The sequence below is a fragment of the Lepisma saccharinum genome, chromosome 9, assembly GCF_977018435.1.
Source record: "Lepisma saccharinum chromosome 9, izLepSacc3.1, whole genome shotgun sequence".
In the NCBI taxonomy this organism is placed as follows: Eukaryota; Metazoa; Arthropoda; class Insecta; order Zygentoma; family Lepismatidae; genus Lepisma; species Lepisma saccharinum.
In genome coordinates this window covers 46,269,997-46,342,085 of record NC_139237.1, presented here as the reverse complement: position 1 = coordinate 46,342,085, position 72,089 = coordinate 46,269,997, and the positions used below count along the sequence as shown (strand labels likewise).

The following is a 72,089-nucleotide window of genomic DNA, read 5'->3' as shown; positions in this document are numbered from 1 at the left end:
AGTACACCTCGGAGAGTAAGTGCCCCTCGTCTTGCTTCATCACCTCCGACGGTCTCATTCCGATCGTCCTGTGGCGACGTTTGTTGTATTCGTTCAGCAGTTCTGGCATCAGGTCCACCCACTTGTAGTTCCCGCGGAGAGAGAATCGGTTCCACATGAGATTCTTGAGAGTCCTGTTGAAGCACTCCACAACGTTCACTCGCTGTAGGTGGAATAGTGGAGGATGCCGTTATCCTTCAACACCTTCTGGAAGACCGAGTTGTAAAATTCCTTGCCGCGATCGGTCTGAAGGAAACGAGGCTATCTTTTCTCGGAGGTGCCAATTCCGAGAACGGATCCGAAAGCTTTTGCAACCTTGACTCCTGTCTTGTTCTTGACGGGCACTGCCAAAGCGTACTTGCTGAAAGTGTCCACGACGGTGAGCAGGTACCTAAAACCTTTGTTGATCTTGTGAAGGCACTTGAGATTTCCCGTGGTCATCTCCAGGAGGTCGGCTTGCCTGAGATCGTTGATCCCCTTCGTAACCACTGGCAGTCGATACTTCCTGCGAGCAGGTTTGTGCAGTTCGTTCACAATACCTGCTCTCATGGCGACGGAGGTGGCGTTGGGGGCATATAGACGACAGAGTAAGGCTCTGAGGCAAAGATGGAGCACAAACTATTATCTTGCTTGCTTCCTTTCGGTTCTTCATTTTTTCTTTGCTTTCTTGCTTACTTACTTACTTACAATCGACGACTGATGTTGGCGACGGGATAGGATAGCACCAGCTCCAAGAAAAGCAGTATTGGATGCTCCGCACTCGTCACGGTAGCTTCTGCACACAGACGATCCCCAACAGAAACATTGTCGGATTTCATGTTGTCATGCTTGATCCCGAAAAGGCTCTTCTCGTGATGCAACCTGATCGCGACGCCACTCGAGGGATGAAAGTCCCCGATCCGGAGACTTCCGCCACCGAGCGGGAGTTCGTAGAAGATGCAATTGTTGTTGAAAACGAAAAAGATCTTGCCGGTGTTCTGTTCGAACTGTCTCAGGATGCCGTTCAAGTGAACGACCGTGGCGGCCAGCAAACCAATGTCTCGTCGAGCATGTCTCGAGCTTTGACGAACTCTTCGCTGGATATCTTTACGTACTTGGGAAGCAAGGCGCCGGTTTTCTTTCTGTTGTAGCCAAACACATTCGTCGGCATGTTACAGTACATCACTTTCTTTTCCCTGGTCAGACTATTTATTTTTTCCCCCTTGCTTCAAGAAAGGTCTCGCTGATGCAATTAGCGACCCTCCTGCCTGAAAAGCGACGGAACGATTCGGCCGATTTGCTCGTCAACTTCCGGTCACGTGACCTGGGTCTAGATTTGACGACTTGAAAGCCTCAAAAAATCAGCTCGTAAAAGGGAACGGCTCGCCCGATTTTGCTCGTACGTATTCTAAAGCACAAAAATATCCACCGTAAAAGGCTACGACTCGTCAGAGGTGGCAATACTCCTAGTGAGGTTAACAAACACCGTAAAAAGGCTACAAAAGTACATGCCGTAAAAGGGCACGGCTCGCCCGGGCGAATCAGAATTGGCAACACTGCTAGTGAAGTTAACAAACACCGTAAAAGGCCAAAAATTCGTCCAAGTTGGAAACACTGCTAGTGAGGTTAACATACCCCGTAAAAGGATACAGCTCGTCCGATTTACTCGGACGAGGTACGAGCAAGTCAGACTATTAAGAACCCATTTTTTACTACCTACTCATCAACAAGAACTGTGGCGAGGCGACTTGGCTTGACTCAGTGGAAAGTCTGGTTCACTGTGCATACAGCACGACAGTATCCATACCATTGCACACCAATGCATGCTATTGAGGAGGGAGATCCCTTCATAAGGATGGATTTTTGTCGATTTTTACTACATACCAATACTGAAGACCCCCATCATCTGACAATAACTCTGTAGACGGAAGAATCCAAATTCGACCACGATGGTATTTCGAATTTTCATAATGCGCATTTTTGGGCCCCTAAGGGTCATCCGAGGAAAATCTAAAGAAACCGTTCACCAGAGAAAATTCTCACTAAATGTGTGGATGGGAATCATCCACAATCATGTGATCGGGCCATTCTATCTGCCACAAAACCTAAAAGGCATTACCTACGAAAACTTCCTAAGGGAAGAATTGACAACGCTGCTGGAGGATGTGCCGTTCGAAGGGGTATGATTTACCCCAACCCACTATTTCCGGTGTGTACGACAGTAGCTGGATTATCCCATGCGATGGATTGGTCGAGGCGACCCTATCCCCTGGCCGACGAGAAGTCCGGAATTGACGCCATGTGACTTTTACATTTGGGGTCACATGAAAGACTTAGTCTACAGTACACCAGTGGACTCCCAAGAAGAGTCGAGAGAGGGGATTGTGGCAGCCGCCCAATACATAAGAGACAGAGTGTCAACGCGAGTGACTGTGTCTGAAGTACGGCGTAGGCTGCGTGCTTCCATACGTAACCGGGAGAGGCAATTTGAACAGGATTTGTAGTTTTGGTAATAATTGACAACTGACAACCTAGAATCATGAGAATAGTAATTAACATTATTACGTCACTCATTTTCGTTCCTTTATTTCTCACAACCGACAACTTCTTTTCACTTTATAAAGAGGTCTACAACGCGCCTTCTCCGCTTTTTATTCCGATTTTTCCCCCAACCAATGTGCCAGTTGACAACATTTGTATCTTTTTGGAGAGCTTATGAAACGAGGAAGTTTCTTCCGTAATTTTTACGCTACGTGTGTTACCATTTTTTTGAGTAATCCTCTTCGATTTAAACCATAATTTCCAAATTTCTTCATGACGTGTGCTCCAATGACTGTTTCTTTCTGTGGGTATGGTAATTTTGGCCATGTTTTTTTTGCCAGTAATCACTGATTCGTCAGCTGTTAGCAACGTGTCAATTAAGTGCCCAGGGTGTAGTAGTTTCTTCACAATTAGTAGTTTTTTGGTCGCAAGTCGTAATATGTTACGAAAATCTACAAACTGCAATAACTCGAAACCCATTGATTTCCGACCCCCGGTGCATAGGGTCAAATTTCTTGCAAATGTGCTCTAGTATTACTCCTTTCCAGGAATAGGTCGAATTACCAATCACCCTGTATATATGTATAAATGTGTATATAACTGTCTTATTGCAAGAGTCTATTACAATTGACTGTATAAATCAAATGTTGTTCAAAATTGTTAAAATCTAGTAAGGTTAATGATTTCAAAAATTGATTATTGCGGAACGCTAAATATTGGTATAAAAATGGGCATTGTATTTTTTTCTGTATATACATACACATATATTTATTTATTTATTTCTCACGACAATTGTCCCCATTTAGAAATGTACCCAGACTAGTATTGCGTTACCAAAGTGAGCAATCATAAATGTGATCTGTATGTATATTTTTTTAAAATAATAAATATGTAACTTGAAAAATTAAAAGCATTTTATTTGTTTTTCAAATTATTGGTACGGATCAAATATTACAAGAAAGTAATATATTCAAATAAAGTAAGCCCGAACTAAATAAAGCTATTTTAAAATTAATGTTATACGTATAGCAAATTTACCATTGTCAATGCATAACCCCCCACTAGGACAAAGAAAAATAATGCAATTTCCAATAAGAATTCACTTTGAAGAATAAGGTGCTGATTATAAGTCTTAGTTAATTACATTCTCAAACACTTATACAGAGAACATTACTTTACCTATAACAATTTTGTTGGGTCGTCGCCTTTAATCAAGGGGTCCCGGGTTCGATACCCGGTGTAGGCACATGGCACATGGCACAATGGCACAATGGTTCGTATCCCACTTTAAACATGTAGCTCCAGTCCCGATTACCATTACTGTGCATAAAGTGGACTTAAAAACTCCAAATCAACCAATCAACCAATCAACCTATAACAATAAATTATGAACTTAGCAGAGATTTGTTATTTTGCAAAATGTACCACAGGTACACAGTACAAACGGGATATGATTGAATGTTTCATCTCATTTGTTTGTCTTAGCGCGACGATGTGAATGAATGGACAAGAATTTAAGGAATCAGTACTCCCAAAGAATGTATGGGCTCCATACAGCAGAGGCTATAGAGTACTAGATTTAGGTATCACCACTTGAGCATTGCTACTTTGCAAAATCAATATCATGGTACGTACAAATGACGATGACCCACTAGTCCTACCGTGTTCAGTGCAACCTCGGACCAGGTAGACTCATCTACGAACAATCAGCAACTATGTCCAACATGTTAATTGACCAGCTGCTCAACTCGAATTTCAAGAAATACAAGTGGACTTGTCCTCCTCCGTAGCCGAGCGGGTTAAGGCGTTCACTCGTCTTGAGATCGTCCGCTGCGGGACGGTGTAGGTTCGAATCGGGCTCTGGTCGGAATTTATTCGGCCTACGTATAGGGCCATCGTCAGGAAATTGGGGAGCTCCGAGTGAGTGAGCGTAATCCGGTCGCGAAGTCCTACAACCGTTGGGGGTCGGTCGGGCTGACCACCCGTCCCCCTAGTCTGGCTGCAGATCTCCACGCCCTCTTAGTGGCTCGCGTGGGAGGGAGGCCAGCAGTCGGTAGGTAAGCCTTGGCCCGATATTGGGCTGTTGCGCTATTGGATTATTATTATTATTATTACAAGTGGACTTGCAACCCGTAGTGTTGACACTCCCCACCAAGTTCAAATTGATCAGGCCAACAGTGACTTACGAGGGCTGCTGGAAACGTTTCTGCAATCTATAGGAAAAAAGACATGTGAAATTCTGAGAGTGGCTTTATTGTTTTTCAAAGTATTACCCCTTAAGTGGCTGCGGTGGCTCAGTTGTCGGCCCCCGTGGCGGAGTGGTTAGCACATCGCGCTATGACGCCAGGAGTCTCGGGTTCGAATCCCGCCTCGGACATGGATGTTTGTAATTGTCTGTCCTGAAAAGTCCTGAAATTGAGATTTGAATAAAATGATATTAGTGAATAAAGTGTGTTGGGGGAAGCTTCCGCTTAGAGGCTTTCCTTTTTATAAAATAAAAAAAAATAAAAAGTAAAAAGTCGGTAACGCGTCTGATTACCACACAAAAGGTCCCGGGTTCGATCCCCGGCCGGTTCAAATCCGGGAACTTTTCTAACGTTGGAAGCGGCTCCGGAGCCCACCCAGCATCGAATGACATGGGCACCTGGAGGAAACCTTGGGGGGTAAAGGCGGGCAATGGCGTGATGCTGATCACATCACCCTCACTCACGACCGGATCAAGAAAGTGTGGGGTGTTACCCCCACACCCCCTACACGCCTTCATGGCGTGGCGCTAAGCACAGGGGAGCACATTACCTTTCATAACCTTCATTCACCCTTAAGATCGATACACTTTTGCATACCAATTTTGAAAGCATTTTTTCCACTCTGAAGCTGATACTTCAGAAACCGCTGTTCGGAATGCGTCAACAGCTGCTTTAGGCTCACCACGCATCAGCAAATCGCTCACCATACATCTTATTTTTCATATATGGGAACAAAAAGAAGTCATCAGGAGATAAATCAGGTGAGTATGAACAATGAGTCATAAATTCGACATTTTTGCTGCACAAAAAATTAACAGTTTGGTGTGCTGAGTAGGAACTGGCGTTGTCGTTGTGAAGAATAATGCGACGATTTGGGGTTGTTTTACGCAATTGAATGATGACCTAATGGTAGCGTCGTCGCCTTGAAATGAAGGGGTCCCGGGTTCGATACCCGGTGGAGGCACATAGTGGTTTGGATCCCACTTTAAAATGTAGGTCTAGTCCCAATTAGCCTTTCTGTGCATAAAGTGGACTTAAAATAACAATGCAATCAATCATTGATGACCTCTGGCAAACATATTGTTGTATACCACTCAGCATTTACAGTCCTTCGATCTTCTAAAGCTATTGTTGCCACATGTCCGGTATAACCGAAGAAACAAGCAATCACTTGCTTGGCAGCACTCTTCGAACGAACAACTTTTGTTGGTTTCTGCCCACTTTGAAACACCCAAACAGTGGATTGCTGTTTTGTTTCGGGTTCGTATGAATAGATCCAAGTTTCATCCCCTGTAACGATGTAGTACACCAAATTTGACATGCCTCGGTTGAAATTTTTGAGCATTTCTTTAGACCAATTTACACGAGCCTGTTTTTGTTGTGTGGGATCCAACGGCTTGAAAGTTTCCGTACGTTCAGATGAACAAGCAAAATCGTATGTATTGCTTTCATGTCAATGTTCAATGATGCCTGAATCTCACGGTATGTCACATGCCGATCTCTCTAAATCATTTCACGCACAGCATCAACATTACTGGCAACAACAGACGTGGATGAACGACCTTCACGAAATTCATCACTGAGAAATGTACGGCCACGCTGGAATTCGGAAAACCAATTGTACACAGTCCTATTGGATGGTGCTTGATCCCCAAAAGCCCAATGAAGTCGCTCGATGCATTGTTTCGATGTTAAACTACATTTGAAATCATAAAAAATCATTGCCCGAAAGTGTTCACGAGAAATTTCCATTTCTCACACGAAACTACTTCTTCAAACTGCTGTCAAAAATAAACGAATAGGCTTAAACAAACAAAGATAATTTAAACATCAAAAGGTCTCTTCTTCCGATTTCTATAATAGTGGAAGACTAGCGCCACTGTTCGTGGTAGTTTGCAGATCTTTTTCCAGCAACCCTCAACACTATCAACGGATCAAGCACCGAAAGAAGATCCAGCGTTTTCAATTTCTGGAAACAACGTGCATGACAAAACCATGCAAAATCCAACATCATGGGTCTATGAAGTGCAACAGGGAGAAACTGTCCAAATGGAATGAAAGAAAAACCTAACAGAGGGTGAACAACAAGAAAAATATGACGACCTGATGAGTGACATAGAAAATGATTGTATCGCGCCAAATTGCGATGACCATCCGAAAGCCTGGTATAGCTTATTGCTCTTTCACGGGTCCCGATGACCCCTAAACATGTTAAGAGATGGGTTCTGCCCATGAAGAGACAGCAGAACTGCACGAAAAGTGCACAATGGTATGAGGAAATGAACCCACCGTCGAAGAAGGTTGACGACCATCTCTCTTGTATGTATCTCCCTTATTCAGTTCTGATTATGTCTGACCGATATGGCTTCTTGGCAATATTACTTCTTGGTTTGCATTAACTCTGTGTATTTTTCTTCGCGACTTTGTTTTTAAATGTCGCCGGGTGATTGAAAGGTTATTGGTTTAGGTGGGCCTGTTGATATCCCTTGTTTTACTAGTGACTTTGTCAACCTAATCAAAAAGCAAGATTTTTACACGCTTTCTGCCCTTATTGTAAACTGCATCGTAGAGATGGATGATGATAGAATGAAGTGGACGAATATACAACTAGATAGAACAGTTGTTAAGACTCCAACCCGGGCTAGATTCAAAATTGACCACAGCATTATATTTATTACTCTTTATTAAATCAAAATATCATTTTAGTAGTATAAGTGATGCTTTATTTTCAGTTTCATTACAAGTGCTATTTTGTGAGGAGAAATTTCAAAATTTGAAAATTTCTTTCCAAAGGGAAATTGTAGACGTGTTTCATTTCTGCAACGAGAATAGGACGTCAGGCTCTTCTTTATCTTCCAAACCTGTACAATCACAATGCATTATTATTTGCAATAAGAATAAATTAATATTATATGTAGTATTGAGTGTGACAACAAAGAAATTTAAACGAGTGTGCGTTAATCATAAAGAAATACAGCAATTATTTGTTCTTACTCCAAAATATTACATTACGAAATGTAATCTATAACACTGCACTAAATGATTTAATTTCGAAGCAACTAAGTGATCTCATTAAAAATATACACCACATATTGAAACAAATGCACATAATTAATTTATCGATCACTCGATCATTTGGATATAAATAGCACATTTTCTTGTCTGCATCGCTTTTAGATAAATTTAAGTACACGTAATGCTGAACGAAAATATATTGTAATATTGGGGCAGTGTAACGTTAAAATTAATCATTAATTCAGAAGAACGTTTGTTCGTTTATTTTAAACATGGTATCTTAACAAACTCATACTTAATAATTATGAGTATAAATGTTTCAATCAATCCATACTACTTAAGATAATTAGAAATCAATAATATAAATCGTCCCCCATAACACACACACACAAACACATACACAACATGCGAGAGCTTACATTTTTACATACCGCTTGTATCATACTAGTTACATACAAGTACTTAAAAGACACGAATTCGGGAAAGGAGGTTCATATTCACTTTGCAAAGTAAAAATGTAAGGTCTACACGGCGATTCTATTTGATAATATACTAAACATTCTTCATTGTTATATGATTGATTTGTATCGATTTTCTTACCTAGCCACAAAATTCATCATTGCAAGTCATTCCTATGTAGCAATCGGACTCGGTTGTGCACTGCAATTGGAAAGAAAGTTATGAATTTTGGTTTCTTTGTCCTAGCCCAGATGACATACAATATAGTGGCAAGCTTACGATAGCTTACGTACAAATTACCAAAGCAAGCTTGATATGGAAAGCTGGACGTAAGCTTAGCGTCTGTGGATGCATTTTTAAAAAATATAACAAGAGAGACGCCCATTTAATATAACAATACAGATGCTCATTAACCATAAATAGTATTGACAAATGAAATAAAATCGAAATTCAGTGGAATGAAATGCAATGTCAAACATAAGTTTTCGTAACACAAATAAGAATAGGTTTGCTTGTAATTAGTTAAAACTTGTGTTTAAATACCCCTCACAAAATGTGTGATTATTTAGGCTACAAGGAAGAGAAAAAATGTAGTGTGATGAATAAAAGTGGATCTCCCAAGACCATTATTTTTCCTTATTCAAGATTGTATAATAAGTAGCTAAGTGAGGTAAATCAGAACTTCAGAGAATGTATGAACTGCGAGTGTAGTTTCCTTGCGGCTTACGACAAAATTTTATTACGATCTGTGGGATACGATACCCTTATACGATGGTTTGGTGTTATCAAGGATAATTTTTGGTGGACGACTTGCTGTGAAGCACACACTGCTCGGACACACCTTTTCTGGGTTGAGATTGTGAAAATATTCAACCCCACTAATAACATCGGTGGAGCTTTGATCACCAGTTCAATAATCCTTCAAAGCGAGTTGTTTATTTCATCTGGTCGAATTCTAACTGACAATTCCAGCTGTTGCGGTGGGGTCTTGGCCACCGTGAAATAAATCATCCTCTAAGACATGGAGTAGCTATTGATTCCACCTTGATAGGCGCCTCCGCTTGGGTAACTCCGCATTGTTTCTTTTAGGTCATTTAATCTCTCACAGATTGACTCGTGGGCACATACGGAGTGTCGCCACAGAGGTCACCCTTGGCAATCAATATGTCTCATCTTAAGGGTACCTAACTTGCAACTTCCAGAGGTGGAAAGATGAAAACGGCAAGAAAAACTCAACCAAATTCCAACAAAGAAAATCAACTAACAACATATATCCCTGAAAGTGCACCCACTCAACCAACACATGCAGACCACCCTATCAAATTCACAACCGTCGGTGGTCTCCGAAGACCTAGGTCTTTAACTGAATTAGATATGCCTGACATCAGCAACGAAACACAACATCAAAAACTACGAAAAGTAGCCACACTCAAAGACATCGCACTTGTACCACCGCAAAACAGATTTTATTACCTTGCAACAGACATTGTTCAACCTATGGAAAAGCATAGAATTCTGACTCACAGACCAAGTTAAACTCAACAGAGCAACCCTCCAAACGACCACGTCTGTTTTTCATTTATGGAGTGAACAACACTCATTCTTTCACTAAAATACTTACTGCAACTCTGAAAGTAAAATCGATCGTGCACCAAAACCAAGAACTGATAAAAATACAACTGTTGATCCAAGAAGATTACAACAATACAAAAACATATTGTCAACAAATTAATTTTGAATATGCCTCAGGCATCGTCCGAAGTGGACGACCACTGAAATTAATAATCAGGAAACTCCCGATCGACACAGCTCTTAAAGATCTAGAAGAAAAGCTCAATAGCTTCCATTACAACCCATTCAATATTCACCAGCTCAGTAAAAGAAACGCAAGAACAAGTAAATATACAGCAATTCTCTACGACAAAGAAAACGTATTCCTATAATAAGTTGTTTGGAACCTACCAGGGAACATTTTATGAAGCAGAGTTAGGGTATAGAGTTAACATTAAGATTGTTTTAAACAACTACGAAAACATAGAACATGATACAGCATTATCAAGAAACCGTGTGTTTGAATGACACAAGAGGTTTCAGGAGGGCAGGATTTCACTGGAAGTCGATCCACGATGAACAGATACCGCTGAAAATGTGGAACGTGTCAGGAACTAATCTCGAGAAGACTGTCGTGTTACTGTTACCACGAAGCAGCCAGCCGGACTTGTGGGCATCTGGACAATGGTTGCTCTTGCATGATAGATAACGCATGGTCCCATACTGCGATATCAATACAGAATTATCTGACCAGCCATCGTATCTCTGCTCTCCTACATCCTCCATATTCCCCCGATCTGTCGCCGTGTGATGTCTTTCTGTTTCTCCTTGTGAAATGGCGCTGTAAGTGAAGCGACATTCCAGTAATTCAAGCCAATATTAAACTGAATTGAGTAAAATATCCCTTGTGCGTGAGTATATTTGTCAGACAAATTGATCCCTTCTTCTATTTGAATAGAAAAGAAAGAGCAATGAAACATAAATTCGTGTTATGATGACCCCATTGAATAAAAGTCACAACAAGAAAAAAATAACAGCAATATATTGACGAAAACAAAGAGCTAGATATGAAATTTCCGAAATGTCAGCAAACTCAAATTAATTTTGAAAAAAGGGGGACAAAATCATATTATCCATATATTTTTTGCTTTTAATAACAATCACCGTACATTTTCTGATCAAGATTAACGCATATATGTTATTTTAATAGTAAATTGTTTGAAATGTAACCACTTAAGACTGCATTACACGGAACTGGATATCCAGTAGGAATACCAGTGACGTGCACTGAGGAGTAGCTAGTCTAGCAGAGATAGATCAATCAATCTCACATCTCGAATTATATTCAAATCACAATATTTATTGTCTTGTTAAAGCCACGCGCTTCTCGTCCATCGGTGTTCTCCGCGGGCAAAGCTGGCTGGATACCCTAGCTCGCTCTTCTTCCGCCAGACCAGTTTCCAGGTAGAAACGGCCGGCCCAAGGAAAAGGAAGATTTCTACCTCTACCTCCCTTGCCCCCTCGCCCCCCGCTGCAATGGTTGAAAGCCCAGGCTTTCAGGTCCCCCAGTCTATCTCCTATAGGACAGATAGGGGATTGGTCTCTCATAATTTTTTTGTAAATCCTCTAAAGAACTCAGGGTAAAATTTTCTGCAGTACTTATGTTCTCTGTATTTACACAACCTTTTACACGTTGTACAATATGTATAATATGGGGTGTTGTTTTATTATTTATGAAATGGGAACGTGTTATGTGCAGACAATAATGTTATGCTTTCTTTCTTTTTTCTTTTTCAAATATGGAATATATAATGATTAAATTACAAATATGTGCTCAGGCTCTCTCTGACTCTCGTTTTATTAGCGTTTTATTTAAATATACTACTCTTGGTCTCTAACAGTCATAAATACGGATGTATTTATTTGGGCAAGAGAACGCGTGTTCATATTGTTGTTGGTTTGGTTTATTTTACTTCGCTTTTCTGCCATATTTGGTTATCGCGAAAATGAGGATTGAGTGATGATATGATGAAATTGGTGAAGGGACCTCATACGAACAATCCAGGCCAGGATTCGAACCCGTGATGAGTGCGCATTCTTGTCCTATGTGTTGCAGTGAATAATGAAATAATTTGGAATGAAAAATGTATCTCAGAACTCAAAAAGTCAAATGAATATCATTGAAGAAACTTCAAAAAAGTGTGTTGTGTTTTGTTACCTGTCACCAAATCAACCAAGCGTGGGGGAGTGGTTATCACAGCGCGCTACGACACCAGGAGTTCCGGGTTCGAACCCCGACCCGGGCATGGGCGTTCCCTGTGCTTGTCCCTTCATCAATTTCATCGTATCATCTTCGCAATTAACCAAATGTGACAAAAAGCGACGCTAAGTAACAAAAATGAAATCAAATCATTGATTAATTGCTCAATTTGGTTTATTTTACTTCGCTTTTCCGCCACCTTTGGTACGACAAAATTGATGAAGGGACACACACAAAGAACACAAATGGCCAATCCGAGATTCGAACCCAGGATCTCTGGCTTAGAGTCAAATCAAATAGTCTTTTTATTTTCGAATGTGGGTGGGGTTACGTGTACTTTTTTCTAGTACTCATTCATAATTTTGCAATCTTTTCCTGTTATTGACATTCTTCTTTTTTGTAGGAATACTGGCCCTAAAGGGAGGAGGGGTGTGATCCACACCAACCCCCCCCCCCTCTGAGCACGCCACCGACTGCTACCCCAAGTGTCGACGTCACCGCACGTCACTGAGGAATACCCTAGTTGGCGCTGGACTGGCTACCCATTTGTTAGTTTTCGCCTCACACGATACTTGTTACCGTACTTGTCGATAGTCTTTCGTTCCCATAAGACATTGCGCATTGGACGAGCAACTTGAAGAATGTTATAGGAGAATTACTGCTTTGTGCTTTTATTAAAAATTAAAAAAGAAAAGTAGGGACTAGAGATTAGCTCGAAAAAGTACGGTAATCAATGCGTACCGAACAAGGTTTTTAATTAACTCGGGTAAGCATAATCATACATGAGATTCGCAGGATTCATTCATAAATTTTAGAAAAAATCAAACATTTAATTTAATACACTTGTAATAATAAGGTTTTTCATTTTCGGCTAATCATATTTGTCACGTACACATGTCATCGCTTTGCATAAATACCTAAATATTAATGAACTGAACACGAATGCAATGCACGTCATCTCTTTCCTTCTTTACCGAGAAACTAACAAAAACAGCCAACACTCGGAAACCACAGTCAACAAAAACTTCCCTTTGCAAACTCACAGATTATCTTTACATGGGCAAACTTTGCTCTGATTGGCTGTTCCACAGAATCCAGTCGAGAAAAGCCAGTAGCAATTAAAACATGTCCTATTCCTCCAAACCAGTCAAGCAGCCATCACATCCGGACAGGTAGCTATACCGCGTACGCTTTTAGAAGGAACATGAGTTCAGCCAATACGCAGCCAGTTCTACTGCGCTGTTGCCAAACCAACTGCTAGCGCAAGGGAAAGACAGAAAATTCGCGATGTGTACATTATTTTGATAATGCATGCACAGTATATATGAGTACAGTGAAATAATATAGTAAATATTTCTACACAGGATTATAATATCATATCACTGCAGCATATAAGATAAACCCATACCTGAAAGATGTTTGAAGGTATTTATTCTCGAGGAACTGCCACGCCATCATCATCGCTCTTGTTTCTGTCTTGTAGCATGTTTCGTAGGAGATTTGAATAGGTGTTCACCGATTTCTGTGTTATATGTTTTACCTTGTTTTACAATACGCGACACAGTATGAAAACTTAAACCACACGCTTTAGCCGTATTGTCTCTACTATGTAAAAACACTGTTTTCGGAAGCAATTCTAACGATGCCAATTCCTTGAAGTACGAATACACTTTAAAAATAATATTTCTCCCTTGTGAATGTATTAGTTTACCCTTTGTTCCTGTACTACTGGTGCTAGGTTTCGAGAGTGACGTTATTTTAAAAAATAATAACACACGGAACACACACTATTGCACGAAAGGGCTGTATTTAATCTTCTCGCAACTGTTCATTGTGACGCACGAGTGAACGATAAGGGAATAATTTTACACCACCCTTGCTACGATAACACTGAACTTAAACTGACCCATACTCGCAATGTTCGAGAACGCCCACCACAATGTGTATATGCAGACGAATTTAACATCCATTGTGTTCCCTTGACACAACAACTCGGCTGCATCAACATTGTGGCAAGGAAGAAATCATAGAAAGGGAAATGAAGGGGTTATTTATTGTGTGTGTATGTTGAGGTTGATATTTCACGTGTTTCTTCCGGCTGTAGGCGAAGGAAATTCATGGGACTTGGACAGTCAGGTTCAAATTGTATTTCCCCATCTTATGATGAACCTTAAAGTGGCGAGTTTTAAGAAAACTTCTTGCGCGCAAGATAAATACAGAACACGGCGTTTAACTTTCGCGCCACAGTTTCCTAACTGTACAACGTTGCACTCCTGCCATTGGCTGATCGCCACGCACACCCTCTGCGTGGCCCCGCCCTATATCGCTTCTAAAAACGTACGTCGTATAGTTCAGCGCCAACTAACTGGATATCCAGTTCCGTGTGATTCGGCCTTTGCTTACTACCAACTAATTTCAAATAACACATTCGGAATTATTCTTCGTTATATACTGCAATGACACATGATCTTGCCTCTTCATTTCGAGATATAAAATATACAGAAGTAATATCACACTAACTTCTTTCATGGTTACCTACCTCTCTTCTCTTTGTGTTCATCAGACATTTCCTGCCGTATTTATACTTTCCTAAATGTTTGTAATTTCTCCATTTCATAAAGTTGTAAACTAAATGGTATATTTATCTTCATATGTTCTCTCTCCTAGTTATTTTCTGATATTCTTCATAAAAGTTGTGATAACATTTTTCCTTTAAATCTTTACTGCAACTCAATAAAAGAAGACTATAAATATAAACCTGTTTGATCCCAAGGTTTCTTCGGTCATAAATCTGAGATTTTTTTATTTGTTTTGATATTATTATAAACCTTCTAAGTTCTATCACTACAACATAGCCTTGAACCTCGGACTGCCTCGGACATACACATTACAATCTATATTTAGGTTTAGTGCAAAATTACTTAGTTGAATAATATTTCTTAAAAAATGAATGGTTTTCCAATTGTTCCCAAATGGAAACAGTTGCCCCAAAATGGGTCAAAATGGGCCCTAACTTCCTCGAGTGACTTATTAAATTTGAACCTCTTTTTTGTAAAATAATTTTAACATTGACTGTTCATTTTCATTGAGCTATATCAGATTGATTCATTGACTTGGTGTTTTAAGTCCACTTTATGCACAGTAAGGCTATTCGGGACTGGACCTACAGTTTAAAGCGAGATCCGAACCACTATGTGACTCCATCGGGTGAGTATTATCAGAATTTACTTTCCCAAATATGTATACTTTTATGTGACAGGGGGAATTTAACATTACCTAGGTATATTTCGCTTCCAATTACTTTCCTCTTTGTAATTTCCTGATTTTCCATACAAAAAATGTACGTAATATTATATTTTCACTGGAGGCATATGACCTTGTGCTATCCTAAATGAATTTCTGAATATTAGCATTTTTTAAATCGAGTTGAATATAATGATTCAAATTGTTAAATTTGTGAGACGTTCAGACAGTGATAGGTTCCTAGATGCGTAAGATGAAGATAAATTGTTTTCATTTAGGTTATGAAAGGAACTGGTGTATTGTTGCATCTGAGCGAAACTGATGAAAGCATATAAAGATGGCAGAAGAAGAGCACACTATTTCCATGTGTTGTTCTCTTTTCAAACTTTGGAAATTACGTAGAGTGAACTGAAGTTTTGTGAAATCTATATATTTGAAAATACAGGAAAACATGCATAGGATTGAGCAAGAAAATCCTTCCAAGAATAGCCGTAGGTAGAGATTATTGCACTCTAGGTGAAAGTACTATTTTTTATGTTTAGTAAAGTGGGCCTTCATGACATCATCGTAAGCATATGTGAAACAACTATTCATTGAAAACAAATAATAATGTGACGGAACCCATCAATGAATGATATCATTGTAGGCGAAGGGTCTAAGAACATTTTTACATATTTTTCTTTCCAGTGTCCTGTGGCAACAATAATAATTAATATGACATGTATACTTTCAGAGGGCACCAAATTATTTTTTCTCCTCTTGGTCCTTCGCATACTTCTTGCACATACTATTTTATTTTAAATATTGTCTCTTTACAAGGTATTATTTTCTTTCAAGTCGATATCCTTTGCTTATGAAAGTTCCACCACCCAAAGCCATTAGAAATCCAGGCGTGCCTAAGATTTAGTACATTACACAGGAAGATATATGTACGATTGATTGATTGATTGAGTTGGTGCTTTAACCCTTAACCAGGCACACCTCTTTCATCACCTAAAGTAGGCGTGTGGGGTAAATTTGACCACCAAATATATTATATTATATGTAATCAAGTAAGATACACATGCACCAAAGAAAACTTTTATGTGATTAAATTGACGATTTTCAAGAACATAAAGCAATTTTTAAATATGGAAGGGGTTGCAGTTAATTTTTTAAAAAAATAATATAGACAGACATTACATTTTCATCATTACAAAATCTTCCCTCGCAAGAGTTAAATCAAATGATGATAATAAGAAAAGTATGGAATAAGAAATACAAAAATTATGTTATTGTTGGGTATACACTTCAAATAATTGTGTTAAGTAAGCAATTTCAAGAGAACATCCATGGAGTGGAAGCACAGACAGTCTCCTGTGACGAAGTAGTTCAAGACGGATCGATCAGCTGCGAAAGTCTTGTGACTGTTTTCTGGGAAGCTAAGGGCGTTCTGCTTATGGACTTTTTGGAACGAGGAAGAACAATTAATGCTGACCGTTATTGTCAAACACTGGATAAACTGAAAAATGCAATTCGACATAAGCGACCAGGTCTCCTGTCAGCTGGTGCCATTCTTCTTGACGATAACGCTCGCTCCCACTCAGCAGTGCAAACACAACACAAAATTGAAGAATTGGGGTGGGAACAGCTGGCCTACCCTCCATACAGCCCCGATTTAGCACCAGAGTGATTTCCATCTTTTTCCGGTGTTAAAGTCTGAATTGCGAGATTACCGTTTCGAAACAGATGCAGAAGTGAAGCGGAATGTGAGAATAGTGCTTAATAACCGGAGCCCTGATTTTCTTGCAAAGGGTATGGACAAATTGGTGCAAGGGTGGGATAAATGCTTGAATCTCTATTGGAATTATGTCGAGAAGTGAGGAAGGATCCTCCTACACATGTACGTATAGATTCCTAATGTATCTTAAAAATATTTTTTTTACAGCATACGGAAACTTATATATTGAACGACCCACGTAATATAGTTAGGTATGCATTAAATTACATGCATTAGCATTATTAATACTACAATAAAGGATTCTAAATGTGAGCCATGTGGACTATGGTTAAGAAGAAAGGGAGAGAAATAGTTTTCACCTGGTAGCCAGTAGCGGCGATGGGGTGCCAAAAGTGTGGTGGCCAAAGACAATTTACTTTCTCTTAGTACACAAATTTGAGTTTTAGTTTTAGGCCCACTTTTATGCAGAGATAGACTAATCGGGTCTGAACCTAGAGTTTAAAGTGGGATCCGAACCACAATCTGCCTCCACTGGGTCTGGGTAGACAAAGCTTAGCACTAATATGCCATAGTGCAGAAGCAAAAGTGGAAATAGTAGGGGGAACTGCCCCCCACGCTCCTCCAATAGCTGCAACTGCTAGTAGCCTTGCATCAGTGGTTATAAAACTAATAGTACCCAATATCGCAGGCTTCAGACTTCTGGAGGCTGCCTGTATACACAACAAACACATTCATTTATCCAAGGACAAAATTGAAATTTTTAGAAGTTTGAAAAATCATTGATTTTATTTTCGTAGCTTTTTATAGGTTCACATTTAAAAATTTCATGGCCCCTCCCCTGGGTACGGACCTGGCCAGCATATTGACCGCCCGCTGTAAGAAGAAACAGCAGCATCTTTCATAAAGATGCGTTTCCACAGGCCAAAGGGAAAATGGCCTCCCCCTAGAACCATGAAATGCCATAATGTAAACCAATAAAAACTTACGAAAACGACATTGACATTTTTTTTAGATTTTTTCTGTTTTCTCATTGCTTAAATGATTTTGTTTCTGGAGAGAGACACGCTCCACAAGTCTGATGCTGCAATATTTAATCATTTTACATTTATAACCATTGATATAGTATACTTTTTAGTCCCCGTCCCGATTATTTTCAACTCCATACACATCATTCAATTTATAAACATGTTATTTTCTAAACATAGAAATATCATGGCTGTTCACGAACAGCTGTCTGTCTACTGTTTTCAGAAGCAGTACTCTTGTCAATAATGAAAATTTTCTTATCTATACAACTGAAAATGCAATGGAAAAATCATATAAACAACTAAAATAAATGTATGGTAAATCATGTTTCGCCAATCACCGTGATGGAGTGGTTATCACAGCATGCTACGATGCCATGGGTTCCGGTTTGAATCCCTAGCTGGGCATAGGTGTTCTTTATGAGTGTTCCTTTATCAATTTCATCATATCACCACTCATCCTCATCGTCGCGATTAAGCAAAAATGTCACAAAATCGACGTAAAATAACCTAACTCAATCAATCCAACAGCATTTTGGATCATCCCTTTGTCGGACACCCCTCTTTCAATCCAGGGAATGGGCCTACTGTAAAAGGAAGGAAACAACACAAGACTTTAAATGTCTTACACTTGCTTCGTGCAGTTGGAGGTGCTGTAGTTCTTATTAAAATCGGAATGTCAATGTCAACAAGAGGAAAGACGAAAATACAAGACAAAGTGCATTTTATTCAAGAAAAGATTAAATGAGTAAACACATCCAAGCATGTTATCGTGAATTTTTGAGTAAATATTTCACATGAGAAATAAAATGATAAGACGCGGTCATCTCAGTCTGTTCTCGACCAGCCCTGAAGATGACTCCGTGAAGGAGTCCAAAGCTTGGAAGAACTCCGAAGTGTTTTTTTATCGTGCTGTTAGTGTGTGATTTTAGTGTTTTAACAAATTGGTGATATATGTTAGTAAAAAAAAAAAAAAGGTAAAGTGTTCCCCTGTGCATAGCACCACGCCATGAAGGCGTATAGGGGGTGTGGGGGTAACGCCCCACACTTTCTTGATCCGGTCGTGAGTGGGGGTGATGTGATCAGCATCACGCCCCTGACCGCCTTTACCCCCCAGGGTTTCCCCCAGGTACCCATGTTATTCGACGCTGGGTAGGCGCAGTATGTTATTATTTTGATTTGGTAGTGGATGTAATGTTTTCAAGCAAAATGGAGCCACCCCACACATAGCCCTGGGGAACAGGACACTGTTAGAGGAACTGGTTCTAGAATGCCTTGTGTTCAGAGGGACTGCTTCTCTTTTCTTCTCAAGAAAGAGAGCGCAAAATAATTTAGTCAACAACATGACAGTCTTCATGGTGAGACATTAATAGAATAACACCTGAAATAATTGGATATGGTAGAAACACACTACTTGGGCCAAGAAACGAGTTTCGCCAAAAATTTAGGTTGTCATGTTGTTCCACCAAGCCCTTCAACTCCTGATATTGACTCTGAAATTCGCACCACGATTATCACCATTAGCATACTCAATACCAACTAAATACCAGGAACTAACGCATTATAGATGCTGTGCATCACACTGGAAAACAACAATCTACCAGTATATTACACAACATATCAATATGCTGCACAACATAATGATATATCACCTCTTTCAATTCTGCTAGTCTATTCTCCAGTAGCATAATCAGATCACACAACTTTATATTTTCATCTGAAATTTATAAAGAACTGCATAGAATGCATTAATGGGAACACACTACGTACAAATATTTTGGATAAACACGAAAAATACAATACACTCACCTCACAACACCGCATTTGTCATAAAGTCTAAACAGCTATTCTGGATGGACCCCAGAATATTTATCAAAAAAATGTATAACCAAGAACTAAAATATCAGTAAATCAAAATAGATGTGTAATTACAAAAACAATCTATAGACACTCACATTTATTATACTCTCAATATAAGACTAATCAACTCGCGCACAAGATCTGTTCTGGGCACCAGAATAGGTCTACACTTTGTACTGCTTCTATCATCTTTATTTTTATGTATTATTGTTTTGTTTGTATATTGTAAATAATAAATAAATACGAAAAGAAATAAAAAGACAGGGGAATCAATTAAATTCAGAGCAACTGATATCCTGGTTTATTTAAAGATATCAGGACGAAGTGCTCACCCTGGAATGTATGCGGGCTGACTTCAAAGCCCCCACTCCTTTTTTGTGCAGGCATTTTTGTTCATTTATTTTGAGTTGTGTAATGTGTGTATGCTAACTTTTAAACTAATCATTATCATGAGGCCATGGTCGTGCGGTCTAAGGCGTCAAGTTTTTGACTCCGGCTGAGGGACGTGCTCAGGTTCGAGTCTCCTTGGGGAAGTGTAACAACTTTTCTCTGGAGATTCTCTCTCTATTTATGGAACCGGTGGCCACCCACCATCATGAGGAAATTGAGAAGCTATGAATGAGTAGCGCAGCCTGGTCATAAAAACCTACAATAACAACTGGGGGTTTGTCGTTCTGACCACACGTCACACCGTAACTGGTTGGATGGTCTCCCACCTCAGGTTAGTGAGTAGGATCAGGTGGAAGTGAGCCTGGCAGATGATAGGTGGGCCCCGGCCCTCAATGGGCTGTTGCTCCACGGGTTATTATTACTATCATGAGGATGAGTTTTGGTAAGATGAGAGACAAGACAGACATGCCTGGTGGTTCCGACTCAAACCCAAATTAGACAAAGACAAGATCACCAAATTCAGATATTAATATGCCCGGGATTTTTCAATCACATATACCATTTAACACTGATGAGTGTTTTTCGCCCTTCCCCCATAAGAAAGAAAAAAATTTAATAAACGAGGGGATGAACAACTCATAGCAGAGATAAAGTTTCAAAAAATACTAAAAAAGAGGTGAGAAAGATTTATTCGATATTAGTTTAAGGTTTTTGTAGAAAAGATTTGACTAAATTTTCTTTCGTTGCAAATCTGTTTCAAAGGTAAAAACCTAAACTGATATATCATACAATAGTATACAGATACTGCAAAAATAGTGACAGTTCATCAAAAGTAAACAGGCTCCTTCCATTCACTTGTATAAATACATAATTTAATTATACAGGATTGCATACTATCTAAAAATATAACTTGTCAATGAGCAAACTTAAAGAATTCTTAAGTCCCACAATATGCTGGAATTGAAATTGTTTTATTTAATCTGATTTTACAACAATGTGTCGATAAATACAGAAATAATTGTTAAATCTTAAGAGCAGAATTTAACGTTACAATCACAGAAACATCACAAACAGATATGACAAAACATCAAAGAAAAGTCTTGAGAACAATTACCAAAGAACAATATAGACGAATCTAACATGAAAACAATTTCCATCTACAGAAAATTCAGAAGACACTGAAGGTGGGGTTTTAAAGAAGACTGCTACTGCTTGTGAAGAGTTTCCTCTTCTTGATGACAGGGAACATCACCCTGGGGGGCAGAAGGGGGCGCTGTTGGCCCTCGGAACCTTCACCGGAGCTCAAGGTTTGCAGGTTGGTGGTGGAGGAGCTGGAAGTGGCCTTGAGCTGGTGCTCGCTGTCAGAGTTGGTGGATGCTCTGTCCCCAGCTTCATCTTGAGCAGAAGAGCTCTCTTGTTCTTGGGTGATGCTAGTAAGGGAACGGCTGGCTGCGGTGGCGGTGGTTGTGGTGGAGGAGGACTTGCTAGTGTAGTCCCCTTCATACTTCTCGCGGTGGAATGGAGGGGAGGTGTGAAGCAAGGGGAAAGAGTGGCGGCTGCTGTAGACACTGTTCTTCAGCTTCTGAAGCTCTGAAGTGTACTGCCTCTCGATGTCAACAAGCTTCTGTTGAAAGATCAAACATACACTGTAATTACGGATTGATTTTTTTGGTATTATTTTTCAATAACTGCTGTTATTTCTATTTCTTTTCAAGAATTGGAGCGAACAATGTTATAACCAACAGTTTCACCGACAGACATATTAAAGTGGAGAAAAATTTGCTATTGACTTCTAGAATATAGAGGTGACACCGTTTATGAACATACAGAAGAGTTTTCTGCTCCTTGGAACTTCCTGTTTGAGGAAAAATGTGAGAAAGAAACATGACTGATTGTTTTGCTGTTTCTGCGGCATTTGTTTTTTTTATTGGATACAACGTTGTTTGTGTGACCAATTCAGTTTTTTCCTCTATATTTCAAAAAATTATCTTTTCTTCCATTTTTTTCAAAAATCTATATTCATTTTTTACAAAATCAGTGTTCTTTTCTTGTAATAAGCAAATTAACATTGTTACTTGATTTATTTTACTCCGGTGCTCTGCCACAATTGTCGAATCACAAAGATCACGAAGATTAGTGATACAATGAAATTGATGAAAGGACAATCACAAATGCAAATCGACAGCACACAACATAGGCAATGATTATTCTAACCGTCTGTCAAATCACCAGAGCCTCATTAGTCTGCAAAATGCAGACCAGAGGACTTTGCTACTAAGGACGAATTAGAAACTTTAAATTTTATTAGTGGAACTAATCCAAGAGTTCACAAAAATGTGGTCAATAATAGCTGTTTACTATATCCACGTCTGCTTCAGTAATATGCACAAAGAAAAGTAAACAAAAAGCAAACAAAATTAAAGCAAAAAGTGCAGAAAATCTGTGGGAAAAGATAAGGTTTTAAACACATCTGATGTGCACTGAAGCATCTGTTTTTATAAATAATACTAGCTGATTGCCTGGCATTGCCCGGGCATTTATTTCTATTAAAGTTGTCCGTGGGAGAAACATGGCGATCTCAAATCCACTTCACATTACTTAATAGACTGTCCCGGTGACTTGTTGATCGTGATCGAGAAAGCAAGTGTATCCCTCTCTCTCTCTCAAATGTCATCGTGAATGTCACCAATTAGCTTAGAGACTCCGAAAACTATGGATTTGAAGCTAATGTAGGTCATTTTTGAAATTTTATTTTTCACTCCCTCTCATCCCCCATGCCAATAGGTGATGAACTAGGAGTTGAACGGCATTCATAGTCTCACTATTCACCTTAGCAACCCAGAAAACTAATATCTGTTGTTTTTGATTATTGTTACATGTCACCCCGTTCCCACCACTAGGGGTGCCAGGAATTTGAACGGTATTCGCAGTGTCACTATTCATTTTAGCGACCCCGAAAATTATGTATTCCACACTAACATCGCTCGTTTTCGATATATTTTTACATGTCACCCCCTTCCCACCCCTACGGGTGCCAGGGGTGTATTACCCTCACAGTATTTCTTTCCAGATTGCAAGTGATATGTGTACCAAGCTTGGTTGAAATTGCTCCAGGCATTCAAGAGTTATGCCGGAACAAACATACACACATACATCCATTTTTATATATTACAAGATTACTATAGTATTACTTGACACAACAATGCATAAAGTATTTTATAACTTTCTTCCAAGCAAAATTAACCATTTTGATTTTTAAAGAAAAGAAAACCAGTACATCCTTAAAGAAAAATGCAGGAAATAATGTTATATTTTGTATAGTGTATTAAATATCAGTCATTTACATCTTTCTACGCATTCTACAAGAATGATATTAGGAAGAATAGGAGAAAATACCAGTAGTACCAATTAATGATGCAACAAGGTATTTACAATTTTGTAAAAACAAAATTCCTTGACTTTTCCAGGTTTTGCAGGCAATGTACAAAAATTTTCCAGAGCAAGTCATTGAGACAATTCATGTATTTAAACATGTGTGTACGGTATGATTGAGTCATTGAAGACTAGAATCACACTTAACCAACATTTTAGAATATTCACCTCACGTCTTAAAAGTAATTACAAGGAGGGAAAGTGGACAGACATTGGCTGTTGGATATTACTTGCCACATATTGACTGAAGGTCAATAAAATTTTTTCTTTTGTAAAAAATCATAACAAAGATAGTATAAATTATAGTAAAATTTAGTAGCATATGTACATATTAATCCTAATATCAACCAAACACAACCAGAATATTGCGACAAGATAGTGGTAAATGCTACTAGCCACTTCCTATAGTAAATTTCTACTTGAAAATAGTTCAAAATATGACACATTTTTCTTGAGTATGTAATATGCAATTTCTGCTGTAACTACCAGTAATATTCAGCATACCAAACTGAAGAATAGTTTATCTACAACAAATTAAACATTTCTAGCTTCTCTCTTCTTTCTTTATCCAAAAGCTAACTTTTACTACACTACTACAAAAATGTTGGTTTTTTCCAGAAACGCAAAAAATTTCCCTGAGATTTCCACGACATATACAGAAAAATATAATTTCCCTGAATTTTTCAGGTTTTCCAGACTGGTAGACACCCCCGTACAACAAAATGGATAAATGCAAGAAAATACATTAAAGTTTGATTCGTATACAAAAATTAACATTCAATTGTGTCCCTTGACATCTCTCAACGTGATAGGAATGTATCGTATCAGAATTTCGACCATGCACAACTGCATCAATTGATATAATTGTTACTGGTAATTATGTTCAGGAGCGGATTGGCTTTACCTGTAATAGTGATGGATGGAACACTTATGTTGCTATGGCAATAAATCTTCGGGTTCAAGACTATCAGAGCTTTTTGCCCAACTTAATTCCATCCAAAATACAAGTGAATACAAAGGAAAGCATACGACTCAAAGCTGGCCTCCGTGGCAGAGTGGTTACTACTCGCTATGATGCCAGAAGTCCCGGGTTCAAATCCAGGCCTGAGCATGGGTGTTATTTGTGAGTGTTCCTTCATCAATTTCATCACATAATTACATCAGTCATAAAACCAAATCACACAGATGGACTCAAAGATAGTAATCAAAGCAGGCCAAGAATTGTCTTCGGTTTGAAACACCATGTCAGGAGCACCATAAAATTAACAGTTCCATGAAATGCTGTGTCAAATTAAATGCATTAAAATAAGAATAGATAAGTGGCCAGACAAACGACATACCTTCCTGTAGATGGCCATGTTAGCATCCGCTCTCTTCCGGATGTGCTGGTTCTCCATCCTCGTGGAAGACAACTCGTCCTGGCACTTCTGGAGCTTTGACTCATACTTTAGAGAAAGGATTGCAAACAGGAGCATTACTTTTTGGCAGACCACGAAGGAGATAATTAAATAAATGGAATAATGCCTGAACTAAATGCATTCTTAATAAATATAAATTTATCTGTAACATATTGTCGTTATAATTCTATATAAAAATAATGCTACACTATGTATTATTATTATTAAATACGTATGTGATCGAATGCATTCAATTGTTGGCTTATGATCTTTCCACTGAAGGTTCCGGGTTCAAATCCCCGGATGGGATGAGTGTCCTTTCACCATTTTTCTCCAATGGCATAGTGGTTACACTGGTGTTTATTATCAACAAAACCTGGGTTCAATCCCTGTTGGAGGCACATTGCGGAATGGTTCGGTTCCCACTTTAAGCCATGTGTCCAGTAACCGATTAGTTAGCCTATATGAGCATACGAGTGGACTTAAAAAAACGAACTTTGACTCTGGTTGTCCTTTCATGAGTTCAAACTTGCTCATTATTCATTGTGGTCATTTTGTCTAGTCATAATTGACAGAAAAACAATGTAAAATAGGAGAAATTATTAATTGGTCTTAAATATAATTCTGTAATTTGTTCAGAAAATAATTGGATTAACATAAATATAGTGATGTAAGTAATAAGCCACAAAGTGTTACATATTTAACCTCTGTGGTGGAGTAGTTAGATTGAAGATTTGCCTTATTTTACTTTGCTTTTTGTGCCACTTTTGGCTAATTTGCGAAGATGGGGATGGGTGATGACATGATGAAATTGATGAATGGACCCTCACAAACATCCATGCCCGGGCCAGGATTCGAACCCAGGAGTGTAGTTAGAGCTATGCGCTATGGCACCAGGTGTTCCAGGTTCGAATGTTATGGATGTTATTTGTGAGTGTCTCTTCAATTACATCAGATCATCACCAACAGTCATCTTTACAATTAGTTAAATCTCGGTGGAACCAAAGTGGTACAATTAAGAACATCATCTTTATATTTAACCTAACAAATTTCTAATTGTGTCTCAATATTCACATTTGAAATAGAAAGCACCTATTCGGCAGTAGTTAAAAATTAATTTAAATTTGTATAATGGAAATTGACATTGAAAGAGCTACACAAAGGAGGGTATCGATATAAAATGTGTACTTTGCAGAGGCATTGTTACCGGGTGATTCAAGGTTGGTGGACTGTAGCCCCTACGAGTAAAAGAGTCAGCCCATAGGTACAATAACTGGCAATGAAAATGAAACACAATTATCCTGAAATACTTCATTTCCGTGTAATGCATTATTTGGGTTGCGTAACACTGCAGCGATGAGTGAACTTTCCATTGAAGATTTACTATTAAGGTTCGCTCATCGCCATAGTGTTAGGTAACACTCATAACGCCATAGGAAAGTAATTCAGGATCCACGAGTCCCATTCTTTTTTGCCGGTGACTGTAGTATAAATGGTAGTGGAAAAGAGAAAGAGACGGAGTAAGAAACAAGGGACTATGAAAAGATGAAACCAGAGAACAGGAAGAAGAAATGATTGCCAAATGTCCTTTCATTGAGTGACGTGTGTCAGCACATTGTATTGTTCTCACGATGCTTGGCCAACAACTAAACTTTTTGCCGGGGATCCAGGCACGGACCACTTACATTTGGAGCGAGAGCAGTAACTGTTGGACCACGTTCGAGCTCCATGTGTGTGAGCGTGAGTGTGTGTGTTGTGCCAAAGTACTGAAATAATAGTATTAATATTGTGTTTATATATTATATAAGGAATCAAGGAGTCTCTATATTAAAATATTTTTATATATTAATAAAAATATAAAAATGTACAAAAACCTAAATTACTTATGACAAGTGAGTACCATCCATTGATAAATGCAACGTTTCGGGGCTCTTACCGCCCCCTTCTTCAGGCTTTCCTTAGGCACGTATCACCACATTGCCACGTCAAGTTATATCAAACAAGGAAAAAGGTGTGGGTTGAAGTGGTAAAACATAATTGGATAAAACATGTCCTCGCCAAATACAAATTGATCGTATCCCTTACCATCTTACTATAAAGAACCCCCACAAAAATGAATATAAACGGTTATAACTATAAAATTCCAATCCTTCACATGGCCGTGTGGGCTACCAGCTGTTACTTCCTTATAGAATGCAGGAACCTGCCACAGACTATTTCCCTCCCAGTTAGCTCACACTCTCCACTCCATTACGTCATTTCCGGGTTAAAATCCCTTATGTCCTGGTCCACGCGAATTACCACCGGCGTAACTTGGAAACCTATTTTGTTTTCTTTTTACCAATTTCCCATCCATTAAACATACTAATCCAAATGTCATCTAGATTTCAGTCTTCTCTGTTAAGTTTCTTATTTCTTTCCTTACAAATGTTGGCAGACTCGTATACGTTTCTATTAATAAGGAAATAAGGGATTTTGACCCAGAAATGACGTAATGGAGTGGAGAGTGTAAGCTAACTGGGAGGGAAATAGTCTGTGGCAGGTTCCTGCATTCTATAAGGAAGTAACTGCTGGTGGCCACACGCCGTGTGAGGGATTGGAATTTTATAGTTGTAACCGTTTTTATTTGTTTGTGTGGGGGTTCTGTATAGTAACATGGTAAGGGATACGATCAATTTATTTTTGACGAGGACAAGTTTAATCCAATTATGTTTTACCACTTCAACCCACACCCTTTTCCTTGTTTGATACAACTTGACGTGGCAATGTAGTGATACGTGCCTAAGGAAAGCCTGAAGAAAGGGGTGGTAAGACCCCCGAAACGTTGGATTTTTCAATGGATGGTACTCACTTGTCATACGTAATTTAGTTTTTTGTACATTTTTATATTTTTATTAATACATAAAAATATTTTAATATTTGCTAAAAGTGAGTAATTTGCACAACGCAAAATATGAATATCAAGGGGTCCCAGGTTCGATACCCAGTGGAAACACATGGCACGGTGATTCTGATCACACTTTAAATCGAACAAGGACACACATCGTTTATGATGATTATGATTCTAACAAACTCCCATGGCAGAGTAGTTAGCACGATGCCAGGGGTCCCTGGTTCGAATCCTAGCCAGGGCATGGGTGTTCCTTGTGAGTGTCTTTTCACCAACTTTATCATATCATCACTCATTCTCATTTTCGCGATTAGCTAGAAGTGGCAGAAGAGCGAAGTATAATAAACAAAATCAATCAATCAAATTGAACCTAAGGAACTCCCCTTCCCAAAATATTTCGCTCGGCAAGGCCCAAATATAGCATAACTAAACATTGAAATGCAATTGAAACAGCACTAGGTGTTTGAAAAGAAATGAAACCCGACCACGTGGTGTGGTGGTTAGGGAAACATGATGCGACAGCAGGGCTCTTGGTATCTAATTCCAGATAAGACAAGAATAATTTCATTGAGTTCGTTTTAGCATGCACACTGTCTGACTAGTCTAGAGAAACAGACAAGAGGCATAGAATAATTCTAAGTAACACTACCGTGGCTACCAGTTCGTCAATGTTGTCCCTTTTCTCTTGTTCCAAATTATGCAGCTTCTGGTTGATGTCGTTCAGCCTCTTCTCGGCATCTGCTTTCAGAGTTGCAAGCTCAGCCTTAGTTTCAGTAACTGAAATGATATTCATGCATCAGAAATTGACATTATAAAAAAATATGGAGCTACACAATACTAGAAATATCTAGAAACAAATTAAACTTAAGGAAATTTGCAATCCACAAATTATACATAGTTCAGGACAAATTTAAAGAAATTGAACCTTATCATCTTCACAATTTTAAAAAGACATGTGGTCACCATATAATCACTTGGGTGTCTTTACAAGAAGTGATTGAAGTGACATGTGGTGGTCATCCGCCACTTTCTGTTTCATCATCATTGTGAGGAATATAAGGTTCAAGTATCTTTCAGTTTGTTCAGAAGAGTATAATTGTAGTGATGGGTTGCAGCACGAGGGCAACATATTGAACACATAAAATATATACACATCTCATGGTTCTTTGGAGGAAGTTGTTGAAACATCTTGTATTGATAGCTTATGTACCACACCACAGCAAATCCGACTGCAGAAAACATTTTCTGAGAAAAGCCTAGCCTGATTATGAAATATCATGACCTCCCCTCCCCCTTTGAAAAACCTGAATCCAATATGGCAGAGTTCAATATCGTGGCCATGTTGCAGTTATCAAGGTAGGCCCCCACTCCTTGTTTGCTGAAGTATCCAGATATTTGATTTTCAAATCCATTTCTGAAATAAAATGGTGTTCAGTGGTTTTTACTCACCCTGTGTGTGTACTGTTGTCACTTTTTAAAACAATTTAACTGTGCACTAGTGCCTTGCAATAACAAATTGGTATTTGACTGAATTATGTATTGTGTGCAACTTGGCTTGGATATCACCTGTCCCTATTGTGCTACATTTAAAAAATCCACCATTTTCCGATTTTTGAATTTCTTGTATTTTCAGTGCCATGCAACATGAATTGGGTGATAGATTAGGAAGCAACATCATGTGTGTTTCTTGAGCCCACATCAGGATTACTACAAAAATTAATGCCACATTCCTGGGCAGATTACAGTTACATTATCAGCCACACAAAATATGCATATTTTGACATGTAAGGCATATTTTGGATTTTTTACTTGCTAATGTAAACAATCTGTGGGTATTTTGATACCTAGCTCGTGTTCCTTGCATGCAGTCTTGTTTGGTGTTAAACACCATCAGACTTTGATCAATAGTTTCAAAGATATTGAGTCCTAAAGTTGGCTCCAATGCTCATTCCTCAGATTTGGGCCACATTTTCTCCCACAGGCTATATATAACTCCAAAACTATTTCTCATGGGAAGCTAAATTTTGGAATACGAACCTTCCAGACATGGTTGAACCATCATGCCTAATTTCATCCATGGCCATGAAGAGCATGACCTGGTGCATCTGGTTGAACTGATAGGAACATGGCCTTCCTTATAAAAATGTTGAGGTGGAATTTACATGAATATATACTAGACCATTCGTGGGGGAATATACCACTAATTTTTCTTGCTACGGAAGAGAGACTCTTGCTTCATTAAATACAATTAACTGGTTACGTAGATCGTTTCACAAAATTCTACATCAAATAGGAACCCCTCATATAATGAAAGTTTCATTTGATTGCGATATCAATGAGGTCTCAAGCCAACCTTTATAGAAGGGATTCTATATGCTGAATACACTGGTGTACACAGAGGGGCGGTGGCTGATGGGGATATAGCCCCTCTGAAAGTTTGAGAGAATCAACATTTTCAAATAAGAGTATAGAAGAACTCTGGAAAAAGCAGTGATCAATGCAACCCCTCTTAAAATGACTCCCGACTGCCATTTTATGAGAGTGGAAAGTTATAAAAATACAAAATATCTTATTATGTATGCAGCCCCCCTAGATAGTAGCTATGTACTATCAATCTTTACAATTCCACCCCACAAAAAATCCATTGTATGCCAGTCGTTGAATATTTATTTATGGAAAATTCGTCACACTTTTGAATACCAACATTTAAAAATTCATGTATCTTAAATAACATGTTTAGAACAAAGCTTTTTCAAATAAAAAGTCAGGGCCAGCTATATGTGGGTGCAGGGCCTGGGGCCTACAATGTACGCGGAGCATATAATGACAATTTGAGATACTTTTGTTCTGAAGACCAGGTATCTTACATAATCACAATAGAAACATTGTTACAAATAATAACTTTTAGTATTATTACCTAAAAGTAAATAAACAGAACATGTTGACGGTTAAAAATAGGAATTCTGGGAGGTCAACAAAAGTTCCCACGTTAGTGTTTATTTTCATTCCGATATGTGTCGGGGTGTGACATTCATTACATTTAATTACAAAACTAGTCATGTTCAATATCAAACTATTCTTTTACCTATAAAAGTGGAAATTTTTTAATCATTTCCAATAATTCAGTAATTTTGGATATTTTTAAGTATGCCAAAACAATCCATGAAGTCAGGAGATAGTTTCTTAATTGGAATGACCAGCAAGCTCGTAATAAACCGCACAGAAATAATTATTTTTATCTGGCACAGGGCCCTAGGGGCGGCTCTGGTAGCTGTGTTTTCGTTTGAGGAGGCCCCACCCCATGCCTTTATTGCCACCCACCTCTGCATCATATGCAGACAAAGGTGAACGAGCATTCCATATACCCAGCAGTAGCATGAGCTACCCTTGCCTAGGAAGTGGTTGGTCAGCTGGTATTGAATATTTTAAACAAAACACCATGTGTGAAAATTCAGATAAAATTAATATGTCATTTCGATCCTGTGTGTATGTTTCATTATCAGGAAGAAACGTTTTAAGTGAGAGAAACAAAAGAAACTGAATTGAAACGAGAAAGAAATAAAGCAACCAGCTACTGAAACAGAGAGAAAAAGAAGAGCAAGAGAAAGCAAGAAAAAAAAAGAATTGTGATAGAGAAAGCGAGAGAACAGAAAGAGGAAGAGAAATAGATAAAGAATAAATGAAGAAAAAAATGATTGATTTGGTGTTTTAAGTCACTTTATGCACAGTAAGGCTAATCAGTACTGGAACTACAGTTTAAAGTGGGATCCGAACCACTGTGTGCCTCCACCGAGTATCGAACTCGGGACCCCTTCATTACAGGGCGACGACGCTACCACTGCGCCATTGGGGAGGCCTAAATGAAAAATGACAGAAAGAAAAACAAATAATACAGAAAAAGGTAGGAAATGGGAAAGAGAAGAGCTCTAAAAGGCTATGAAAGGAAGATGAAAAGCAGATACAAGAAAAACATAAAAGCGTTACATAAGAATATTACGTAACCTTGTACTTGGAGGCTCTGCGAGTTCCCATGATGGCAAGATACCCGAACTCAATAAAAATGTATACATAGCAGATTTATCTACTTTCTTCTTGTTTGTTAATTCTGAACACTGAGACTTTGCACCCCACCAAACCAGATATTCTCAGATCTTGCCGGTTAATATAGCACGTTCAAAGCACATGTTAAATTAAAGAAAATGATTATCAGAAGTGACGTATACCATACAAACCTTCGTGCTCCGAATCCTTCCTCAGCTGGGTGACCACCTTGTTGTGTAGCTCATTGCTCATCTTTATCTGCTTCTGCCAGTTCTCCTTCTCCTTCACAAAGCTCTGCAACAATGAAATGCGATTGTTGAAACTTTATGAGCAACATGTTAATAAACAGTCACCATTCCTTCAAAGTAACGAGTTACTTGCAACTCACAGTGACACTTACCATTTTAAGTTAACTGTAACTAATTTATTTTTTTCAAATTAGTAGCAGTGTCTCAGATACTTTCGATAAAAAATCATGGTTTTAAGACTAAAATTGGTAAACGCTGTAAGTGCCACAATAATTCAAACACAGTTTTCCAAGTTAAACTGTGAAATGTGCCATGCTTTATAATGTGGTAAACGTGAAATGTGGCTTGAAGCCCTCTAAGTATTTCAAAGGGCGTGTAAAGAGGTCACTAGTGTGCAAGTTCTTACGGGCTGATGTGCGGAACGATGCGATTTCCCAAAACTTTCACTTTCGGCACTTACAACGTTTACCACTTTTAGTCCTCATTTTTATTTAAATCGAATTTCTTGATTTTTTAAAAAAATTGCTTGTTTTGGTACCATACATATAGATTACGCTTTTTTTATAGAAAGCCTTTTTCTAGTAAACGGCTCTGTAAAATATTTGAACAGCTTGATTAAAGCAATTAAAAAATTATATGTAAATATACATTGTTTACATCTGTTTCTGATACTGTATATATGAACCTACTATGGAAATGTTTGTTGAGTGTGATAATGAAACTATAATAATGTCAGTAACTTTTCTTCTTGTGAAAATAAAATATTATGGATGTGCTCCATAATTGTACCTTGAAATATTTTTATAGTGTTTGTAGCTGAATTTTGGCAATTTTTTTAATGACAGTTTACAAAATATCAGCTGCAATGTTTATTTGCAGTTTAATGGTAACGACACTATTTACAGTTTAACGTGATTAGCATTTTGTATATTTTTCTACACAATATATTTGCTATTTTTGCCTATACAAATTATTGAATTTTAAATCAGGAGAAATGTAAGTGTGTTTATAGTTTACATATTACATTTCCTTCACACCATCAGTACATATATTTTGTTTCCTTCCTATTTCTTTCTTAGAACCTAATAAACAACACTAAATGAATTCAAGATTTATGTACTTTCACAAAAAGTTATTGTGATATTTACAACATCCATATGTACATTATTCTGCAAATTATTTATTTAAATTGCGATAAATAAACCTGATTTAAAACAATCCACCTAGCTTTCGAGTAACAAAATTAAGAGTTAATTTTCAGTCACTTTACCAACCATAGTGAATAGCTTCATTGTTCTTTCGCTTCACCCCTTGTAAAAAGCTTATCATCAAAAAGCTATTAGAGCCAAATATTCTCATTAACACCATGAGAAGATTATCTCCTCATTCTCTCAACTAAGAGATAACAATTCATGTTATCTATACTGAAATAAAGCCTACGCATCAGACTTCCTACTGAATCTACATCTTATCATTCTACCTACTTGCAAACAAGGCATGAGCTTTTGTCAATTTTTATAATATAACTTCGTTTGTAATCACTCTCAGATGAAAGAAAATCTTTTTCATCAATAGTTTTGCATTACCTTAACCAAGTACTCACCTCAAAGAATGGACAAGTTGAATATTATCAGATTTGTCAGCACAAAATAATTATTTTATCACTAAAGTTACCTTTACGTGTAGCCCATCTCCTACAACATTCCCGAAAATTCCATATGTAGCTACTTGGTTCAAGATTAATACACAAAATTACGTTTCCAAAATTAATTTATGTTTTAAGTCCACTTTATGCACAGATAGGCTAATCAGGACTGGATTCGAACCACAGTGCAATGTGCCTCCACCAGGTATCGAACCTGGGAAATTTGCTTGTAAAAAGAAGTTGACAATTTACAAGTAGGTATATGAGTTATCGACCGATTGATTGAATTAAAAATTGTGGCTGCGTCATCGCTTAGGCTATTTTGCACCCATCACATTATACAGGCCCCAGCTCCTTATCATAACTAAAATAAAAACCATGGCTGAGGACTAAAATATCTCAACCTGGGTAAAAAGCTGAGGCTGTAAAGGAGCACTCAGCACATCTAAGGACAAAAACAGGACAACCCACACATAGTCCTACAGAGGTTATAACGGTCGTAGGTTCAGATGCCAGAGCCTTGTTGGCCTGCAGAAATCAGTTACTGGGGAGTACTGTGTGGAAGTGAGGTTGACATTTGGATGTTTTGCAAGATGGTTACAACCTAAATGAGTTATCTTTGATTTTCTATTACATACGTAGTTTTATAGTTACAAATATTTATTATAAATTAATGTACTTTTTATGTCATCACTGAAAATAAGTTAAACCCAGTTGCAAGTCATGCAAGGAAAACGTAGAGTAAGTCTAAAGGTTACTGATTTAAAACTAACGGCAACACACATCTACTTTCTCAAAATCAAATGTCTATGTTAGCCTTAAATATGAACTTTAACTCACTCTTATCTTGCAAATGTATGCGCTTATGCTCCGTCTTTCTCTGTGTGTGTGTGTGTGTGTTTACTGGAAGGATTTCTTTTCTCTCTCTTGCTGTATTAATACATTTGTATGTGCACACTCCTCGCTCTCTCTCACTAACACCCACACTCCATATCTCCCCCCTCTTTCCTCTCTCAGTATTCAGAATATTGTACAGTGGAACCTTGATAATCCGAACTTGAGGGGGAAAAGAAAAAATCGAGGTATCAAGGATTTCGACTTACCAAGGTTCGAGTTATGAGGGCCAAAATCGCCGACTTCGTGTTATAGAGGCCTAAACACATTAACAATGATGGTTACATACAAGGCAGGGTGGGGGAGTTCAAGTCCCAACGACAGGATTGTTGATCACCTGACATCACTGTATTTTAAAGCGAAGCCTTGATTTTGACCCTCGTCTCATCTGGAAAATTTTCTGTAGATTTTAACAAATGTAACTTAAACAGTATACTCGTTGCTGTTGTTCTTGTAAAGACACTATTTGCTTTCACTGCTATGAGATTAACCATTAGGAATAAGGATATTAAATTAGGCACCTGGAATGTTCTGAGCCTTTACCGGCCTGGGGCATTTCAGTGTACAGTTAATGAGATAGGGAAGTATAAATTAGATGTAGTAGCTGTCCAGGAAGTTAGGTGGCCAGGAGAAGGGAATTGTAAAACTAAAAATTATACTTTTTTCTATGGTGGTACTGAAAATCATAATTTTGGAACAGGCTTTTTCATAAATAATAGAATTATCTCGGCTCTTAAAACAGTAGAATTTATTAATGATAGGATATCATATGCAGTTTTACAGGGTAGGTGGTGTAAAATTATTTTAATAAACATACATGCACCAACGGAAGATAAAGATGATAATACTAAAGATGATTTTTATACAGAGTTAGAACAGGTCTTTGATAAATTTTCTCAGTATGATATGAAAATTCTGTTAAGTGACTGTAATGCACAGATTGGCAAAGAAGAGACATTTAAACCCACGATTGGTAAAGAAAGTCTTCATGAATTAAGTAATGATAATGGTATAAGATTGATTACTTTTGCAACCTCAAAGAATTTAATTGTGAAAAGTACCACTTTTAAACATAAAGATATCCATAAATATACCTGGTGTTCTCCAGATGGTAAAACTCATAATCAGATAGATCATATTCTCATTGATAAGAGAAGGCATACTAGTATAATTGACGTTCGTACACATAGAGGTGCTGACTGTGCCAGTGACAATTATTTAGTAATTGCTAAATTAAGAGAAAGACTCTCAGTGATAAATCATAAGCAACAAAATCTAAAAGTTCTAAAATTTGATACAGGAAAGTTTGCTGATGAAAGAATTAAGAAAGATTACCAAATTAAACTGTCAAATAGATTTGGTGTTTTGCAAGATTTAAATGATGATGAAAATATAAATGAAACAGACGTAAACAAGAATTGGGAGCACATACGTAATGCAATAGAATCAGCAGCTAAGGAAAGTATAGGATACTATAAACCGAGAAAAAGTAAGCCATGGTTTGATAATGAATGTCATAAGCTAATAGAAATAAGAAATCAGGCTAGACTTAGGTGGTTAAATACCTCGGATGATACAAATCTAAGCAATTATAATAGAATAAAGCGGGAAGTTAACCGCACGTTTAGAAGTAAAAAAGAGATTACTTGAAAAGCAAAATTAACGAAATTGAAACAAACAGCAAAAATAAAAATATCAGAGATTTATATAAAGGTGTAAATGAATTTAGAAAGGGATGGCAACCTAAAGTAAACTTGATAAAAGATAAAGACGGTGATTTTCTAGATGACCCAAGCGATATTCTAAATAGATGGAAGAACTACTTTAATGACCTTTTAAATGTCCATGTAGGAGATAAATCAGAAGTGAATGAAGTCCACACAGCAGAACCTTTAGTTCCAGAACCTAACTTGACTGAAGTTAAAGATGCTATTAAAAGGCTAAAGAATAACAAAGCACCTGGCATTGATTTAATACCAGCTGAGTTAATTAAATATGGTGGAAATTCATTAATATGTCAAATTCATAAATTAATTTGTTTAATATGGAATAAAGAAGAAATCCCTCAACAGTGGAAAGAATCCATAATTGTTCCTGTGTTTAAAAAAGGTGATAAAATGAACTGCAATAATTACCGTGGAATTTCTCTACTCTCAACAACATACAAAATATTGTCTAACATTCTTTTAACAAGACTAACCCCATATGCTAATGAAATTATAGGTGATTATCAATGTGGATTTAAACTGTAACAGATCAACTACAGATCAAATTTTTCACATCAGACAGACACTTGAAAAAAAGTGGGAATATAATCAAAATGTCCATCAGCTATTCATTGATTTCAAAAAAGCATATGATTCGGTCAAAAGAGATAAATTATATAATATATTAGTAGAGTTTGGAATACCTAAGAAGCTTCTTAGTATGATAAAAATATGCACCAGTGAAACAGAAAGTAAAATTCGTGTGGGTAATAATATGTCTGACAAATTTATAATTCATGATGGGTTAAAACAAGGAGATTCATTATCTCCATTGCTCTTTAATTTTGCCTTGGAATATGCTGTTAGGAAGGTAAAAGAAACTAAAGAAGGACTAAAATTAAATGGTATGACTCAGTTGTTAGCATATGCAGATGATGTAGACTTACTGGGGGATGATGTGAATACAAATAAGAATAATGCTAAAATATTTTTCAAAACTGCTAAAGAGATAGGTTTGGAAGTTAACAAAGAGAAAACTAAATATATGTTTACAGGCCGAAACCAAGTGTTAGGTAATAATCAAAATCTAATTATTGATAACAACTCGTTTGAACCAGTTTCCAAATTCAAATACTTAGGAGTAATATTAACAAATGAAAATTATATTAAAGAGGAAATAAAAAGTAGGCTTCATTCAGGAAATGCATGTTACTTCTCTCTTCATAAACTTTTGTCTTCTCGTTTAATATCTAAGAAACTAAAAGTTAAAATATACAAAACAGTAATTTTGCCTGTAGTATTATATGGGTGTGAAACGTGGTCCCTTACATTGAAAGAGGAACATAAATTGAGAGTATTTGAAAATAAGATCCTTAGGAAAATCTTTGGACCTAAAAGGGATGAGGAGACAGGTGAGTGGAGAAGGTTACATAATTTAGAACTACATAATTTGTACTCATGTCCAGATATTATTAGAATAATTAAATCAAGAAGACTTAGGTGGGCAGGCCATGTGGCACGAATGGGAGAGGAAAGAGGAGTTTACAGGATTCTTGTTGGGAAACCTGATGGTAAGAGACCTGTAGGAAGGCCAAGACGAAGATGGAGGGATAACGTTGAGATGGACCTAAAGGAAATTGGTAGGGATGGAAAAGAGTATATAGATCTTGCTCAAGATAGGGACAGATGGAAGGCCTGTGTTGCTGCAGCCATGAACCTTCGGGTTTAAGAAGGCTAGAGAGTTAGTTAGTTAGTTAGTTAGTGAGATTAACCATATCATTTTTCAAAAGGATCAAAACAAGAGTGAAATTCCACAACCTCTATTGATCACCTGATATGTATTAGAATATCTAAATCAAGACAACTTTGGTTGGACGGCTTGTAGCATTCATTGAAAACATTACAAAAGTTTACTGGGTTATTATTGGGTAACCTGATGGTAAGATACCTGTGGGAAGGCCATGGAATGATAACATTAAGATGAATCTGAAAGAATTGATGTGGAATGTCAAGATTGGATCTATCTTACCAAAGATAGAGAGAGATGGGAGATACACGTTACCACGGTAGTAAACTTCCAGGTTTTGGAATGCCAGAGAGCTGGTTAGTTGTTTATGTAACGTTTTAACATGGTAATTTCTTAATTTTGCATACATCAAGATTGTCTTCATTGCAAGCATTTGAGGAGTTGAAACATAGCTACAACCAAACAGCAGGAAACCGTAGTTGTAGTTGAACAATTTAAAAAGCTTTGTGCAACAATGTAACAAGCCACATCTGGCACATTTTTTTAGTAGAATATTTACCTTTGAAAATTATCATACTTTTTATTATTCCTTTAATATTCGTCAAGCCTCACTCTAGCTAAAAGCATAAGTATGTTTTAAGTGTTACTTTACTCAAATTTCAATATTTTCTAAAATAAAACATGGTTTTGTGGCTTGTCATGTTCTATATCTCATACAATAAACCAACTTCAAGTCTCACAACAACAATATGATGCGACCTTCTTTAATTCATCTTAATAAATATCACAGCATTAAGGTTTTTAGGTGTATGACAAATTAGATTTGTTAATCTACAAAGACAAAAAATATTTTTTTATTAAATATTTGCACAAATTATTTTATTGCTTAGTTACTTGATTTGAGGGTTATGAATTATCACCTCATGGTTGATACTCAATATCCTTATCACTATCGTCTACAAGGTAACGGGAGTCATCACGAAATTAGCAACAAAGTATCAGCCTTAAACAAGAAGAGGGATAATCATTTGGGCTAAAACATGACAGTGTTCATGGTGCAGCTATCTCTTTGAAATTTATAGAAATAATACCTGAAATATTTAAATCTGGTAGCAGCACACCTATTGGTTTCATCAAAAGTGTGACTTGTCATGTTGTTGCACCAAGCCCTTCAATTATTTTTGTTGATATTGACATCTAAGAAATTTGCATCATAGTTATCAGTGTTAGCATACTGAATACCAACTAAATACCAGGATGAGCTCGTTGTCACACACTGGAAAACAACAATGTATAATACATAACATATCGATATGTTATAATACTCACCTCTTTCAATTCTGCTAGTGTATTCTCCAGTAGCTTAATGCGATCACACAACTTTATATTTTCATCTGAAATTAATAAAGAATTGCATAGAATACATTAATGGAAACACAGTACATACAAATATTTTGAATAAATGCAAAAAATGTCGCTTAAAGATGTACATATTGTTGTTGTCATACTGTACACTACGCAATGCACTGAAAACACATATGAGGGGAAGTGGAGGTAGGACTCCAAACATTCTCAACCTCAGCCTCTACCTACACTTAATCCAGCACCACTTTATGCTGAAACATGGCAGAAATTTTTCAGCCTAAATCACCCACCATGATAATCAAATGCAGGTATACCGTACTGCAGCCAGACAATCAACAGACTGGTCCACAATAAATAAGCACAAATGGTAATTAACTGAAAACCTTGGCTAGAGCATGAACCCTAACCCTAAGTAGTGGGATCGTGAGTGGAACAATCAATGTCCTTGCCTGCCCATATTTTCACCCAGGCAATCAATAACATCTCCACTTAAACCATAATTCTTTGTATGAGGCACAATTGCTTACCACCGGTTGTATTGGTCGATGCCTCTGCTAGAGATTTAACCTTGTCGCTGCTAGTAGCTTCGTCCCCCATATTCATCGGAATTACAAAATACTCCCAAGCCACGATTTTATCACAGAGTTTCAACAAGATGGCCTTAATAATAATAATTAACCAGCAACCATGTATATTGTTAAGTATCTCTGTTGAAAAACTGCGACAATGACCTAATTTTGGTAATAGATAACTCCCGATTTTATATTTTAGTCAAACTAATACTGAACCAAAACCAATAGACATTTGAAATCTGTGCACCCAATCACAATACTACCATAATCAGGTTTTCTACACAGTAGCGAACGACTTCTTTTGAACAACTTGTCTTTCCTATGTTGGCTCAACTCAAATTTGAAATTTACTCGAAGGACTGAACCATTCAGAGATGTGGAAGCACAGTATTAACAACTTTATTATTTTCAGTATAGGTTGTGGCATAATTTATACTTCACAGTCTCGTATCTTCTCGTGTAGAACATTTAAACACCAAAGCTAACAACTAAGTCAATAAAATATTGTACATCAAAAAGGGCTAGGCTAAATATTAAATGCACAGCAAAGGAGAAATGCACTTATAGTAACGGTTTTTATTGAAGTTAAACTTTCAACTTCGCGTTCCTACTTAAAAATTAAAGATTTAATTTCAAAATAATGTTTCAAAAACTGCAGATATATCACACTTCATTGTCTGATAGCAGAAGAACAGCCTTTATAGATTCTACCAAGTCAGTAACTCTGGTTGCAATTAAGAATATAGCATATTTTGTGCTTGTTCTGCAGGCATTTCATCAATCAGTAGTTAACGCGGTGTCAACTGAGATAGAAACATACAAAAACAGGAGGTTTGACATTCCTATGTTATATAGCTATTAACTAACTTTTTCATTAGAAGTAGTTGTTATATTACTGTGCACCCAATCACCCAAGTACCATTACTTACTTTTGAGTCATCTAATGATTTTTGTATAATTTTTATTAATCAATTAATAAAGGATTTGTGGACACTCCAGGACCATTATAAAATTCAAGTATAATTCCCGGTTTTCAAGCTGAACTTTCTAAAAACTCAAGGGTGCAAACATATGTTTTTTTTTCAATTTCAACCTCTCACCACACATACACAAATATATTAACAATATTAAGCGTCTGTGTGATTATAATGTATAAAAAAAATTAATTCAATTCAATGAAATGATATATATACATTTTAAATATTTAATTTAAGGCACAGAGTTTACATATGCCATTTCACACACTCTTACTTGAAGTGCATCTACAAGCAAAAGTCACAAATGTTACGCAATATACTAATCTACCAAAAAAAAATGCTACCATATAATAATTTCTAACTCAAATTTACCTAATCAACTTCAAGATATCTTATCTTGCAATCATCTTCTCCTGTCCGTTCTGCAAAAGGCACTATAGGTCTCACGCGACAACTTGAGCTCTGTGGAAATCCGAGGGGGGCCATATGGGTTTTGTCAAGAAAAAGGCAGGCTGGTGGAGCAAAATTCCAATGTTGCCATCTACAGATGTAAAAATTAACTGGTCACTCAGTTTAGATGTAGATTTGCATAATTCGGACAAAGGGGGTTCTGCATTGCAAAGCCAGGCAAGAAATGTGGAAGAAGCCTCGTTTCTCAAGATACTCGCCGATATCCGTGGCGAAGTTGTTAGCACAGCCTGCTACGATGCGAGGAGCCGCGGGTTAGAATTCCGGCCTGTAGATGGTAGTGCTTTTGTGCGTTTCCCTACATCAATATCATCATATTGTCACTCATCGTCATCTTCGCGATTAGCCAAAAGTGGCAGGAAAACCAAGTAAAATAAAACCAAATCAATTAATCCAATTTGGATAAAGGGGTTATTAATTCATTGATGGATTTTATTTATTTTACTTCACTTTCCTGCCACTTTTGGATAATTGCGAAGATCAGGATGACTGATGATAAGACAAAACTGATGAAGGGACAATTACAAAGATCACCCATGCTGAAATTCGAACCCGGTACCTATGACAACGAAGTGCACTGTGCTAACCATTCTGCCGCAAACCGTAAAAAGGGGTTATTACAAGGCTTGTAAGAGATTCTTACCTTGTGGATAATATTGTACCTACACCTATCAAAGAAGTTGCGAGGAAAAATCTATTTTCGATTTGGAGTTACATTATGGAAATGTTTACTTGATATTTGTTTTCCTTATTAAAGAACTGAATCCAATAGGAGGTTTTGATGGAGAAACCAGATATTATTATTGTGCGCCCCGATTTCTTTAGAGATATTCATGACTGCCCAAACACTGGAAGAGCCGTGTACTATTTAGACGAAACATACATAAATGAACATCATACTGTGCCTAAACGTGGCAGTGTGACAAAGACGTTGTAAGGCCTTTACCACCAAGTGGAAAAGGAAGGAGAGGCTTCTAATGGTAAGCATCGACGCAGCACAGTTTGCAAGTAAAATATTTGGGGCCGTTAGTGAAAAAAATACATATATCGAGAAGAGACGTACGTATATACACACTGATGATGTGAGAGTGGTGGACACACGTTTTAACCCAAGAACTTCCATTACGAAAAGGAGAGAGAAGGAAGGGGTGAAGAAGAACTTGCAGCATTGTGTACAAAGCAAATATGGCTGTAATAGGTTAGAAGGTCGATATACTTCTTTTTTTCTTTTTCAATTAAAAGAACATTGGGTTTATACAGCATTGATAAGAAATCTTCTTGGTTATCACAGACATTCTGGTAACATATACTGAAGTAGTGTGGTTGCAAACACTGCTTTTGAAGGGCGGAGAACTCATTATGAGGGTTATCACTGCCTGCGCGGTCAACTCTAATACTTTCTCCCCAGAGCACAAGTTGTGGCGCGAGACCTACAACAAAGCAAAAAGATTGAGAGAATTCTGTTTTAAAATCCAAGCAGCTTTCCTTTCCTTCCTTGATAAAAACCAAACTGTGAAAAACTTGCCTCAAGGAATTTATAAATATGTATAAATTCAATGGGATTTGGAATAAAGAAAGTTGCAATTTTTCACATCTACAGATAGAAATGCACGCAGAAATCACACATACTTCCTGGAATTCAAGCCACAATGAAAAACGACGCAAAGTAATCAAAATAACAAAAAAAGTGTCATAAACTATATATAAAACAATGTAAAAAATAATAATTGCACAACTGTCTAAACTCACTATGCATTTGACATTCCTGAATAAAAAAATTGTATCACTACAAGAACTGTGTAGTTGAAACCTAATAGATTGAGAGATATGCCATTTTGTGACTTGCTACAGGAAATTCCATCAACGGGAAAGCAACTTCTTATATATATTTGCAGGTTAGGTTTGGTAGCCTTAGCTTAGGTTACGTTAGGTGGTTTCCTTTGGTGCCGTAACATACCTTTGACACCCAGGAGCTTCGAGATGACATCCTGCTGATGCAGCAGCACCCCTCGGCTGTTGGTGAGCTTGTAGCGCTCGGTCTTCTCCGCATCCTGGGCGATCCTCAGCTCTTCCCTCAGAACCTGCGTCACATGGTGCAGCTCGTCGTTCTCCTTCTGGGTGTTCGTGTACAACTAGGAATTTGAAGACATGATCTCATGAAATGGGCCTGAATGGAAACAATATTGCTTCTGTATTTACTAATATCTAAAATTAAACTTAACTACCACTCTCTTAAAATATATTCCAGCTCTCCACCACCAAAAGGTGAGTAAAGTTACAGAACTCCTTACCTGGTGCTTTATAACACCCATATTTATTTTCCACAACACCAAGATCGGTGTGTTATAACACCAATTCCTGAATTTCAACACCAGTCTTGGTGTTTTAACACTTTAGCTGCCATGGGCATTTTAGCAAATTGTCTATAGCACACAGAGTTGTACCACCGGCTGTTCAAGTGTGTGTATTCCCAAGAGGCCAATTGACCCGCTGGCAGTCAAGTGGGCGTTAAATTTTAATTTGTCATGTTCTGTAAGGCTCTGTGGGCAGATAATTGTAGATTCAATGTGGTCTGCTGGGAGTAATATTTTCGTTCTACAAGCGCAATATTTATATCATTACTTTTATTTATTTATTTATTATGTTTTCATGATTATTGATTGTTTCCTTTAGTACTAGATAAAATATTTTTGCGTAAATGAATTAGTTCTGTCTTTTTGTCTTACAAGAGTGCCAGTGTGGTCTAGTCGATCCGTGGTGGAGTGGTTAGCACAGCATGCTACAATTCCAGGGGTCCGGGTTCGAATCCCTGTTCAGACATGGATATTTGTGTTTGTCTCAATGAGAATCCAGAGAATTTAGAGAAAATTGATATGTGTGAAACTTGAAAAAAACGTGAAAACAGGAGATACTAGCACTTAGGGGTAATCCTTTTACACAAAAAAAAGTCAGTATGGCATCTGACAGCCATGCAAGAGACCCAGGTTCAATTCCAGAGGTGGGTGATCTATGCTTGGAATTTTTCAGACATTGTCCCCGCATAAAGCGGTTCCTGGGCTCACCAAGCCTCAAATCAATGAGTAATTAGGGGCAACCAGGGAGAGTAAAGGCAGCCTAAACGTGTAGCTAATAACATCACCTCCAAAATGGCACAGATTGAGAATATATGCGGCCCTAACCTCACATGCTCTAAATGTGCTTTCATGGCATGGTGATATATTCATGGGGAGCTTTACCCTTTTAACGTACCTATTTTTTTCTTATATTAGTTTGCATATTTACATACCTATTATTATCACATGTTTATGAAACATTATTCTCATTTATTTAGTATACATTACAATGTACATTACAGCATAAACATATTACACCCTAAATAATTTTCATTGGTCTCTCTTCCACATTTTATCGCAATGAATTGTGCAATGAAATGCTTCTAATAATAATACAATACTATATGCTAATACATTTTTATGTATACACGTCTATTTATCAATACAATGTTGTAAATAAAATGACAGAAAAAAATAGCACAGTATTTTGATAGGCTTCATTCAGTTTTTTAATCCCACTCTGCACCTTGAACAAACGAGCGCCATAATTGTGTTCTTCATTTGCAAATTACCAAAAGCAGAGTAACAAAAATATACAGGAAAATAATTAAAGGAGCAAGTGATGACAACAATGACACTTATCAAATCAAAGCAATTGTAATAGTACTAATGTTTATTTTTTTATTTATTTATTTGAGAAATCCTGAATACAGAGAAAATCCATTTTATATCAGGATATCAACAGCGAGAAAAATAGAAATTAACAAATGAGAAGCACGCACACATATGTAACAAGAATAATACAATAAAAATAATAAAAATTAAACAATAATAATAATAAAACAATAACAAGGGTATAACAAATATTAATTTCTCTTCAGCTGCTTGATGCACGCATTTCTGAAAGCCTGCTTAGATAGATGGAAGCCTGGAGGATCAACTAGTGTATTGTACCTTGTTTGTAGCCTATAGAGAAATTACCTTTGCTCTAGGGATAGCCTTCAGGCTTTTGTGTAAAAGAAGTTGTTGCATTTGCTGTTGGTACGTGGGATCCGGATGTGAAGATGTGGCAAGAGATCGTTAGTGAAAAGTTGTCCATTCATGATTTTGAAAAGAAAAGTTAGATCTGAAACTTGACGGCGAAGGGACGGATCGTGAATTTGAAGAGTGGATAGAATTTCATGTTTGGAAAAGTTTGCAAGGGCTGGGCATCTATTTTTGACTATTCTGATAAAGAAATTTACCACTTTGTTTGTTCTCTTTATATTGCTATCACAGGCCATTGACCAAATACAGGAACCATATTCAAGAATATGTACGACGCACGATGTAAAGTAGGTTTTGAGGGCAGAAACATGTGTGATATCTGTAAATCTGTAAATTAGCCCAAGGGTGTTCATGGCTCTCGAAGTTATGTAGTCTATGTGGTGGATGAAAGTGAGTTTGCTGTCGAAAATGACTCCAAGATCTTTGTGCTGTTGTACGAACGGGATGATTTTGTTGCATAATCTATACGATGGTGCTGTAAAATTGGATTTGAGGGTAAACCTCATAAAAACAGATTTCTCGGGATTTAATTTCAGATTCCAGTCTTGCCACCAGCGTTCAATGTGTGTGAGATTGTCCTGCATGGAACAAGTGTCTTCAACTGAAGCGATGTTTCTAAATAACTTACAGTCATCAGCATACAATAAAATTGAGCATTCTGGAGAAATATATTCATGAATATCGTCCATGAAAAGAGTGAAACACAGGGGCCCTAGAGAACTTCCTTCAGGCACACCGGAAACTACAGGAAGCCATGACGAAGAGCAACCAGATATGATAACCCTTTGCTTTCTATTGTGCAAGTAAGATGAGAGTAATTTAAGAAGAGGTCCGTGAATGTTGAATCTGTTTGAAAGTTTATGGATGAGTTTCGTATGAGGGACAGAGTCAAACGCTTTAGAAAAATCTAAGTAAACGACATCCATGTCTTGCTTGGCACTCAGGCAGTTAACCGCGTTGGTGAGCAAACAAGCAAGGTTTGTGTCACATGAAGCATGAGGAAGAAAACCGTGTTGAGTGGGAGAGAGGAACGGAGTAGCAAGTGCAAGGATACGATTGGAAATTATTTTTTCGGCTAGTAGTGCAAGTGCAGGAAGTAAGGAAATTGGACGATAAGAAGTAACGTGAGTTTTGTTTCCGTGTTTGAGTATAGGAACTATATTTGCTTGCTTCCATGCAAGAGGAAATACACCCTCGGAAAAACATTTGTTAAAAATTATGCTGATTGGTTTAAATAGAATATGGGCTAATCGTTGTAGAAATATGCCAGGGATATCATTAGGAGCGTTAGCTTTAGAACATGAAAGAGATTTTAATAATTCGTGCACTTCATTGCAGTTAGTTGAGATTTGAGAGAGTGTGTAAGGAGTGATGGGCTTGACTTCAGGCAGTGCAGTAGCGGTATTATTTGTAAAGTTGCTGTGAAAATACGAGTTAAAAAGTGATGTGCGTTCCTTCTTTGTAGCAGACTTGCCGTTCCAGGAGACTTGAACGGGAATACGGTCGTGTTGTCGGCGTGAGTTAATTAGCTTCCAGAATATTTTGGGGTTTTTAGCAGCACTTTCCGTCACAGTTTGAATGTAATTATTATAGTCTCTTTGCATTAAGTTTTTGCTATGTTTTCTTAATTGAGTAAAAGTGTTCCGTGTATGAACGTTTGGAACTTGTTTCCACAGGATTCACGCATTCTTTTTGTTCTTTAGCGTAAGTTTCGTCTCTTCACTATACCACGATGGGAATCGGGATGTTTTTGTTTTCCTTAGGGGCACGTGATCTTTAATTATGGCTTGCACACAGTCCACAAGGAAATCCACTGCTTCTTCCGCTGGGAGGGGGTCCAACATTGTCCACGGTACAAGGCTGGTGACAAGAGAAAGCGGTTCCCAGTTGACTATTTTCCAGTTGTAGACAGGTCTGGAGGAGGGGGAGGGTCTGGGAGCTTTTCCAGGGACTCGGATTTCGGCATGGATGGGGGTGTGGTCCGAGGCGATGAATTGCTCACCGGGAGTGGCCTTGACCTTTGTGTACGAAGACAGCAACAGGTCGAGAGTTTCTGTGCGTCTTGTGGGGAAGTCCACAAACTGATGAAGTCCAATCGCTTTGATATAATGATCAAAAAACCACCTGTCATCATTGTCTGTGTATAGGCCAGAGTTCGACGATGACCATTTTATGTGAAGGTTGAAATCGCCCATAAGAATGATGTCAGTTTCCTTCATAGCATTCAGCACAGAATCTAATAATGCTGACAAGGTTGCAGTTCCAGATTTTGGGGGTCTATAAAAACAGCCGATTAAAAGTTTTTGTGAGCCTATATTTACCTGAGTCCATATTAATTCGCATGACGTTTCCAGATCCAGACGTCTGATGCAGGGCCACTTGTTGTTTAGCAGTAACATTATTCCGCCTCCACGTGAACCTCTATCGTTGCGGAATACCTGAAAGTCCTTCAGGGGTATTTCACTATCGCCGATCAATTAATGGTAAATCACAAAGATTCCAACAACGGAAAAATAAAATTATCCGACGTATCATTGTCGAGGAACGACTTAAGTTGACCGGAAATCTCTTCGATTTTCTTCATATTTGGCATACTCACTAATTGAGGCCTCCTAACCACGAATCTGAAGTTAAAAGTTGTCGGAAACGTTTAGAAATTGCAAAATAAGCTAAAATATGGCATTAGTTTTCGGAATGGAAACCGTCGATTTTCACTAATTTTTTTTTCACAAGGAAATATATATATTCCTGATACTACCACGATACCAAATTTTAACTATGTTTGCCTAACCTAACCACACGTGAATGGTTCGTGAGGCTAGCGTCAATGGTTCTCAATTATTTTACAATTTCTAGACCTGATACTACCAGGACATCAAATTTTAACTATGTTTACCTAACCTAACCGAAACTAAACTAACCACACGTCAATGGTTCGCAATTATTTTGCAATTTCTAGACGTTACAGACAAATTTTAACTTCAGATTTGTCATTAGCAGGCCTCAATTAGTAAGTATGTCAAATATGAAGAAAATCAGAGACGGGTCCGGTCATCTTAAGTCATACCATTGTCAATAATGGGTCATGCATGTACTTACAGGAAGTACTTACTCCTAGGTACACCAACCAAAATCTCTGCTGGTTTGTTAGTAAAGTATATGCTTCTACCACCGACGGGCAGTCCATGTGTAGGCTAAAGTTTTAAAACTCTAATAATCCTTAGCTTCAACAACAATAGTTTTTCTTGTATGTACGCATTGCTTGCATTATAGAATTATTTTCCTGTAGCTTACGGTTATTACAAGCATAAGAAAACAGTTTTTCTTTGTGACGTTCTCCTGAAACGTAACAAAAAAACTGTTTTCTTATGCTCGTATTAACCGTAAACTACAGGAAAATAATTCAACAACAAACTTAGTGCTTCAAAATACCAATATTTGTGGTTTTCAACACTAAACTGGCCGTTAAAATAAACACAAAACACACAAACAAGCATGATAAAAGACACTTTAAAAGTTTTTTCCAAGCTTTCGACTTCACCTCGGAATCATCATCAGGGCTCTTCAAGTGACGATGAACTGGACACGGTTGAATTTCTGATGGTGCAACCGCATCCATTTTATTGTAACAGATCAACTACAGATCAAATTTTTCACATCAGACAAACACATGAAAAAAAGTGGGAATATAATGAAAATGTCCATCAGCTATTCATTGATTTCAAAAAAGCATATGATTTGGTCAAAAGAGATAAATTATATAATATATTTATTAGTAGAGTTTGAAAACAGTGAAACAGAAAGTAAAATTCGTCTGGGTATTAATGTGTCTGACAAATTTACAATTCATGATGGGTTAAAACAAGAAGATGCATTATCTCCATTGCTCTTTAATTTTGCCTTAGAATATCCTGTTAGGAATGTAAAAGAAACTAAAGAAGGACTAAAATTAAATGGTGTGACTCAGTTGTTAGCATATGCAGATGATGTAGACTTATTAGGGGATGATATAAATACAATTAAGTATAATGTTAAAATATTTTTCAAAACTGCTAAAGAGATAGGTTTGGAAGTTAACAAAGAGAAAACTAAATATATGCTTACAGGCCGAAACCAAGTGTTGGGTAATAATCAAATCTAATTATTGATAACAACTCTTTTGAACCAGTTTCCAAATTCAAATACTTAGGAGTAATATTAACAAATGAAAATGATATTAAAGAGGAAATAAAAAGTAGGCTTAATTCAGGAAATGCATGTTACTTCTCTCTTCATAAACTTTTGTCTTCTCGTTTAATATCTAAAAAACTAAAAGTTAAAATATACAAAACAGTAATTTTGCCTGTAGTATTATATGGGTGTGAAACTTGCTCTCTTACATTGAAAGAGGAACATAAATTGAGAGTATTTGAAAATAAGATCCTTAGGAAAATCTTTGAACCTAAAAGGGATGAGGAGACAGGTGAGTGGAGAAGGTTACATAATTTAGAACTACATAATTTGTATTCATGTCCAGATATAACTAGAATAATTAAATCAAGAAGACTTAGGTGGGCAGGCCATGTGGCACGAATGGGAGAGGAAAGATAAGTTCACAGGATTCTTGTTGGGAAACCTGATGGTAAGAGACCAGTAGGAAGACCAAGACGAAGATGGAAGGATAACATTGAGATGGACCTAAAGGAAATCGGTATGGATGGAAAAGAGTATATATAGATCTTGCTCAAGATAGGGAGAGATGGAAGGCCTGTATTTCTGCAGCATTGAACCTTCAGGTTTAAGAAGGCTAGAGAGTCCGTCAAGGTTAATTGGGACTGGACCTACAGTTTAAAGTGGGATCCGAACCACTGTGTCATGTGCCTCCACCAGGTATCGAACCAGGGACCCCTCGATAAGAAGGCGATGACAATAGTGATTCCGAGATGGAATTGAAAAACTTTTAAAGTGTTCTTTAACATGCTCTTTGTGTGTTTCATGTTGATTTTAAGGTAAAAATTTACTATTCCGCAAACACATGTAACTTCTTCGTTTAGTCACTTTTAACATTCGTACTTACCTATCTGCTTCGCGGAACATTCTTTCAAGGTGTATTCACGTTATTTTGATTAAAGTGATGTCAATTTTTCACATAACGAGTACTTCTTTATTTGCATTGTCTCGCTTGCGTATGACAAAGTATGGTGCGTACACCTTTGTAGATAATCGCGCATCGTGCTTGCGTTCTGTCGGGTAAATGTCTGTTATATCGGAGACACATTTCTTCATTTTTACAGAAGAAACTACTTACGGAAATGAGTTTCTGTAGTATTTTGAAAGTTCGTGGAGGTATTTTCTCACCTTAGAATGCTGCACAACAAGAAATAAGCACTTTTGATATATTCAACTTGCATTTTGTGCAAAGCGACAACAGTATGCCGTTGCTTCCATTATGGGTAACACTTTACTATACCGGAGACGGATTTCTTCAAATTTACAGGAGAAAGTACTTAAGCAAATCATTTTCTGTAGCGTTGTTGATGTTCGGAAATGTAGTTTTCATCTATTTTAATGCGAATGCATGTGGTTTTCTACGAAAATCTATTTCCGATGTGCTATTGCTGCTGCAGCCACGATGTTGTCCGTATATGCTAAATTGAACGAAAGGAGTGCTAATGGAACCTAACCTAACAGGCCTAACCTAACCTAGTAGGCATACCTCGTCTCCGTGATGGTTCGTGGGGCTATCGTGAATTTTTGGAATAACGTCAATGATTTTTGGGACTACCCGTGGATGGTTTGTGGGAAATAAGGAACAACAGTAAGTACTCGTTAATGTAAGAAATAGACATTATTTTCGTTATAAATTCATTATTTCACCTAAAGAAATGTTCCGCAATGCAGAAGAGTACGTTAGCAATGTAAAAAATTGCAAAATAAATCATTGATAGGTGTCTCTGGTATAGTAAAGTAGTACCCCATTATGTACCTGCAGATGGCGCAAGCGTCGAAAGTCACGCGGTCTCGCCAGTGTTTTCAATCGTGCCTTTTTTTACCAGAATTTTATCTTTTTTTACTTTTTTTAACTATGCTCACCTTACCTAACCTAACCTTGCCGGAAATGGTTCGTGGGGCTATCCGTGCATGGTTTGTGGGGCTCCCGGTATGAATTTCGTCATGCATCCACGACACGTCACATTTTTATTTTTGGTTGGAAGCACTGCATCCCAATGAACATCAACAAAACAAAAACACGACGCGTGATGATGTACGAAGGTATACGCGCCAAAGGCTATTGTCCGTCGGAGAATTAATTTTCAACAAAAACAAAACTTGAATTTCCGCTATGATACATTCCCACATGTCAGAAAGCACCTTCCAGATGTTAGACAATGCTACAGGAACTTATTACCGTAAGTAGTTTCTTGTGTAGAAATGAAGAATTCTGTTTGTGGAATAGTAAATTAGTACTAAAAAAATTAGTAACCCACACCCTTTCGAAACGAAAAAATTGTTCCAAGGAATTAGCCATTAGTAACATCATTGTCGCAATGAGTGTATTGTACAATGCATTAAAACAGTACATATTACAAAAATAAATACATACAATTAATAGTTAATAACAGAACTTACCTTGAAAATTATTCGCTACGTTTGGTTTGGTGTTCATATTTTTTTTCTTTCACTTCACATGACACTGTGACGTCATGTTGTAAACACCAAACAAAAGAAACACGCACGCCGAAAATGGACAACGCTGAATGCAGTAGTCTGTGTGTCCGTCCGAGTATTTGAAACATAACGGCCCGCTTTAGACGAAAGGGCAGTGTAACGAAAGCATTTTCCTTAGCATTTTTCTTAACATTTATGCCATGTCCTAGGGGTGTGCGGGATCCCGAAAAGTCGGGACCAGAATCGGGGAAAAAAAATTCCGTGCCGATCCCGACTTCGGGAAATACCGAAAGGTCATTTTAAAAAGTTGTTCATTCTCGAAGTTTTCTGCATTGCAAGTGTCTGGAACTTTTCTGAAATTGTTTGTTTTTATTCCAGAAGTGCAAAAACAATCACTTAAGTTGAAAATGACGTGTAGAATTCGATACTTTCAAAGCTTCGGGAAATTTCGAACATTTCTCGTCCCGAAAATTTCCCGACTTTGTCGGGAAATTTCGAATTTTTATTTCGGGATTAAAAAAAATCCCGTCCCGACCAAAAAATTTAGGTAGTGTCTGCTGCCACGTTCTTTTTCTGCTAGAACTTCAACAGAGATGTGTGTGGCAGCAAACTCGGTCTTTGTTTTATCGTGATTTCATCATGCTATGTATGCAATTACGTCTGTAACACTGTGAAGTTGTAGCGATTACTTTCACATAAATGTTTTAAGATTAGCTCCCTTAGCAATCATTCTAATAATAATAAACCTAAATGTTCTCGTAGTTAGGTTAGTTTCCGTTAGCATTAAAATAATATCGGTAAATGCTTTCTAAAGATAAAGGTTCTAAATTAATTGTACATTCATTCCCACTAATCATAAACTTGCATTTTTCTCGACTTCATCTGTTCTTAAGATTTGTAACATCCTTTTAGCAGACGAATTACGTGGGAGGAGCAAATTTGACGCGTATTCTTACTGCTGATACGTGCGTGACATAAGACTCGGCCAAAAATTTATGTTCCGCACACCCCTACCATGACCAAAAAGCTACCGTGTGAAGTGAGAAATGTTATGGCATTTCAGATGCCATGGCATATTTCATGGCATTTCTCAAAGATAGAAAACCAATCAGAGGCGACCTCATGGTCACGAGTGGAAATGTTATGGCGGTCGTGTGAGATGTAAAAAACGAATCACTCACGCTTTTAAGCGACAATAACTATTCTGCCGAGAGGAATATCGCTTCGTATTACATGGTTTTAGGTAGAGAAGACTGACACTGATTAAATAGTACATACTTTACAACGTTTAATGTACACTTATGGAAAAATATTTTAACTTTTTCATGTAAACGCCGTGCACACAGTATCGACAGTGTTTAGCCCGCATCACACGGAACTGGATTTCCAGTAGGTATGCCCTAGTTGGCGCTGGACTGGCTACCAATTTGCTAGTTTTCGCCTCACACGACACTTATCAGCGTACTTCTTGATAGACGTTTGTTCCCATACGAGGGAAGTTGTAATGGCGGCCACGTGAGATGTAAACAATGTATCACTTCACATTTTTAAAAGCCGATAACTATTCAACCGAGAGGAATAACGTTTCGTATAAAACGTTATTAGGTACAAAACAATGGCGCTGCCATACATACAACGTCTACTGTACACGTATGGAAGAATATTTTAGTTGTTTCAAATGTAAACACCGTGCACTCAGCATAGATGGTGTAATTCAATGCGCCGTTCATGCTGTATACGTTGTACATTGCTGGGATAACACTCGGAAACCACAGACAAAAGCGCTCCTTTTCACACTCACAGATTATCTTCACATGGGGAAACTTTGCTCTGATTGGCTGTTCCACAGAATCCAGTCGAGGAAAGCAAGTAGCAATTAGAACATGTCCTATTCCTCCAAACCAGTCAACCAGTCAGCCAGGCGGCCATGATTGCTACCTAGAAAGTTAGTTCAGCGCCAAATAGAGCATTCCTACTAGAAATCCAGTTCCGTGTGATAGAGGCTGAACTCAATCGCCTTTCGTGCTGTATGTACTGTACATTGTAAATGAAACAGCTAACCTAAATATTCCACAAAATTATTTCATGTAAAGTACTCGTACCATCTGTTATAAGATCTGTTGGAAGCATTTACGTAGCATATATGCTAGCAAAAATGTTAAAGGAAATGCTTTCGTCTAAAGCCGGCTTAATATTCAGTGTTATTACACTACACTTTTTACAGTGTACGTACATTGCATAGTATCAATGGCGGCGATTAAGGTCCGGGGGCAGTTCCCCTACTTTTTCCCACATTTGCTACCGGACTGTGCTAAACCTTATGTATCAAGGGAAAATAAACTGTCCTTAGCCCCTTCTCCTCGTTTTGGAACCCAAATCGCCATTTTTATATTACTTAGCTTTTCTTCCACTTGTGGTTAATAGCAACGATGAGTATGAACGGTTGGGGTGTAAGGGTTGACCACCTAGTACACGTAGTACACCCAATTGTCAATCTCACTTCCACGTAGTACACCCTGGACTGCATTTTGCAGACGAGACGAACGAGGCTCTGGCGACCACGATGCCCAGTATAATTTTGTGTGTGTTGTCCTGTCTTTTGTGTGTGCTGAGTGCCCCTTTACAGCCTGGTAAGGGGTTGGACATCGCAAAATAGCCTAAGTGCTGACGCACCCAAAATTTCTAAATTGAAGTTCAATTGAAGTTGAAATTGAATATGAACGGTGTTCAGGTGAAAGTGGTAAGTAACACCTCAGACAAAGAACACTATTTAGCCTTATTTCCATGTTTAACAAAACACTGAAAATACTGACCAAGGCACTGATACTGTAAGAGGGATTTTCCGGCCTTCATCTATTAACCCTCGGATGCATGTGTGGGGTCATTTTGACCCCACTGTCTATTTATTTCCTGGTATTATAATAAAATCTAAATACATAATTCTGATTTTCTGTGACATCTTACCATGCTACTTCAGCTATAGGAACATGTATAAATAAATTTCTTACAATTTATTTTAAATTATATTTTTAACGTTTTTTTAACAATACCCCTCCTTTCCATGTGTGGGGTCATATTGACCCCAGCCTGAAAACAGCAGGAAAACATTCATAAAGGGAAATTGATCCTACGTATTATGATCAATTACGGAAAAAATAAACTAAATCATCTCAAGGTCAACCACCCACCCTGCCATGACTCACTGCAAAGTGCGCATGCGCAGATGTATTTGGCGCGGATCGAGGCCAACTGAGAGAAGTTGGGATGTTCCTGTTCATGAGCTTTTTCTCAACAAATTTTCCAACCCGAAGTAACAATACAAAGCAACCTTTGGAGTAAATCGTTTCGAAGACATCAGAAGACTGCTCTGATCTGATGACAAACATACTGGCGCTGCACGTTTGGAGACTGATCACATGGCTGCATTTCGATATATCTGGACACTTTTTTTATCAAAACCTGTCGTAGAATCATGGTACCCGGCGCCTTTCTTACGATTGATGAACAGTTAGTGCCTTTCCGTGGGAGATGCAAGTTCGTGCAATACATACCAAGTAAACCGGCCAAATATGGCAACAAGATCTTCTGGTTGTGCGATGCTGATAACTTTTACGCCAAAGACGGTCTAATCTACTTGGGATGACAGCCAGGAGAGCCAGTTCAAAATAACCTCGTCAGCAACGTCATGAAGAAACTGTGCTACACACTGCGGAACTCTGGAAGAAATATCACAACTGACCAATTCTTCACAAGTCATGACTTGGCTAACGCTCTCCTGTTACAAAATGTAACCATTGTTTGAACAGTAAAGAAAAACAGACGTGAAATCCCACCTGCACTTACTAATATGAAGACAAGACAGCCTTGCACATCACAATTAACCTTCCATGAAAATGAGACCCTGGTAAGCTACGTGCCGAAGAAAAGCAAAAATGTCATTCTACTCAGTACCATGCATCATGACATACACACTGATGATGATGATTCTAAGAAGAAGCCAGAAATCATAAAGCTTTACAACCAAATATAGAGTGGAGTGGACGCCATGGACAAACTGGTTCAAACATACACCTGCTGAAGACAGACACCTCGATGGCCAATGCCCCTCTTCTATAATGTAATCAATGTAGGCGTTCTCAATGCATACACATACTACTCGTCACAGCATTCTAATTACTATTCAGGCGTCAGTCACAGACGCCGTATGTTCCTTATCGTGTTGGCGAATGAGTTGATTCTTCCTCACATGTGGGGGAGGTGCCAAAGCTTGAACCTGAAGAAACCAGTAACCGAGGCAATGAAACTTTGCGGCGTAGTAAGGTAGGCACAGAGACAGTAGGATAGATCTTCAAAGTAAAGAGTAAGATGCCAGTTCTGCACATGACAAGGGGACAGGAAGACGACGGAACATTGCAGAACATGTGGGAAACCTGTGTGCAAGGTCCAAGTAGTGTGGTTGTGGTGTGCTCAGAATGCGAGTGAGGTGTATTTAATTGCCATGAGAGGCCGGCACATTCTTCTTTTTATTTCTTTTTTATTATTATTTTTTTAAATTTATTTGTTCTAGATAAAATAATATTTAGTGCTGTATTGTGTTATCTCTAAAATACTGTTTCTCAGGTCAACTGAAGTTCTGATAATTGCGAGCGAAGTGTAACTACCATTAATATGTAGAACAGTGAATTGTCAATGCATTGTTATTTTTTTGGGGGGGCTTAAATAATAATAACAAAAGGGTAATTGTTTCCTATGTTATATTCAGAGTTATATTTATTGATCAATAAACCATATTAGCTGAACTATTTACTCTGTCGTACTTATTTCAATGCATAATTGCATTGGGGTCAAATTGACCCCACATATGTAAAGTTGTAAAAAAGAGTGACATGCATCCGAGGGTTAAAGAGTGACGAATCTTAAAACACAGAGAATGTAAGGGAAAATGAACAAGAAAGACGATGGACGATTTAACTTGTAATGTAGCCATATCAGCACGAGCTAAAGTGCTTCGTTATTAGTCACTGAAGATGTGTATCTTCTCCAACATATTTTCCTGTTCGTGTGTGTGTAGATATATATATATATAGGCGCCGACTCCATGGGGCTTGGGGGGGGGTCGAAACCCTACAATGTTAACGATGTGGGGGCAGAGCCCCCCAAATAATTTTTCTTAAGAGGATCTAATGTATAATTTTGCTTCTCTTGTGAACTTTACTCTGAATTGTGCCACATTATCTTAACTTTAAATAAACATTTGAAATGTTCTAGACCATCAACTTTGGGGGGCTGAGACCGCTAAAGCATCAACTTTGGGGGACTATGACCAGAGATAGCAAAACACATGACTTTACTATATACTAAGTATACTAAGTATGAGTATTGTTAACATTTTTACTAAAAAGAGTTTCAAAGGACGATGTGCATGAACTAGGGGAGCCGATGGGACGTTCGGCCTACAAATGGCTCTCACATGACATTCAGAACGAGATCATTGATATATTAGAGAGATCTATTTTGCGCTCCATGGCAGCAGATATCAAAAGTCGGGATTATTTTGCTCTATGGTTAACGAAACTTGTGACATATCCATCCGTGAACAACTGACATTCTGCATTCGAACTGTGAATGAAAATTTTGATACTTTTGAGGAATTCATGGGCTTTTACGAGATTCCGAAACCTGAGGCCAAAACTTCAAAAAGGGAGGGAGTGAGTCATTCATTAATTTATTTCAGTGATCAGAGCCCCCCAATAATTTTGACAAGTCGGCGCCCCTGTATATATATGTGTGTGTGTGTGTCGAAGGTGTGTCTGTATATATATGTCTGTATATATGTATGTATGTATATTCTCAAGGCAGTGGCAGATCAACGTGTATTTTGTTTTTCATTCTGTTCGATAAAGCAACTCAAATGTACTCTGGAAACTCCTTGTATACGAGCCAGGGTGGTATCCCTCATGTGATTTCTGCAAACCCCGCAGGCATCCCAATTTTTGGCTCCTTGAGATGACCTACATGTAATTTACATACTATCCCGGTGCTTTAAAGGTAATTCTCCTCGGAAAATTTTCCAAACACTACACGGTTTGTTTAAAACACACTTTTGCTTCCGACTGTACGTACATAAAAGAAACAACGAAAATTTGCTTACCTCTCTCCATTTCACGAAATCACCAACAATATTTCGCAGATCTTCATCCATGTCCATCCTCTTCTCCATCTCTTATAAATTATGTTCTCTGATTCTTATGAAATGCCTGAAAAATAATCATAATCAGTCAGTTAGAAACAGGGGTTACAGAAGTACATTATACCTCCAAATTTTGTGGAAGAGGTACAGTGCCGCCCATTTAAATAATTTAATCCGGACTGTACTCTTGTACACTACCCTCACTTAGTAACACCGCAATTCGCTTCTTTACACAAAATTTTTGTTCAAGGTGCAACTCGACGACACTGAACAATAATGTTGTATGTAGAAGCGAACTGCAGCATTACTAAGTAAGGCAAGTGTACCTTCCCCTCCCCCTCTGAAACAACTGACAGACGCAATATGCTGCAGTTCATAAAATAATGCCGCTTTTATAATAATAAAGCCTCAATGTGTGTAAATATGTTTACATATTGGTTAAAACACGATTTTACTACTGAAAGTTATGTGTTTTACTCCATCGGTGTTTCTTTGTGTATGTATGTATTTCATATAATTATCATCTATCCTAATCGTTGCTGTTAGTTTACAGATGCAGCAAAGCATTGTAAAATTTTATATGCATGCATAATGGGATAATTAAGAAAAGACGGTACAGAGTGGTATCGGTTTGTTGATAATATTACCGACTCATATGTTATTCTTGTGTATATGGAATACAGGTGTTACGTAGAATCACACATATACCTAATACTCATCATGAAGAATGCTTGTAATTCGTTTAAAACGTTATTATTTTAAAATATTTTAGCAAGTAATGGCTTGATTTCGGGCATTCAATCGTTACATTTTCTTATTCTGCAACACTGCCACACAGAATCCCGATTCCCATATACCTCTGTTCGTAATTACGTCATCAGAATAAATGAAACTGGATTGTCCCAATCTTCGTAGTTCTAATCTTGGTTTTACCTAGTTCTCTTGTCAAATCTTAGAGCTAACTTAAGTAATGTGAAAAATGAAAGCACTACAAAAAGCCTACCTTCGTGGCGGAGGGGTTATCACATCGCGCTACTATGTCAGGGCTCCCGGGTTCAAATCTAGCCTGGGCATGGGTGTTCTTTGTGAGTCTCCCTTCATCAACTTCATAACATTATCATTCATCCTCATCTTCGCGATTAGCCAAAAGTGGCAAAAAACAGAAGTAAAAAATAATTATAAGGCAAGTCAAATGCTATACTAACAATAGCTGAATTACTCCAACAATTTTTCTCCAAATAATGTAAAATATTTGCTTATTTTAACCCTAGAATGCATATGTGGCGTCTCTCAGACCCCACGTAGTATATTAAAGCACCTTCTGATACAATAAATGCGCATCAGTTCTTCAGTGTTTGTGACATCTTACATCTGAATGTGTTCTTATAACGTACGAAATTATAGCCCCGTACCAATAACAATTTTTGTGAATTTTGTTATTTTGTATCATTATCCCATGTTTCCATACGTGGGGTCGTTCAGACGCCAACAAGAAATAATACATTTTTTGTAATGTTATGCACTAGTTCTGTCATAGCAATGCATTTTGCTCTCGTTCAACTCTAGCATCGTGCTTTTACAGGTGCTTCATAGATGCGCTAATGAATCACCTTCACATCTAGTTCATAATATTCGCCTATAAAGCTATACTCCTATTTGGCCGCATTACTGTAAGAAGAAGAAATATATACTATTTGTCATGTTTCTTCCGGTAGCACTTTTCCTGTGCATCACCAATATTATTTACAACTTGTCACCTTTCTTGCTGAAAAATAAGTTATGTATGTAATATCAATGATGCATAGGATACTGGAATCATGGCAGGTTTGTGTTAGTGTTGCATCCTATGAGTGTGATTTAGAGATTTGGAGCTTTTTTCAAGGTATTTGTTTCAACCAGTGAGAATGAGTTCTAAAAAAAGGAAGAATGAGCGTTCTGTGAATCCAGAAGATGGTAATTGTAGTGAATTTGTCTCTGAGTGGCTTGCTGAAGATGGAGTTTTATCCTTTGAAGAAAGTATTCAGGGCAATGATGTAGAACGATGCTTCGAAAACACCCAGGACATGTGCTCCAAAACATAGAGTTCAGCTGAAAGTGAATTAGACAGTGGTGAGATTGAAACATCTTCTTCGGATTCGGAAGCTGCTGCTTCAACTATTTTGACCAGAAGAGGTGTTACAATGTGGTCTTCTGTTCCTAAACCTATTGCACAAACTCGTCAACACAATGTGCTTCACAATGTCCCTGTACCTGCACCAGGAACTATAACTACCGCGCCAAAGGACCCATGGGAGTATTTCATTACGGAAGAAATATGTGACAAAATATTATATTGCACAAATCTTGTTGTTTGTTTGTAAAAGGATGGGAGGTAAATGTTTGAATAGATCTGTTAGAACTTGGTGTGGATAGTAATAACTGGATTGGGAGTGCGCAAGACAGAGAGAGGTGGAGGTTTTATGTTGCTTCGGCGATAAACCTTCAGGTTTTGTGATGCCAGAGAGTTAGTTAGTTTGTAAAAGTTGTGATAAAATACGTGTGGATATCTCAAAATGACATTAATAAGTGATTTCCTTATCTTGTTGTAGACAAAATATGTATTTGTAATTACTTTTACTGATATATTTTGATGGGGTCTACCAGACCCCACCTATGTAAAGTATTAAATATTTTTGGGTATGCGTCCTAGGGTTAAAATGAACAGTTTTCATCTTGGAAATTAGTTCCGAAATTGTGTGGAATATCACATAATTCAAAAGTAATGTAACATTTTACAAACTATAAATGTGATTCATCTGTATAACGATATTTTTATCTCAGATTTTGAGCATTTTATGTTCATAATTCGATCAACAGTGGGGGCGATTAGATGGGCGTGGGAGAGCAGTTGCTCACTCCCACCTTTTGCTTCTGCACTATGGCCTCTAAATGCTAAGCCTTGTCTACCAAGAAAAAGTAAAATGTCCTTGCTCCCCCCCCCCCCTCCCAGTTTTTTTGGCACCCAATCGCCGATACAGATTACGAACTTTTCGTAGGAAGGAAGTAGTACTTGTTATTTGATTGCATGTATTGTGAAAGGTGATATCCTCTTTTCCCGGTAAGTTTACAGACATTTTAGCCCCCTTACATTGTGTACAAGGGCAAATGTTTCATTAAGTTTGAGCATCAGTAAATGCATTGTTTTGCACTCTAAAAGAGTTCTCTTGGTATACTACTACCCAATTATCACTTTACGTTTAAGATTACGATTTACACAAGAATGTATGTTAGTTATTGCTTTCGAGACATGTAATTAAGATAACTGGTGAAGGCATAGAAATGTGATATAGGCTAATCATATTACTTGAGAGCATAATAACTATTGAACATTTGACAAGATGTCAACAAAACACGTTTCTATAACAACATATTAAATGTTCATTATGAGACACAAGCAATACAAGTATTTCATTCACATTGTATATACGATCGGATTTATTTTGCTTAGACTGCATATTCTATGTGGAAAATTCCATTTCATTGAGCATTGTACATTGAGCATTGGGGCTGATTTGTTTTTGTGTTGTTTAGTAAAGGAAAAGTACTGAACTACCTTTTATTTACATGTAATATCCGAAGCTTGGTTGAATAAACATAAGTAAAATATTATAAATACATTGGAGATGCAATATAAATAAAAACTTACAAGTGTTCTGTAAGCAAAATGTATTTTTATGTGGGAGAAAATAGTTAGAAGCTGACCTATGCCCAAAACTACAACTACAAGACATTCAGTGATAGAAGTAATCAAGATTCTCAAATAGTACATGCGATTGCCGCAATGGCGCTAGCTATGGTCTCAAATCTGCAGCGCGTTTAGTGAGTCCAGTGGCACATGTGCCTACGTTGCGAGACATTTGATTACGAAGCAAAAGTTTAAAATATTAAGTTACAAGTCCAAAAATGAAGAAACAAAAGATCACATTAAAACATTTCTGTACAGAAAATAAGAAAAATGTCAACTCTATAAGAGTAACTGAAAATATGCCGTAGCTGTAACGAAACGAAAACCGTTAACGAAACACTGAGGCTTTACACTACATAAATATTTCATCTTTTGTGTGCAATGTTTTGTTATAATAAACACTAAAATAATATTTTCGAGCACATGGATATAGTTAATCTAGGTGCATCTAAATACATGTTTGTAAAATAATTGTATTTTCTTTTCCTTCACAAAAATAAATTTTGACTTTTATTGACGAGTCAAAAGTCCTTTAACACCCCCTACAAAATGTAAAGGAGTTATCCTGTGTATAATCGGTCATGAAAGAAATAGGTTAGGCACAGGGATATCCCTAGCTTTGTATGTCAAGCGCAGGTCCGGTATATTGTTGACCGCCATATTGAATTCAACGCAAAAATGTCAAAGGAAGGGGTGTGAAGTGATATACAAATCAGGCTAGAACTTCACGAGAAATTAAACGACGAAGGTTTCTCCAAAGTAATTTTAACCAGCAAAAAGTTATTACTGCATGCTTGTAACCATTTTCTCCTTTTCGAGGTGTTAAAAACGAAGTATTAAGAATGCTAACGTGTTAGGAACTCGTCGAGATCACGCTGACATCTTGGGAGAGAAAGAAGTATACGCACCATTGCATATCATTTTAATCAGCAAGATTCACCAAATACTTGAATTGTGGAGAATATTGGGAAAAGTATCTCAAACAATTATGTGACACTTCCTTTGGAATGAAAAATTCTTCAGTGACGAGGCTAAATTATTAAAGTTTTCTGAAAAAGTTCCAGTTCACCAGAAGAAAAATTCTTGAAATTATTAGTTTGGGCAAATATTAATGATCTATTTGAAAGAAGGAAATTTTAGTTCTTTAATGTTAGTTCCTGTAAAAAGATATATGATAGCTATCGTTGGAGGAAAATCTATTCTGCAAGTGATATCTTAAGAAAGAATAATGAGTGCTAATCTATATCACCACCCCATTTGAACAATGAGACCGATAGTGGAAGATCAAACCTGTAAAAGGAAAGGTGCCAAGAAAGTAATATGGAAAATGATAATCAACTTTTCAATTGTACGAGCAGAAGAACGAAGAAGATAGAACAGTTAGGCAAAGAAGGAAGTTAATTATGAAGAAAACTCTAAGGAAAAAGGAGGAGAAAATATGAAAGAAGATCGAATAGTATCAGTAAAATGTATTGTTTGTAAGCTTAGACGATTAAAAGTCATTGTGTATTTAGAAAAGTGAAAAAGAATTGGGTTGTAATCCCAGAAGATAAAGAGAAATCGGTTGTATTCGAAAATGGGTTGTAATCCCAGAAAATAAATATATCTAGATACATGCTGATATGAAATTAAGGCTGATGTGAAGAATTATTGTAGCTGATGGAAACGCGTAGATGGTCAACTTACAGAAGAAAGAGAGTTCTTTGAAACGGAAAAATCTGAGCTAACTGATAATCTGTAGAGAGATTGCTGAAAGAAGAAAAGGGTTAAACGAAAATTACTATTTTGGCAGGACATCGTCAGGTAAAGACTATCTTGGAGAAATTATACAGGTTTAGCATTAGACGAGCAGACTTGCAGGAGATGAACTATTGAAGAATTATATTTTTGTACTTAAAAATAACTTGAGAGGTCACGAATATTTCCGAAACGTGGTGATAAGATATCTAGAAACGAAAATAGAAAGAGGAGAGAAATAGAGAAATGAGAAAAAAATGCTGCATACAAGGAGATATAATTGCACAGAGACAGTGAATAGGAATGTAAGCAGTAGAAATGAGAGCCAATGAGAAGAGTCCAATGAGATGTAGTAAAAGTGGAAAAATTTATCTATTTCCAAAAGATTTCTTCCAATAGAGAAACTTTTCATCCTCAAGGAGGCGGATATTGTGTCACGTGCCAGTTCCGACGACACAATGAAAAATGCAAGGAAGAACTGTTTCCCGAGAGCAACGATAGATGGCAGCGCGTCATATAAAGAAGAGCAGAGTTCATTGTAGAAACTAGGAGCGGAGAAGAGTGATTATATATATTATAGTAAATTCAAAATACATAAAGGAAGAGTATAAACATATAGAAGGAGTAAATAAAATGTTGTAAATAGCCAATTAAGATAATTAAGAATATGCTCGTATATGAAACAATTAGGAAAGTTAATAAGTGAGAAAATGAATTCAGAAATGTATCTCCTTTTTGATCCTAGTGATCAAAATTTGCGCTTGCTGTTAGCGATCCTGGGCTATTCCCCCCAAATCTTTCTATAAGTATAACTTGTGCCGTTTGTATAATGCCAAAGAAGCGGGGAAAGCGAGCGCATATATGTAATAAATAAGATTAAGCTTTAAAAGGAAAGAAGAATTAGAAGCAAGAAAAGAAGAATAAGCCTTTTCCAAAAATAGAGAAGAAAAAGAGAAGAAGAAAGCTTTTCCCAAATCAAAGCTAGAAAAGAAGAAGAAGACTTTTAACAAAATAGAAGGACGAACAGAAGGAGAAGCATTTTCACTAATCAACGATAGAAAAGAAGAAGAAGCCTTTTCCCGAATCAAAGATAGGAAGGAAGAAGAATCCTTTTCCAAAAATGTATGGAAGATAAGAAGAAACCTTTTTTCCAAAATTTCGAGAAGAAAGAAGAAGAAGATTTCCTTTCAACTATTCATATATATATATATAAGAAGAATATAACCGACGTAAATTTGGAATCAGCATATATATATATATATATCAATGTATATACAAGCTTCGCTATATATTTTCTCTGTATTGTGTACAGTTTTCAGAATATAGATCCGCATTTAACTATATCCTCTTGGCTATAAAACGCTCTCTTATTTGAAATTCTCGAATAAAGAACCTATCCCCTGAGATTAAGATATTTCTGTAGCCGTGGTAAATAACATTTAAGAAGTGCACTAGAGGGACGTTGCAACTAAGAGGATACGGAAGTTACTATACAACATTTCCGTTGGAGACGGAAGTTTCTAGCGCCATCTAACCGCTTGGACGAAAACTAACAGCCCTAAACTGATGGATAATTAATGGGATCTGCCCTGTCAAGGTTGCCATTAGTCCATGATCAGAGGCTAAGTCATAAAACGATCGTATAAGTTCAAGGGATGTACATTATAAAGTATATTTGTATTAAATTTATGTACAACCTTGGTGACAATGAAGTTCGACCAGAAAGGAATACGTGATTAAATGCACAGAGGCATAGGCGGTGGAATGGGTGACCCGCAGAAGTGACGCATGTGTATAAGAGGAGGCGTGTGAGCAGGCAAGAATCGTGATCCCAGCATGTTGCACCCAAGGTCACGTAAAGAACGAAAACGGGGAACTATACGCGTGACATTGAACTTCGACCAGGCACCAGACCCATAAGGAAAATTCCAGATAGTGGCGCATTCGACGGAAGCATGACGTCACGGACACGATAAGGGTGTCCGCCGTATATAAGCGCGTGCTGTGCACCGAGGAACCGCAGTGCATCATCACCATGGCCAGGGGCAAATCTATTGACAACACCGTGAGGAGAAGAGTGGTGGAGTTGCAACGGGATGGACTCAGTGAACGGGAAATAGGGCGCCAACTGAACTTACCCAAGTCAACCGTCCACTGCATCATCAAACACCACCAAATACGGGTACTACAGAGCCAGGTAAGGCCCCCGGTTGAAAACGCCTGCTGAGCGTGCTTGACCTACGGATATTTAGGCGCTATATCCAGACCAACAATCATGTTTCTGTGGCCGAATTACGACTGTGGACTCGAGAACGCTTTCACATTGAAGTGTCTACCAGAACCATTCGCCGTTACCTACAGCGATGCGGTTACCCAGTGTACAAGGCGAAACGTAAACAATTCCTTTCCATGTTGAACAAAGGCAATCGACTACGGTGGGCACGAATGTACCGGGGATGGACATTTCGGCAGTGGAACAGGGTTTTGTGGACGGACGAATCCATTTTCAATGTTGTGTACGGGAAAATACGGAAAACAGTCATTTGTCAGAAGGAGGAACAGAATGTAGCAAAATGTTATGCACGTCGGGTACAGAAACCTGCGTCAGTGATGGTATGGGGATGCATGACGGCATCTGGGGTTGGCCCACTACACGTCTGTGAGGGCATTGTGAATGCACACGCCTATGCACGAATACTGGAGCGGCATCTTCCCTCAGTGCGAAGGCACCTGTCCCACAGGCGGCGTCTCATCTTTCAACACGACAATGCCAGGCCTCATACAGCGCGGCTGACAAGAGAATGGTTGACTCGCCATCACGTGCGAACTCTGCCATGGCCACCATCGAGTCCCGACCTCTCGCCCATTGAGAATGTGTGGTGTGTTCTTAAGCGACGTGTGCAACAGAGGGGACCCACGACAGTGGCTGCTCTTATCGCCTGCCTGCAGGAGGAATGGCACCGCATCGATGTGGAATACCTTGAACGACTCGTCCGCAGCATGCCCCGACGCATTGCCACAGTTATTCACCGACGGGGCGGCTTCACACCATGGTAAACAGGATCTCCTCTAACAGTGGTCGAACTTCAATGTCACGTGTAGATGGACGAAAATGTTTTATTTTGTGTGGACACCATACATTGCTGCGTTGCAGCGGAAATTTATGTTTTCCTTTGTTCCATGTAGCCTGCTGAATAAAATATGTTCAGCATATGCATGTGTTCTCCTTCTTTCACAACGCACTCCTATATTTGTGACTGGTCGAACTTCATTGTCACTAAGGTTGTAGTACTATGTTACGTCGTACCAGTGCCGGATCTACAAACCTTGCCCCCCCCTGCAAAATATTGGCAAAGGGCCCCCTCTGCCTACCTTCCTTCACACACACATCGTGTGTGTGTGTGTGTGTGTGTGTGTGTGTGTGTGTGTGTGTGTGTGTGTGTGTGTGTGTGTGTATACAATGCTTGATCTCATGTTGACAAAGTCACATACAAGGGCCTACAGGGTGATTCAACAGTCCCTTAACACCCCTTATGAAAAGTAATGGATTTAGGCTGAGTACAATTGGTCATGATAGAATCAGGTTAGACTATTTTGCAATGGGACTGGCTCATTGAAGAGCATGAAGACTAGAATAATCCCATGCTTCTTCCTCTATTCTCGTACATATTCATTCATAATATACCATGCTTTTTCCTTAATTCATTGTCGGATTGAAAAAGGAAATACTGAAATAGTAAACGCACAAGCACAAGAAAGACACTCAAACTGAGTGATACTTCCACATTATTGAATTGATTGATCAATTGAATTATTGTACTAATCGGGGCTGAACTTACAGTTTAAAGTATGATCTGAACCTCTGTGCCTCCACCGGGTATCGAACCCGCGACCCCTAGATTACAAGGCGACGACGTTAGCACTACCCCACAGAGAAACCTCCATATTATTATTTTTGCCCATTTCAGAGCAGAATCCTGCGTAATTTCCGACCTGTTGTGTGCAAATGTTATGTAACATGTTGAGTTATACATTAGGCCCCTTATAGGTGGGGGCCAAACGAGAACTGGAGTGGCCCTGACACCCTGCCCCCTCCCCCCAAGGTTTCGGCGCCCGTGGTGATGTGGTGATATATATATATATATATATATGACAATGTTTTCTCACACCTGGAAAATGATACATTTGTTACAATCATGCAGTTATAACTTTTCCTGATTAAATATAGGTTGAAGACACCTTCACCACTGCATTTAAATTCTAGTCTGACTAGCACGCGGGAGACCCGGTCTAAGGTCTAAGGTCGGAATTTTTCCGGGTTTGTACCCGCATAAATCGGTTCCATGGCCAAACCAGCCTCAAAAAGGCGGCCGGAGCGTAGTGCTGATCACATCACCTTCAAGATGTCCGATATCGAAAATATGTGGGGCCCTACCGCTACATACGCTAAATGTGCATTCCTGGCACCGTGTTATATGCACAGGGAGCTTTACCTGTATATATTGTATTCGTTTCTGTACCACTGAGTAACTACGTTTATTTTTTACATACGCATATATGAACCCTCTACTATATCGATGGCTGAGGGCCCTAAAAGCTTACTTGTCTCCCCATTGCGGGGTTTTTCGGCTTTTAGATCCGGCACTGCGTCGTACATATTCAAGCACTTGAAACTTTTAATGAAGCTGTTGTAGAGATTTTAGACTTGTGACACATTTCACTATTCTCAAAGTCGGTAACGATTCGTGGATCAAGTTTTTGTTAAAATTTCATTTCGACTTAGTGTGCCTACATTTTACTTTCTGAACCAAAATTAAGGTTCATTGTGGAGAATTTTAAAGCTTCCGTGATTTCCCTTATGCTATTCCTGGAATGTTTAGGAATTCAGCGTGATTCAGTGGTGATTGGTTTTGTGATTAAGCCTGGTGCTGTGAAAGATGTGTTCAATGTGTTTTATGTCTTATGTCAAGCATAATATAGAATAGGCTAGGAATTGGGCATTAGTGTTTAACGTAGATATCTCATTACAAAACTTTTACATGCGTCGTTTACCTTCTACTATATTGATTAAATACCATCCTCTAAGAAGTCTCAAGGCACACGGGTTGAGTTTGATCGCTCTAAGCAAAGGTAGAAACCCTACATATTTTATGTGTGTGTGTGTAATTTAAATTCGTGTACAGAGTGATCACAAAGTCCCATTACCCCCTATCGCGTGTCCACATCGTCATAGACGGTCGCATTGTATTAATGTGAGATCATGGCAGAGGACAACTCAGAGATTGTGTGACTATTCGTTATGATTTAGTCCAGAGTGTCTGTGTGTACACCATCATAACAGAGTATGATTCTCCGGCATGTACGATGGGAAATTCTCCTCAACATTGCTGGCGTGATGGCAGTAAATGCACGTCGAACAGCATCCTTAAGTTCGTCAACTGTCTCGTAACGTGTGGCAGTAACCTTCTGTTTAATGAACCCCCATAATGCAGTGTTGCAAGATGACAGATCAGTACTTCGGGGTGGCCACCCCAAAGGTGCAGGCAAATGGACAGAACCACGTCCAATCCATGTATCAGGAAATACCTCATTGAGATATTCCCTCACGGCAATAGCATAATGGGCTGGTGCTCCATCTTGCTGGAACCATACACGACCGAGCAGTCCCTGTTCTTGCAGACGAGGAATAAACCAATCACGTAACATGGTGAGGTACGACATTTGATTCACAGCACTATCAAAGAAATATGGACCCACCAAGTGGGTTGCAGACATTGCAGCCCAGATCATGACATGTGGTGGGTTGTGCTCAAGTTCTTCATAAAAATGTGTTTTTTTTTTTACTCCAGAAATAAATGTTTCTCGCTTTTGTACTGCGATATATCGCATACTCGTCCGAGAAAAACACTTTATCCCTTGAAGGAAGAGTTGTAAAGACATCGAGCATTCGCCCACAAGCATGATGACGTTTTTGCATGTCATTATTACTCAATTCGTTTACAAACGAAGGTTTAAATGCCTTTAACTTCAAATCCTTCTTCATATGTATTTGTAATGTGGAGTATGGAACTCCCTTCCTGTGACCGCTTACGAATGGACCTTTTTGGCGAACGTTCGACAGACGCTGCAGCCTCCACACACGTTTCCAGTCGTGTTGATGGTCATCCTGGGCGGGGCTTATCTTTTATGCAACCAGTTGCAAAGAGCTTTTTCTCCCACCGTAAAATTGTTGGTTTTGGTGGGGAAGGTTTCTGAAACCTTACAGTGAAATCATGCTGAATATCTCTCATTGATTTTCCTGTATGGTGTCGTTCGTGAGCCCACATGCTCATGACGATCCGTTCCTCCATGGTGTAAGTGGACTCATCAGCCATGATTTAAATGTTAGATTATGCAACAGTAGTGTAGGTGCACGGGTTCACCAACCGAAAATGGGGCTCGATGGGGCTCGCCTTAATGGATTTCTCTCGTAAGGCATGAGCCCCATTTTCTCGCAGTGTTGCCAACTCCTCACTCAAAAAATCACCGAGGGTTTTTTTGGGTTTAACCTAACCTAAAGCAAGGAGCTGGCAACACTGCTTGAGGTCTGCCTTGCAGTGTTGCCAACATCTTACTCGAAAAAATCACCAAGGTTTTTATTTGGTCTAACCTAACCTCAAGCAAGGAGCTGGCAACACTGCTTGAGGTCTGCCTTGCAGTATTGCCAACATCTTACTCGAAAAGTCACCAAGGTTTTTGTTTTGGTCTAACCTAGCCTAAAGCAAGGAGCTGGCAATACTGCTTGAGGCTTATTCTGCAGTATTGCCAACATCTTACTCGAAAAGTCACCAAGGTTTTTATTTGGTCTAACCTAACCTAAAGCAAGGAGCTGGCAATACTGCTTGAGGCTTGTTCTGCAGTATTGCCAATATTTTACTCGAAAAGTCACCAAGGTTTTTATTTGGTCTAACCTAACCTAAAACAAGGAGCTGGCAATACTGCTTGAGGCCTTACAGTGCATAAAGCAATTTGCCTACTGGTATTTTGCCATAGCTTTTTACAAAAAAAAAGAGAGAGGAAAGAAAGGGAAAAGTTAAACAACCGACAGTGTTGCCAACACCTACCTACAACTTTTTCTTACTTGGCAAGGGCTTAGCCAAATTTATATATTGGCGTAACATACACACACTGGGCAATAGAGCCGACAACAAATATACACTACCGTAAAAGAGAGAGATGGATGGATGTGTGTGCGTGTGTGTGTATAATATGTAGCATTATTAACTAGATTATGTTGGCAACCCACCTGCAACTAAAAAATAGAGATGCCAATGTTGCTGTAAGATAAAGAGAGAGACTAAGCTGGCAACAGTGGTGAGCGAATATGCATTATTTCCAAGTTCTGGGTGCCAATGTATATCGTGACTTTTACAAACCTCTCTCGCGGGAACGATGTGCTACACATGCATACGCGCGCGCTTCTTATTATTTTCGTATTGTGACGCAAACAAACAAATAATAATTGTTGTTTTTTAGGATGCCTGGCCCCTAACCCCGCCAGGGTGCGTGGTGCCCAACCAAAAAAGGTTCTAACGGCTGCGGCTCTAAATAACCACACCTCTGTAGGGTTTCACGTGTTTTTTTTTTTCCCCCAAACTTCCATGAAACCCTACAGAGGACCTCCGTAATGCATGCAACGTGTACTAACGACTCTAGTGTTATTTTGATGTTGTAATATTTTTGGATATAGAGTTTTATTGTGAGATATAGATAAAAATAATTATGTTTATTATAATATTTTTTTGATGAAGATGGAGAATGTATGTGTGTGTGTTACAAATAAAGTTGCATGCTTTTTTCTAGTGTGTGTGTATGTGTTTTTGATGTTTCGGCAGCATCTGAAACGATAAAAAAGAATTTTATTGTTAATTTTCTTGTGTAAAAAACAACAACAAATTTTTTGTGCAAATTTTCTGATTTGTCTCTCGTGCTATAGTGCAA

At 38.1% G+C, this 72,089-nt stretch overlaps 2 protein-coding genes across 4 annotated transcripts in view; both read right to left on the bottom strand.

Moving 5' to 3' along the window:
- Positions 1 to 109, bottom strand: part of LOC145992414 (uncharacterized) — a 411-nt gene extending 302 nt beyond the window's left edge. Inside the window, exon 1 of the mRNA XM_083128799.1 lies at positions 1 to 109. This exon is cut by the window's left edge and continues 302 nt beyond it. Coding sequence (XP_082984925.1) covers positions 1 to 109 — 109 coding nt within the window.
- Positions 110 to 21,280: 21,171 nt separating this feature from the next.
- LOC145992651 (uncharacterized) lies at positions 21,281 to 58,718 on the bottom strand. 3 transcript variants are annotated; one of them, XM_083129022.1, is made up of 7 exons: positions 58,610 to 58,718; positions 43,668 to 43,842; positions 39,658 to 39,722; positions 32,280 to 32,382; positions 28,697 to 28,824; positions 25,101 to 25,205; positions 21,281 to 21,952 (listed from the first exon to the last, which is right to left on the bottom strand). In XM_083129022.1, exons 1-7 carry the CDS (start codon positions 58,676 to 58,678, stop codon positions 21,521 to 21,523), a joined length of 1,077 nt encoding a protein of 358 aa, XP_082985148.1. In that variant the 5' UTR covers positions 58,679 to 58,718; the 3' UTR covers positions 21,281 to 21,520. The 3 variants fall into 3 exon arrangements, with proteins under 3 accessions (XP_082985148.1, XP_082985149.1, XP_082985150.1); XM_083129023.1 differs by having other exon boundaries at positions 28,706 to 28,824; XM_083129024.1 differs by lacking the exons at positions 43,668 to 43,842; positions 58,610 to 58,718 and adding an exon at positions 40,221 to 40,342.
- Between the last annotated feature and the right edge of the window lie 13,371 nt (positions 58,719 to 72,089).

What these genes read in the sequence shown, in the direction of transcription:
- LOC145992651 (XM_083129022.1), bottom strand. Translation starts at nt 58,678, where the DNA reads ATGGAGAAGAGGATGGACATGGATGAAGATCTGCGAAATATTGTTGGT. An exon ending in GAAGCTCCTGGGTGTCAAAG is followed by an intron (nt 39,723 to 43,667) that starts GTATGTTACGGC and finishes TATTAATTTCAG; the next exon opens with ATGAAAATATAAAGTTGTGT. An exon ending in ACATGGCCATCTACAGGAAG is followed by an intron (nt 21,953 to 25,100) that starts GTATGTCGTTTG and finishes ATCTTTCAACAG; the next exon opens with AAGCTTGTTGACATCGAGAG.